This window comes from Salmo trutta, chromosome 14 (genome assembly GCF_901001165.1).
Source record: "Salmo trutta chromosome 14, fSalTru1.1, whole genome shotgun sequence".
Lineage (NCBI taxonomy): Eukaryota > Metazoa > Chordata > Actinopteri > Salmoniformes > Salmonidae > Salmo > Salmo trutta.
Window position 1 is genome coordinate 43542261 of NC_042970.1, and position 72089 is coordinate 43614349.

The window sequence follows — 72089 nt, forward strand, 5'->3', positions numbered from 1 at the left end:
CAACAAAAACGGCATACGCACAACACTGCTGTATATCATGCATAACACAAGAATAGTTTTGCAGTTAATATTAGTTTTATTTATCCGTGAGAGAAGTCATTACTTGGGGTTTTATTTATTGTTGGCGTTTAGAAATAACATTCCTAAATCAGTACCCCCATGCTGAATCTATTTCACCACCAAATGAGAAGTAATTATGATACCACGCTGTTCACTGTTTCTTCCATCATCCAGCCACAGCCACGGAGAATCACTCTTTACCAAGGTAGGCATTTGCTCATCAACTCATTTCACACCGATCACATGAATCGATTTCCTCATTGCCCTCCCTCAACTCTCTTTCTCTCCTCTCTCATTCCATCTCCCTCCATCCAAGGACAGCGCTCATCTGTCAGTTCCAAACAGCAGTCAACCTCTCTTCTAGCTGCAGCATCTAGATGGCTGCGATTCTTCACTGGTTTATTCAACAGTTCTATCCATTATGGCAGTTTCTTTTTAGTTGACGCTTTGAGGCTCGTACACAAATTGACCACCACGGTTTCTGTCTTCCTCTCTTTCGATATCTCGCTAGTTGTTTTTTCCTAGAAAGGCTGTTGCTCTGTCGGCGCGACCTGTGTGTTTGTCTCTGTGTGTCTTGGGGCCCCAGCTTTCCATGTTGATAGTCCTGCACCACCTGCCCAGACTCGCTTAGATTACCAGGGCTCAGACCTATGTGTGGTGGGTGTGCGTGCGTGCGTGCGGTCACCAACGGCTATGGGGCAGAGCAGAGATATTTCAGAGGCCATATGTCTCTTGTCTAGTTAAAAACACATGGCTAACTTGCTCTTGTACCAGAGAAGAATTCGATCTCAGTAGCAAATGAATGGTATTCTGCTAGTATCTACAGCAGCCTAGCTTGTCTCTTCTCTACTCTGTGGGTTGAGCTGCTGGTCCAGAAGAGTAAAACATAAGAGAGAGAAGGAGAGCTTCTCCTCTATTCTTCCTCTGAGTCGATGTCGTTTACATCCCCAGTTACTGTGACCATCACAGCTGTGCCTCGTCTTAAACACTGCTTTCAACTGGTGTCTCTCTTCATAGCTATGCTGTTGAAACCAGGCAGTTCCATAGACCGAGAGATATTCAGAATCTCTGTTCCCAAGGAGACCTGTCCCGAGAAGGCGGCTGATTGGTTGATCTGAGCATGTTGGAGTGACCGCATTCCATCACTCATTCTGGTTGGCTTGGCGTGAACATAATTGTACAACCATTTCAAAGAGCACTGTCTTGTTTTGTTATCTTGAACTGTGTTAACACTGACAGCTTTTGAAATGTGTTTTGCTAATTTCTCTCGCACTTTGGATGAGCCGTTGTTTCATCACCCTGTCCTGTGCTGACGTTAATGCAATCATGACTAATTCTGACAGGCACTCGGCATGGTTTGGTGTTAAAGTGAAATGCGTTTTGGCTTCGTGGTCATGTTCCCACAGCGCTGAGATACTGAAACAGTCAGGCCTGTTGTTTTAGAGAAACAACCGCAACATCAGAGATAAGGGAGGAATTAAATTGGCTGAAATTGTTCATTAAATACGTCGCTGTGGTTCCTTGAATTGTGTGTGCGCGCGCGCATAATAATGAATGTGCGAATATGTGTGTGAGGGTTTGTATTGAAAGCTCATTTTCTGTGGGCACAGTAACAGTCTGTAAAAGTTCTTGGAGGGCCTTTCGAGCAGCACTTTTCCTCAGTGTGTGTCTCACCTGACAAACATACAGACACAACACATACACATTCGCTGTCCTCTCCATATCCCCCCTTTGTAAATAAGATTCATTATCATTCTAAAATGTCACCCGTTTGCTTCAAACTATGCAACAGTATTCTACAATTATAATACTGTTGTTTTTAGTTATTTTCACAATTCTTCTCTTAAAGGCCCAGTGCAGTCAAACGTGATTTTTCTTGTGTTTTATATATATTTCCACACTATGAGGCTGAAATAATAGGGGAGAGTGGGTTAAGTTGAGCCTATGGGGTAAGTTGAGCAACCCTTGTGTTAAAGAAATCATAAACAAAATGTATAATTTGACTAAATATTTAAGAAGGTCATTTCGTGGAGTCTGTGAAGGAAGAAACCATATTGAAAAAGTGGTAAGCAAGTTAGATAAAAAAAAAAAAAAAGATTTTATCCAAATCAAATGAATTCATTGTGTCAGAGCAGCGTTTCCCAAACTAGGAGTCTTTTTGAAAATGGGGTCGCGAGAGAAACTCTGAAAATAACCAAAACATTAGGTCCGTAACCTTCGGTAGCCGCTAGAAGTGGTTGTAAAAAAACAGAGCCATTTCTGTTTTCTTCCTAGTGTGTGTCTCTTTCTAACGGTTTAAGTATTTTGTTTCCCTCTACAATACCCACAATGACTCGATAGAACAGAGTGGACAAGACCAGGCAATAAATCAGGCTGTTGGAAAAAAGAAAATCATCAACAATACATTCTTTTCTACACAGAAGATCATACAAAAGTATTGCCTGATGATCTTCTGAACTTCCCAATACCTTTCTGATGCATTTTAGTCACTTCAACCCATACTGCCATCAGAATTAAATACTTTCAAAAATACTTTCAGACTGATTTGTAACAGACTCTCATAGCCCAATTAGAAAGTTAACATTGTCAATTGATTACATTATTGTCTTTATATGGCAGGGTCGCGATTCATTTTAAATATTTAAAATGGGGTCGCGGGACAAAACAGTTTGGGAACCCCTGTGTTAGAGGTTTCATGATGCTTGCATCTAAACCAAAGTAGATCATTTTAAGATGTTTTATACATCAGTTGGAGTCTCTAAAAGCTTCAATATGAGGTCCTAAACCTAGCATGAAAGTGCATCCTTGTAGCTGTGTGGGCTAATATAGTCAAAATGTTTACCTTGGGGTAAGTTGAGCCAATAGTTGAGCAACTGGCAAGTTGAGCAAATTGAAGTGTTTTCTTCCAAGGCATAATGCAAGGCATTATCGCTGGGATATGAAATAACAACAGGGCCTTGCCTTTGTTAATAAGTGTTTAAAAAGGTACAACGTTTTTCTTAGGTATTAAGCCTTTGTTAAAAGATGCTTAAAATGATTAAAAGACAAAAATGCGATTTGTGATTGTGTTGAAATGTATTTGGGAAATAAAGATGGACATGGTTTTAGAAAGATAGTGATAATATTTAATTTAGTACAGATATTTGTAGGAGGCTTAACTTATCACATACCCGGGATAGATTGTGCCAAGAGACCACTTTTTTGGGACAAACTCTGTTTTCAAAACTGTAATGTTTACATTAATTCTGACTATTTCCAGGGATACACAACATCCTGAAATACATGTAGATATATTTGTTAGAAATAATACTATTTCCTTGACAGAGTGATGCTGAATATAAGAAATGGCTCAATTTACCCATCTCCCCTACTGTGAAATTGTGAAAATTATGATAATGACTGTTTAGTGTAAGAGCTGTTGAAAAGACCACCTGAAATCTTAGGATGTTTTGGTGGGATGGAGTTTAGGCCTGCCTGGTGATATCACCAGTAAATTAGTTAATAGACAAATGACAGCTAGTTTTCAGTTTTCCCCTCCTCACTCAAACCACTCTCAGACATTCCTAGCAAAATTGCTCTTTGCTAAGAAGCTATTTGTACTTATTTTTGACCATTTCAATTGAAAACAATCATCGTAAGGTACTTAACTGTTACCCTCAAATGATTTGATATTGAGATAAAAACAGCTGCATTGGACCTTTTTAACGCTCTCCTCCTCTCTCCCTCTCGCTCCTCTTTCTTTTTGTCTGTGTGCTTGTTTATGTCTCAGTGGATGCAGTTGTTTCCCATATTTCAATTCTTTATACTAAAAGAAAAGCAGGTGTATTATGTGTGTGCACGATGTGCACGCACCCTGAATTTTTCTTTACTCTTTTGTAATATATGATCATGTGGAATGCCTTGGTCTTTATGTCCTGTTGTTTTGAATTTAACAGAACAAAAAAATGATAATCAAGCAATTGAGGTGAAAGTTATTATAAATATATATATATATAAACAAATCTATATACATACAATAAAGCCATTGGAATTTGAAATACATTGGTTTCAGCGTGATTCTTTTTGTCATGGTTCATTGTCTTGTGATTCAAGTCAGCTAATCTTGTGTTCAATCACTATTTCACTGAAGGTTTTTTTTTTGTTATTCTATGATACAGTATCACATTTGATCCTTTCTCTCAAAACATTCAGGCCTTCTGGTTATGGAAAAAGTCCATGCAGCTGATTTTCCTAGAATAGAGATGTTGCTCGAAGAGTGTAAGAAAGAGTAATTTATTTATCCTCTTTGTCTATTCTATTCATGTTCATCAACTTCTTTTTATTCCGGATCCTTCTCATTTTCGCAAATATACAGTATTTGTTTCTCTTTCATGAAGTCAAGGTCAGAAAGGGTTTTAATGACATCAAATAATTGATCAAACAACACCACCGTGTGGGTACCATTGGTATTCCAACATTGGGATTCAATCAATCAATCAAATTCTCTGTACCATATTTTGTAGCTGAAAGAGGACTGTTCAGATTATAGCATTAAAACATTGAGGTTTTCCTAGGCTATGGCCTAAGAAATTATGTGCATAGCCAATTGAACTGATATTTGGGCAAGAGTTGTACAAATCTATCTTTACCTACCAAATGAGAACTACAGCACAAGGTCTTATTCTGTGCTCAAGCAGGCAGCTTGAGTGTGTTTACAGGGTCACCGGGGCCTAGTTCTTCAAAATGAAAATGAATCCACATCAAAATGATCCTGTGTTGGGTTCAATTCTGGTCCCCTTCAGATGTGGTCCATCCTTACTTTGGATGCAATTTTAAGGGAAAACTGAACAAAATCTCTGAACATATCACATCATATGATACAACAAAGAACATTTTCTATAATCCCATGACATGTCTATGTCTTTCTAAACTGAAGGAGGAACACAATATGAGATCTGGATTGAGGTAACACACAATCATTTGATCTGGATTAAATGTTTTGAAGAACTGGGCCCAGGTGGATAGTACTGATTAGTATGGTACCAGAATTGATTTGATGCAGAAGAGCATGGGTGTAGTAAGACCATCACACCACTAGAGGGACTATACATTCGGCAGTAGGTCAGGGCTGTGCAAGAATACTGCATACTCCCTTACCAATGGAGCAGCAGTAGGTCAGGTCATGGCTGAGCATGAATACTGCATACTTCCTTCCCTCCTAGAAGTAATCAATGTTCTGAAAAAATGAATTGGTTGAAGAAACGTTGTTGAGACCCAATATTGTTGTTCAGCTAAACTCAGTTGGACAATTAAAGGAAAGACAGAACATTGCTCATAGATGCACAAATAAGATATAATATTTAAAATGGGTGAATCTTTCATTTAAATCAATTAAAAGTAGCTTTGTTACCTCATCCTGGTTTGAAAACACAGGGTTGCCGTCTCACTACAATGGAATCGTGTTGGAACTGTTACTGCCAACATGGTGACCGTTGAAATGTAAAGCATTAACACAGCTGAATTCTGCCTGCACATTTTAGTGGCCTTTTATTGTCCCCAGCACAAGGTACACCTGTGTAATGATCATGCTGTTTAATCAGCTTCTTGATATGCCACACCTGTCAGGTGGATGGATTATCTTGGCAAGGGAGAAATGCTCACTAACAGGGATGTAAACAAATTTGTGCACGAACTTTGAGAGAAATAAGCTTTTTGTGCATATTGAACATTTCTAGGATCTTTTATTTCACCTCATGAAACACGAGACCAACACTTTATATGTTGCGTTTATATTAGTGTTCGGTTTAGTTGGTTGCTGGTCAGAGGTCTTCAACAGTGAGAGAATCCAGCATTATAATCGCATACCGTAACTGCCCAAGCTCTTCTTTTCTTTTCTCCTCTCTCCCTCTCTCTCGCCCACAGACTTTTAACAGCAGGCTGCATTTCTCACCTAGGGAAACCTGGCCCGGAAGGTGTCAAGACGACTGCATTTCCAACGGCAACTCTCTCAGTGCCGTGGTAACGGGAGACTCCACTGTGGCAGGTTCATTAGGGGGAGGGTTGTGTTATGTCAGAGACCTGAAGAACAGAACAGCTCTAAGGCCCAGGCATCTTAACTAGTGGTGAGAAGAGGTGGGTATGCTAACAGAGAAGTTCAACCTGCTGCCCACTCAAAGTCTCTTCTCTGTTTCTTCATGCTTGTGCTACAGTTTGTTGACTGACACTCAAATTGAATCCGAATGCTCCTCACAATACCCAAGGACCCAAAGCATCAAGATGTTGCTGAATAGCCTTTGTCTTGTACTTCACAAACACTGTAAATAAGATTGATTTTGGTATGCATTGGAATGACAAGCACCCCTATTCAAAGCGCTCTCTTTTCATTTAATGGTCTTTCAAAATTGTCTTTGAGAGAAATTGTTGGACAATGCTGATAAATCCTCTTCTCCTCCTACCTGTCATTAAACCAGACAATGTAGACAATACCTCAACTGATGAAAGCTATCCAAACCCCAAATCCTGAACATCAGAGGAATTCAATTATACTGATACAAATAATCTGATGAATTGCACGTTTTCCCCTCACATCCCTGCCTCTTCTGGGAAAAACACCAGTCGAAAGCGTATAGACACTAGACAAAAAGCTTTGAAAATCCATTTTGGGATTGGAGTTTATGCCTACATTGACTTGGCGATTTGAACATACTGCATATTAGCATATCAATGGCAGAGAATGATCTGTGTCTCTATTTGAGGAAGGGGAAAAAAACGGAGTGACATTTTATCTTTAGCAGTGTGACGTGTGTGTGTGTGTGTGTGCGTGACTGTGTAGCCTAATTAACGAGGGGTGTGAGTGTGGGTGTATGTGTGAGGTCAGCTATGGTGTGTGTGCAGGCGTGTGTCAGGGAGAGGTATAAAAGGTTAATGTCACCCTATCTGGGGGCTAATACAGTAAGAGTCTGAGGAATCAGGGAAGACTATAGCTGTATCAGGGACTATGTAAGTACACCTTAATACCTTCTAATTTCCCACAGGTAAACTGTCTGGAGATCGAATTAGAATTGACCATTACTGACTAGAGATTCTTGATTTCCGGGCGTTTGTAATAACTTTGTTTCAGGAATGTATCATACATTATGTCTTGAAGTGTGAATTGAGTAACTATGTAGTCATTACTTTGGTAACTCATTTTAAATGTGTCAAGTCTGTTATCATTACATTTCAACATTATTTCACAGTATCTGTTATTACCATGTATATCTGCATGACATCATTTTATTAAAAAAGGGGTTTCCCAAACTGTGGGTTCTCCAAGGGCTATGCAAGCAAACTCTGTATTACTCCAGTTGGTAATTACTAAAAGTCAACATGTATTTTTTGTGTGTGTTTTCTGAGAGTTTGATTGATGATGAACAGATGAACACCTAAACGATGGATTAACATTAGAACACCGAAAATGTTGCTCGCTTTCAAAGGAATATGCAGATGGAGGCAGAGATACAGTAGGATGCAGATAAAAAAAAATTAATTGGGCCACGCTTGCGAACATTAGAAAAAGTTTAAGTTTAAACTTTTTCTCCATCTCAAAATGTGCATCAGCTAATTACAATTGTTGACGTAGTGGCACGTGATCACATATATTCGTTAGCTGTTCCCAACAGAGCTCTGTGCTAACCTGCACAGCTGGCCATGATTATATCCGGTTCAAATTTCATATCAGCCAAATAAAATTGTTGGCATAGTTGGACCTGATCCAACATTCGTTCACGAAAGCACCCTTAACAGACGTCCAACGGCACGTTGTGATAATCAAAACAATGAGATTAGGCGTGCTTGACTGATTTCTCAAACAGCGCTCTGTACAGAGTGCCTTGCTCTTTGAAATTCTTGCAGATTGTGGCATGGGTTCAAAACTCACATATGTATTTAATTATTTCTTGTGTTAGTGTGTTGAGAAGAGAAGTGCCGCCAAAACCTTGTAAATGAAGATTACAAATACATTTAATGAGGACCTTCTTGCTGGAGTCCCTCTTGCAGACCAACACATAGGCTACTGGCAACGCTACATAAATGACCATCTCTACTATAGGCTATATTACGTAGATGTTTAGGCCTACAATTACATATACAACATGTTATATCCATTATTATAATCATCCACTTAGTCATATATATGTTATTTGAATTGAGCATCGAGGACCAGAAGTGGTGTTTTCCTTAAAAAAAAAATGCCTGATGTGAGCGGGGGCTCGAACCCACGGTTAATGATGTACGATAAACTTAAATGTTGTATAGACCTTTGTTTTTTTCCCATTAAAGCACATGGATGTGTGCGAAACAGTTTAGCAAAAACTTGTAATTTTGTCATATGTGAAAACATGCCTTTTAGAATTTTGTCTAATTTTAGTAGTAGCCTAGTGTAACGTGGGGGATTTACACCTAAATATCTATTCCTGTAGCCAATACTACACCGCCTTTGTTATACACGAGCAGGAAGTCATCAGGACTTAACTTCAACACAAGTTCTTCAAATCAGGAGTAGAGCATGGGAATAAACAGGCCAGGTATAATACACAAATATAGATTTGATTCACAATAGGACTAATAGAAAGCTTAGACTGGAACAATCATCTTCAGCGCATAGCACTCTGCACAGAATCTTCTGGCCAAGGAATCAGAGTTATACCATCATCAATATCATCATCATCATCATCATTCAATAATCAAGGTATCACGTTTAAGTTCTGTTGAACTGGCCAACATACAAAACATACATACCAACAATCCAGGAGGGCACGTCAAGGGAGATAGAGAGCGGCACCAATGGAGACGTGCACTCTTGCCATCGAACATTAAACTCCTCCATTTGAGCTACACCATGGTCACTGCTCCCATCCTCCCATGACATGCCAGTCTTTACAATGTTAGGGGAGCCCCTGAAACAAAAGGAAATCACAGCTTTTATACCAACAGCTCCTGTAGGTCTAAGCCTTTTATCAATGAAGCTAACATATGTAATTGTTGGAAGATGGTCATAAAATGGATCATTTTGCCATTTGATTTTAAGGACAAAAATTATGAAACATTGAATTTGGCCTTTACTGTTGTAGCCCATAGAAACACATTGAATATTACATTTGTACATGGAAAAACAGAAAATAAATCCTTAGGAATAAGATTTTAAAGTGTCTGTCCTATATCTGAGAGATATGAAAACTCAGGAAAAAAATTGTTTTAGACCCATGTTGGGTAACTTTATTTGTGGCACTTTTTACCCCCTATGCTCTTTGTGCCATTTAATGGGATACCTTCAGATGACTCCCCTGAATACCTTTCGATATTGGTGACTTATTAGTTTGTAGCTCAAACGGTTCAGATTTTATAGACGATTGTGACAATTTTCTTGTCCGGATCCTCTCATGTGTAGAAAAACACTACTTTCACAATCCCCATGTCATGCGCAATCTTTGCAATGGCAGAAAGGTGATTGAGCTGCAGCCACTCCAACAAACAGTAAGGCTCTAGCATAAACACATCGGGAGCTATTCAATATCCAAAATGATGTTACTGTTTGACTCACGGGCCACAGGCGCATCTATCGACTTACGTTTTTTTATTATTAGAATGAGGTGCACCTGTGACTGACAGACGCAGGAGGCTGTGTTCAAGAACCACAACAAACTTCAATCCCTTCCACCCTAATTTTGGAATGTGTCCTCATATTCGACACAAAGTGAAAAAAAAAGCACTCTACTCAAAATCTCTGCAAGAAATAAGGATAAAATAAGGGTAAAGGGTAATAATGCAAAAACACACTATAAATCAAGGTTTGGGCAACAAATAACATGCAAAAGGCACACTCAAGAGATACTTACGGGATAGTAAATATCAAAAAGACAGAGCGAAAAGGGATGTAATCTCGTCAACTTCTTGTTTCTTCATATTTTCTCCAGCTTCTCATCACCAGTCAGTTCACTTGGGGACCATAAACATATACAGTACCAGTCAAAAGTTTTGACACACCTACTCATTCAAGGGTTTTTATTTATTTTTACTATTTTCTACAGAATAATAGTAAAGACTTCAAAACTATGAAATAACACATGGAATCATGTAGTAACCAAAACAGTGTTAAACAAATCAAAATATATTTTATATTTGAGATTCTTCAAAGTAGCCACCCTTTGCCTTGATGACAACTTTGCACACTCTTGGCATTCTCTCAACTAGCTTCACCTGGAATGCTTTTCCAACAGTCTTGAAGGAGTTCCCACATACTGTATGCTGAGCACTTGTTGGCTGCTTTTCCTTCACTCTGCAGTCCAACTCATCCTCATCTCAATTGGGTTGAGGTCGGGTGATTGTGGAGGCCAGATCATCTGATGCAGCACTCCATCACTCTCCTTCTTGGTCATATAGCCCTTACACAGCCTGGAAGTGTGTTGGGTCATTGTCCTGCTGAAAATGATAAAATGATAGTCCCACTAAGCGCAAACCAGATGGGATGGCGCATCACTGCAAAATGCTGTGGTAGCCATGCTGGTTAAGTGTGCCTTGAATTCTAAATAAATCACAGACAGTGTCACCAGCAAAGCACCACCACACCTCCTCCATGCTTCACGGTGGGAACCACTCATGCAGAGATAATCCGTTAACCTACTCTGCATCTCACAAAGACACGGTGGTTGGAACCAAAGATCTAAAATTTGGGCTCATCAGACCAAAGGACAGATTTCCAGTGGTCTAATGTCCACTGCTCGTGTTTCTTGGCCCAAGCAAGCCTCTTCTTCTTACTGGTGTCCTTTAGTAATGGTTTCTTTGCATCAATTTGACCATGAAGGCCTGATTCACGCAGTCTCCTCTAAACAGTTGATGTTGAGATGTGTCTGTTACTTGAACTCTGTGAAGCATTTATTTTGGCTGCAATTTCTGAAGCTGGTAACTAATGAACCTATCCTTTGCAGCAGAGGTAACTCTGGGTCTCCTTTTCTGTGGCGGTCCTCATGAGAGCCAGTTTCATCATAGCACTTGATGATTTTTGTTACTGCACTTGAAGAAACTTTAAAAGTTCTTGAAATTTTCCGGATTGACTGAACTTCGTGGCTTAAAGTAATGATGGACTGTCATTTCTCTTTGCTTATTTGAGCTGTTCTTGCCATAATATGGACTTGGTCTTTTACCAAATAGGGCTATCTTCTGTATCCCAACCTTACCTGGTCACATAACTGATTGGCTCTAACGCATTAAGAAGGAAAGAAATTCCACAAATTAACTTTTAACAAGGCACATCTGTTAATTGAAATGCATTCCAGGTGACTACCTCATGGAGCTGGTTGAGAGAATGCCAAGAGTGTGCAAAGCTGTCATCAAGGCAAAGGGTGGCTACTTGAAGAATCTCAACTATAAAATCGATTTGTTTAACACTTTTTTGGTTACTACATGATTCCATATATGTTATTTCATAGCTTTGAAATCTTCACTAATTTTCTACAATGTAGAAAATTGTAAAAATAAAGAAAAACCTTTGAATGAGCAGGTGTGTCCAAACTTTTGACTGGTACTGTAGCTCGCCAGACTCTATAATACATCATATCCTACTCTCTCGTGCGCCCTGGCACAGTTCTTTTCATAGATAATTTGTTTCATCTTCATAATTAAACACTGCTCAAAAAAATAAAGGGAACACTTAAACAACACAATATAACTCCAAGTCAATCACACTTCTGTGAAATCAAACTGTCCACTTAGGAAGCAACACTGATTGACAATAAATGTCACATGCTGTTGTGCAAATGTAATAGACAACAGGTAGAAATTATAGGCAATTAGCAAGACACCCCCAATAAAGTAGTGGTTCTGCAGGTGGGGACCACAGACCACTTCTCAGTTCCTATGCTTCCTGGCTGATGTTTTGGTCACTTTGAATGCTGGCGGTGCTTTCACTCTAGTGGTAGCATGAGACGGAGTCTACAACCCACACAAGTGGCTCAGGTAGTGCAGCTCATCCAGGATGGCACATCAATGCGAGCTGTGGCAAGAAGATTTGCTGTGTCTGTCTGCATAGTGTCCAGAGCATGGAGGCGCTACCAGGAGACAGGCCAGTACATCAGGAGATGTGGAGGAGGCCGTAGGAGGGCAACAACCCAGCAGCAAGACCGCTACCTCCGCCTTTGTGCAAGGAGGAGCAGGAGGAGCACTGCCAGAGCTCTGCAAAATGACCTCCAGCAGGCCACAAATGTGCATGTGTCTGCTCAAACGGTCAGAAACAGACTCCATGAGGGTGGTATGAGGGCCCGACGTCCACAGGTGGGGGTTGTGCTTACAGCCCAACACCGTGCAGGACGTTTGGCATTTGCCAGAGAACACCAAGATTGGCAAATTTGCCACTGGCGCCCTGTGCTCTTCACAGATGAAAGCAGGTTCACACTGAGCATGTGACAGACGTGACAGAGTCTGGAGACGCCGTGGAGAACGTTCTGCTGCCTGCAACATCCTCCAGCATGACCGGTTTGGCGGTGGGTCAGTCATGGTGTGGGGTGGCATTTCTTTGGGGGGCCGCACAGCCCTCCATGTGCTCGCCAGAGGTAGCCTGACTGCCATTAGGTACCGAGATGAGATCCTCAGACCCCTTGTGAGACCATATGCTGGTGGGTTGGCCCTGGGTTCCTCCTAATGCAAGACAATGCTAGACCTCATGTGGCTGGAGTGTGTCAGCAGTTCCTGCAAGAGGAAGGCATTGATGCTATGGACTGGCCCGCCCGTTCCCCAGACCTGAATCCAATTGAGCACATCTGGGACATCATGTCTTGCTCCATCCACCAACGCCAAGTTGCACCACAGACTGTCCAGGAGTTGGCGGATGCTTTAGTCCAGGTCTGGGAGGAGATCCCTCAGGAGACCATCCGCCACCTCATCAGGAGCATGCCCAGGTGTTGTAGGGAGGTCATACAGGCATGTGGAGGCCACACACACTACTGAGCCTCATTTTGACTTGTTTTAAGGACATTACATCAAAGTTGGATCAGCCTGTAGTGGGGTTTTCCACTTTAATGTTGAGTGTGACTCCAAATCCAGACCTCCATGGGTTGATAAATTGGATTTCCATTGATTATTTTTGTATGATTTTGTTGTAGCACATTCAACTATGTAAAGAAAAAAGTATTTAATAAGATTATTTCATTCATTCAGATCTAGGATGTGTTATTTTTGTGTTCCCTTTATTTTTTTGAGCAGTATATTTAAAAAAATACTTGGTGCATAGGATCAGTTGCCAAATGTTAACAATAATAGGCCTACTTACTGGAGCTCCTCATCAGCAACTTGAAGCCAAGTTATGCTTGCTCTGGAAATGCGATCTGGAGGCTCTGTACTTAGGGTTCGTGCTTCGTACTGACTCTTGATGTGCCTCCCAAATTTTGTAACAGTGCGGAGCGGTCCGTATAGTTCATTATCGACATGATTGGTTGATGGTAGATGAGGGCGGTAGGTTCTGTAAAACACAAACTCACTTCCTTGACAACTCCCTTCACAACAGCTATGCGAAACACAAGAGGTAAGAATGCTCTGACTTCTGCGGAGACCGCATCTCATTAAATGCTACACGGCCACCACAGACGACGTCAGATTGACCAAAAAGCGGCTCTTACGCGCTCATTGGTTACACTGATGGCATGGGCCATTTCTCGGCCTGCACCCCACAGCCGAACCGAACGAAGAACCCAGTCCCTCTATGCTCAACCATGTACTGTCACTGAGGCAGCCATAAGCTCCGTAACAGAGAAGCACTCTTCTCAGCAACATCCCCCTCCAACTTCCCTTAAGGCAGTGACACCTCCAACCTGACACACATACTTATCCAGCTGCCAGGCTACACGCCACACACACTGTGATGGCAGCGGGCACCGCCATTATGGACACAACCGTGCCAAGTACCACTCCTTAGCGCATCTCAATCCCACTCACCCAAACACCACAGCGCACACCAGGCTTCAGAGGCTCCCTAAAACCAAGGCCAACCCAGGGCCGCACACAAAATCAAAATGCACCAATACCAGTAGCGACCCGTCATCAAGGGCAGGTGGGTCAGAGCACCTGTTTTGAGCCAAGCCTGTTTAGCTAAAATATAGATATCTATTTTTAGTGCCTGTTTTGCATGTTATTTTGGCATTAATCAGTTTGCAAATAATGTAAAAAAATAATATTAAATCATTGAGTTAATAAAGCTGCATACAAACATGGTCTCTTTTTTGCTTTCTTGAATAAGGAATCTCCAAAATGCAGGTGTTTCAGCCTAGCTTAGTGCTTTCTGTGGTGGTGGGGCAGCCAGCGGAAATTACAGAGCCTAGGGGTTGGTAATGTTCTATAGTTGCGCTGTGATTGGCTCAGTGTTATGTCACTAATGGGAACACTACGTCACCACAAAATCTACGGTTAGAGCTCAAAAATGCCCATCCAAGAAGGCTCAAAGTCATTGGCCACAGATAAAATAAGGTAAAATCACATATCCACAGTATCTTTGATTGGATATCATACTTTCAAAATCACATCTTAGCTAGCATTCATCATCATGAATTAAGGCAATCTACTGGCAAATCCTTTTCATTTCTTGTCTTATGAAGAGAAATAATAGATCAACTGTATCGGTGCTCATCGGCCATTGGACACAAACAATACACAACAAGTTGGAAATCGCAAATTCAACAATGAGTGGTTTGGAAGGAATCAGTGGCTAACTACAAGCATTGCAAAGCAATCACTAGCCTGCTATTCAGTGGAGTGAGTGTGTGGTCCAAGTCTGGGTTTAAGGGTCACTTCTCCAAGCTTAAAAGGATAAACATTCAATATTGGCCATACTGTCAGTCCAGCATGACTTCTGCCGTGCTCAAAACAACTGGAAATCTCAGACTTCAGTGAGTTCAAGATAACTGGGAACTCGAGAAAAAAAACGAGCTCCCACTGGGAAAATACTTCTTGAACAGTCATCCAACTCGGAATTGCAAGTCGGGAACTATGGGCCTCTTTCTCGAGCTCCGACCTGAAGATCACTGACGTCATCATGAGTCAACCCTTTTTTTTCCAGAGTTCCCAGTTGTCCTGAAAGCACCATAAATCCAGAGAATGCTAGACTTTGATGACAAAGTTTAATGACAAAATTTGCCCACGAAGGACCGCCAACACACCTTCCTGTTCAAGTGAGCACAGCAAAACAAGGTGAGTCCAAAAGTGTAGTGTATGCTGCTGCATAAATTATGTAATATGCCAGGAAGTAAATGAGGCTGAATTAACTGTTTCGCTGCCAGACAAGGCTCCGCTGAAAGCCAGGTGTAGCAGTGGTAAGGTGTTGGGACTGCTGTTAGGACAGTTTTATGTAGGCCCTAACAGTTTTTAGGCACGGTTTGTCACCATTATAGTGCAATTAATGTATTGTTTAGTGGTATGTTGTGTAGTGTAGTGGCTTTGCTGGTGTGCATCAAAAAATCTTTTAAAATCCCCACAAAGTTTTACATGCTAAAATCGCCACTGACCAATACAGTACTTTATATAGAGTTAACTAAAAGGCAACCCCAAAAAATATATTCAAATACAGGTCTCAGAAAATCAATGAATATTTGAAAATATTTTGAATATATTTGAGTTATTTGAATGAGAAAACGGTGTAATTGATGGCTACCAAAAACTACAACAGTTAGTTGAATTAGTCTAAATGTATGATCATAAGCACCTAACATGAGGAAAATGGAATCATCTCAACACTAGTACAGACCACTTTTACAGCTTCAAAATGACTAACAGATATATTTTCAGAATGAGTGAGACAAAGGTAATACACTAACACTTGACATAAAGTTCTTATACATGTGTAGTAACTTTGATTACAATCGAAACATTGTGACATAGGACTTTGGAAATTGCATAATAATGGAGTTATTACAGTCACTGTTCCTTTTGTACTCTCAGCTCATTGCTATGCAATTACCAAAGTATTATATAACAATGTAAAGTGTAAAGTGTTACTGAGAATGCTAACAGTAACAAAATATGGCTATTAAGTGTTGAAAGGGTGACTGCCTGCTTAAATCAATTACTGCCAGTGCCGGACTACAGCATTTGAGGCCCCGGGGCACAGACCTTTTTTTTAAGAAAAAGCTAATATCCTGCAATTCTACACTTTTTACCTTTGGGCAGAAAAAATGGCGTTGTTTCATAGCTCACCTCATGCTTTTGTTCACATTATGACAGGAGGCTGAGAGAGAATTTTGCCATTTTAAAGCAAATTTTTGGTTCTTCTACACATTTTTCCATGCAGTTGAGAAAGTTGTAATCCTGTAATTCCATACATTTTACTAGCATATGCCATCTGGGGCCCCCCCTGACACATTTTTTGGGGGGCGGGGGGTTGTGGGCCCCCTTGAGGTGGGCCCCCGTTTGGTAATCCGGCCCTGACTACAGCTAAGGTAGGTTGAAAATCATGTTACTTTGTATTCTGAGTAACCTATCTCTTTAAAGATGGCATAGTGTGTTTGAAACAAGAACACTTGCCCTCAGATGAACAAAGAGGTTCAAAGTTGTTTTTGGTAAGCATCCAACTTACTGTTTGCAAATTTTGCAAATGGCTTTCAATTATTCTGCAGTATGTTCAGGTATCATAAAATGAATTGCAGCTTTCCAGATCCGTTTTAAAATGTCACTTTCACAAGTACAGTGAAATGCCTTAATTGCAAGCTCCAAACCCAACAATGCAGTAATCAATATCCATTTAGCACTAAAATTAACATGAGGTCAATTAAAAAATATATATATAGATATGTATATCTATATATAAATATTAACAATACAGTGCATTCAAAAAGTATTCAGACCCCTTGACTTTTTCCACATTTTGTTACGTTACAGCCTATTTAAAAAAATGGATTACATTGTTTTTCACAATCAATCTACACACAATACCCCATAATGACAAAGTCAAAACGGAAATATTACATTTACATAAGTATCTGACCCTTTACTCAATACTTTGTTGAAGCACCTTTGGCAATGATTACAGCCTTGAGTCTTATTGGGTATGAAGCTACAAGCTTGGCACACCTGTATTTGGGGAGTTTCTCCCATTATTTTCTGCAGATCCTCTCAAGCTCTGTCAGGTTGGATGGGGAACATTGCTGCACAGCTATTTTCAGGTCTCCCCAGAGATGTTAGATCAGGTTCAAGTCCGGGCTTTGGCTGGGCCACTCAAAGACATTCAGGGACTTGTCCCGAAGCCACTCCTCAAATCAAATCAAATCAAATCAAATTTGTTTATATAGCCCTTCGTATATCAGCTGAAATCTCAAAGTGCTGTACAGAAACCCAGCCTAAAACCCCAAACAGCAAGCAATGCATGTGAAAGAAGCACGGTGGCTAGGAAAAACTCCCTAGGAAAAACTCCCTAGAAAGGCCAAAAACCTAGGAAGAAGCCTAGAGAGGAACCAGGCTATGAGGGGTGGCCAGTCCTCTTCTGGCTGTGCCGGGTGGATATTATAACAGAACATGGTCAAGATGTTAAAATGTTCATAAATGACCAGCATGGTCAAATAATAATAATCATTGTAGTTGTCGAGGGTGCAACAAGCACGTCCGGTGAACAGGTCAGGGTTCCGTAGCCGCAGGCAGAACAGTTGAAACTGGAGCAGCAGCATGGCCAGGTGGACTGGAGACAGCAAGGAGTCATCATGCCAGGTAGTCCCGAGGCATGGTCCTAGGGCTCAGGTCCTCCGAGAGAAAGAAAGAAAGAGAGAAAGAGAGAATTAGAGAGAGCATATTTAAATTCACACAGGACACCGGATAAGACAAGAGGATACTCCAGATGTAACAGACTGACCCTAGCCCCCCGGCACATAAACTACTGCAGCATAAATACTGGAGGCTGAGACAGGAGGGATCAGAAGACACTGTGGCCCCATCCGATGATACCCCCGGACAGGGCTAAACAGGCAGGATATAACCCCACCCACTTTGCCAAAGCACAGCCCCCACACCACTAGAGGGATGTCTACAACCACCAACTTACCGTCCGAAGACAAGGCCGAGTATAACCCACAAAAATCTCCGCCATGGCACAACCCAAGGGGGGGGCGCCAACCCAGACAGGAAGACCACGTCAGTGACTCAACCCACTAAAGTGACGCACCACTCCTATGGACAGCATGGAAGAACACCAGTAAGTCAGTGACTCAGCCCCTGTAATAGGGTTAGAGGCAGAGAATCCCAGTGGAAAGAGGGGAACCGGCAAGGCAGAGACAGCAAGGGCGGTTCGTTGCCTTTCCGTTCACCTTCACACTCCTGGGCCAGACTATACTTAATCATAGGACCTACTGAAGAGATGAGTCTTCAGTAAAGACTTAAAGGTTGAGACTGAGTCTGCGTCTCTCACATGGGTAGGCAGACCATTCCATAAAAATTGAGCTCTATAGGAGAAAGCCCTACCTCCAGCCGTTTGCTTAGAAATTCTAGGGACAATTAGGAGGCCTGCGTCTTGTGACCGTAGCGTACGTGTAGGTATGTACGGCAGGACCAAATCGGAAAGATAGGTAGGAGCAAGCCCATGTAATGCTTTGTAGGTTAGCAGTAAAACCTTGAAATCAGCCCTTGCCTTAACAGGAAGCCAGTGTAGGGAGGCTAGCACTGGAGTAATATGATCACATTTTTTGGTTCTAGTCAGGATTCTAGCAGCCGTATTTAGCACTAACTGAAGTTTGTTTAGTGCTTTATCCGGGTAGCCGGAAAGTAGAGCATTGCAGTAGTCCAGCCTAGAAGTAACAAAAGCATGGATACATTTGTCTGCGTCATTTTTGGACAGAAAGTTTCTGATTTTTGCAATGTTACGTAGATGGAAAAAAGCTGTCCTTGAAACAGTCTTGATATGTTCTTCAAAAGAGAGATCAGGGTCCAGAGTAACACCGAGGTCCTTCACAGTTTTATTTGAGACGACTGTACAACCATCCAGATTAATTGTCAGATTGAACAGAAGATCTCTGTTACTTGGGACCTAGAACAAGCATCTCTGTTTTGTCCGAGTTTAAAAGTAGAAAGTTTGCAGCCATCCACTTCCTTATGTCTGAAACACAGGCTTCTAGCGAGGGCAATTTTGGGGCTTCACCATGTTTCATTGAAATGTACAGCTGTGTGTCGTCCGCATAGCAGTGAAATTTAACATTATGTTTTCGAATGACATCCCCAAGAGGTAAAATATATAGTGAAAACAATAGTGGTCCTAAAACGGAACCTTGAGGAACACCGAAATTTACAATTGATTTGTCAGAGGACAAACCATTCACAGAGACAAACTGATATCTTTCTGACAGATAAGATCTAAACCAGGCCAGAACTTGTCCATGTAGACCAATTTGGCTTTCCAATCTCTCCAGAAGAATGTGGTGATCGATGGTATCAAAAGCGGCACTAAGATCTAGGAGCACGAGGACAGATGCAGAGCCTCGATCTGACGTCATTAAAAGGTCATTTACCACCTTCACAAGTGCAGTCTCAGTGCTATGATGGGGTCTAAAACCAGACTGAAGCGTTTCGTATACATTGTTTGTCTTCAGGAAGGCAGTGAGTTGCTGTGCAACAGCTTTTTCTAAAATTTTTGAGAGGAATGGAAGATTCGATATAGGCCGATAGTTTTTTATAATTTCTGGTTCAAGATTCGGCTTTTTCAAGAGAGGCTTTATTACTGCCACTTTTAGTGAGCTTGGTACACATCCGGTGGATAGAGAGCCGTTTATTATGTTCAACATAGGAGGGTCAAGCACAGGAAGCAGCTCTTTCAGTAGTTTAGTTGGAATAGGGTCCAGTATGCAGCTTGAGGGTTTGGAGGCCATGATTATTTTCATCATTGTGTCAAGAGATATAGTACTAAAACACTTTAGTATCTCCCTTGATCCAAGGTCCTGGCAGAGTTGTGCAGACTCAGGACAATGGAGCTTTGGAGGAATACCCAGATTTAAAGAGGAGTCCGTAATTTGCTTTCTAATGATCATGATCTTTTCCTCAAAGAAGTTCATAAATGTATTACTGCTGAAGTGTCTTGGCTGTGCGCTTAGGGTTGTTGTCCTGTTGGAAGGTAAACCTTTGCCCCAGTCTGAGGTCCTGAGCACTCTGGAGCTGGTTTTCATCAAGGATCTCTCTGTACTTTGCTCCGTTCATCTTTCCCTTGATCGTGACTAGTCTCCCAGTCCATGCCACTGAAAAACATCCCGACTGCATGATGCTGTCACCACCATGCTTCACCTTAGGGATGGTACCACGTTTCCTCCAAACGTGACACTTGGCATTCAGGCCAAAGAGTTCTATCTTGGTTTCATCAGACCAGAGGTGGCTTTTGGCAAACTTCAAGCTGGCTGTCATATGCCTTTTACTGAGGACTGGCTTCCATCTGGCCACTTTACCGTAAAGACCCGATTGTTCAGTTTGGCTGGGCGGCCAGCTCTAGGAAGAGACTTGGTGGTTCCAAACGTCTTCCATTTAAGAATGATGGCCACTGTGTTCTTGTAGACCTTCAATGCTGCAGAAATGTTTTGGTACCCTTCCCCAGATCTGTGCCTTGACACAATCCTGTCTCGGGGGCTCTACAGACAATGCCTTTGACCTCATGTCTTGGTTTTTGCTCTGACACGCACTGTCAACTGTGGGACCTTATATAGACAGCCTAGGTGTGTGCCTTTCCAGATCATGCCCAATCAATTGAATTGACCACAGGTGGACTCCAATCAAGTTGTAGAAACATCTCAAGGATGATCAATGGAAAATGGATGCACCTGAGCTCAATTTCGAGTCTCATAACAAAGGGCCTGAATACATATGTAAAGAAGGTATTTCTGTTTTTGTTGTATACATTTGCAAACATTTCTAAAAACCTGTTTTCGCTTTGTCATTATGGGGTATTGTGTGTAGATTGATGAGGGGAAAAAAGCAAGTTAATCAATTTTAGAATAAGGCTGTAACGTAACAAAATTTGGAAAAAGTCAAGGGGTCTGAATACTTTCCAAATGCACTGTATATGCACAAAAGTATGTGAACACCAATTCAAATTAGTGGATTCGGCTATTTCAGTCACACCCGTTGCTGACAAGTGTATAAAATCGAGCACACAGCCATGCAATCTCCATAGACAAACATTGGCAGTAGAATGGCCTCACTGAACACATTTTTGTATCATATAACAAACGTGCCCACTGCTATTGGCAGGTGCGCTCTAGCCAACAGCTTGCGGATACAGAGCGGGTATAACAGGGACGGGCAACTGGCCCCCCTTTTGAAGGCCCTCGGTATCACATTTAAGTTGTTTAACTCCGGCCAACATACAAAACATACCAACAACCCAGGAGGGCACGCCAGGGGAGAAGGAGAGCGGCACCAACAGAGATGGGCACTCTTGCCATTGAACATCACTAACGATTTCAATCAATTTTCGCTACACCGTGGGCGCCTCTCCCGTCCTCCTATGACATGCCAACCTTTACCATTGTTAGGGTATACTCTGAAACAAAAGTTAAGCACAGATTTTAGAATCACGCCCTTAAATAGAGTGAGGTACACCTGTGACTGACAGAGGCAGAAGGCTGTATTCAAGAACAACAAACTTCAACCCATTACACTAGTCAAGGATGCAGAATTTGTTACAGGAAATAATCACTGACACTGCTCAGGTTAGCATGGGGATACATGTGCCAGGTTATGTAATGGGAACAGCTAACATGTAGCGTTTGATCACGTGCAACTACATCAACGATTTTAATTGGCTGACGCGCATTTTGACAGGCAGAGAACGTTTCAAATGAAACTTTTTCTAATGTTCGCAAGAATGGCCCCAGTGAGTTTTGAGGAATTACATGAAGTTGTTGTGAACGTTTGATCTCTGCAGACGATGCTGGTATCCCAAAAGCATGTGCAGTCGGTTGCTGTCATGGTTCTTGTCGTCTTCACAGTCGGTCACTGTCAGGAGAATGAAAGGTAAGTCTCTGGTTCCTCTTAAGGTTTATTCCTTTATTGTTTTTTTATACTTTTGAACATGCTGAATGTTCCTGAAGTCTATTTTTCACACCTTGTATTTGTTGCGAGCAAACTACACACTGCAGCTCTCTCCTCCTTGTCTCTCCTGCTTTATCATCTTTCTATCACATTATTTTCAGAAGACATTACTGTACTCCTCTCCCTCCCTGCTTAATAATACATATATTCTCTGCCCCTCACCCCTCCTCTTCTCTCCTTTCCTCTACTCCTCTCCACTCCTCCCCTCCTCTCCACTCCAGCAGGCGAGCGGTAACGGAGCACCAGCTGATGCATGACCGTGGCAGGACCATCCAGAGCCTGAAGAGACTCATCTGGTTGTCCAGTGCCATGGAGGGGCTCCACACCGCCCAGACCCGCTCCTCCTCCCTGCTGCCCCGCACCGTACTGAACCCCATCCCAGGCTACACCCCGGGCCTCTCCCCTGCCCTCAAACCACACTCTGCTGGCTCACAATCTGGGGAGGCCAGCAACAACCACAAGGGGTCACTGGAGAGACTTATGAAAAACTTCTTCAGCCCCAACCTCATGGACCTCTCTGAGGGGGAACCATAGACCCCGCAACTCCTCAACTCCCAGAACCATCTCTATTTCGCATTCTGTGTCGCTGCTTTGATTGTCAATGAGTATGTTAGCCTACTGAAAGTCTGCACATGAAAGTAAAACAGACCATGACTTTTATTCATGGCTATCTGCTTTGAGCCTGCTATTTTTGACATGTTTTTCACCCATTAGATCTCTCAGCCTGGTCTCATAGACTAGATGTAACATAGTAAATGCAAATCCGGGACACTCAAATGAACTAAAGTAGGGTGGGTGGGCGTATAATGCGAATGTCTAGCAACCTTAAGGTTGCGTGTTTGAATGTCATCAAGGACAACTTGAGCATTTTTGCTAATTAGCAACTTTTCAACTACTTACTACTTTTTAGCTACTTTGCAACTACTTAGCATGTTAGCTAACCCTTCCCCTAACCCTTTTAGCTGATCGTTCCCCTAACCTTAACCCTTTTAGCTAAACTTAACCCTAACTATAACCTTAACCCTTTGACCTAAGTCCTAAACGTAACCCTAAGCCCTAACCTCAACCCCTATTCTAGCTAACTTTAGCCAGCTACCTAACGTTAGATACCTAGTTAGAATTCGTAACTTATCATACATTTTGAAAATGATAAACATATTGTATGTTTTTCAAATTCATAACATATTGTAGGTTCTGTAAATTCGTAACACATAATATGAATTTTAATTTGTAACAAATCATGTGAAATGGGTGATGGACATCCACAAATTAATACATACAATATGAAAGGTAGCATATCATACTAAATGGAGTGACTCGGATTTACATGCAGAATAATACTAAATGCTCTGAGACCAGGTTGGATCTCTGTGAAGATGTACTGTAAATGTCAACTAGTGCTGTATGCAACAATGCATGGTCGTCTCATTAAAATACTTTTTCTTTATCCGCTTGACGATGATCGCAATCATTTTTAATTGATTCTTAATTTACTCTAATGTTCTGTTAAATGTCTTTATTAACCAAGACCCAGAAATATCTGCAGATTGCTTTGACTCCCCTGTCTCTGATGGTCGTTCACATGTTCCCAGTGTATCAGTGCTGTAAATAATGTGTGATGAACATTCCACAGTCTTTTAATAGAACCACTCTATTATAGAACCACTCTAATCTGTAACCCCTCTAATCTGTGAATAGTGGCTGATTGGCGCTCGTTTGTCCCATCGGGAGACTAGAGGCAGTCCTCTTAAAAGTCGGCTGGAGCTAGGCTTTTGTCTAGATAACTCAACAGCCAAGGATTTCTGCTCTCAGAGTTCCATGGATTCTAACTGGGTTTTCAACCTATTAGTGGAGATGATTATGTGGAAACTTGTAGACCAGGGGATGTATCATTTAAAGGAAAGTAGATGGCTTTAGTTGTCACAACAAGAAAAAGGGGTCAACCACATTTATTTCAAATCCAAATTGTCCGTTTTTTTTGTGCTAACAATGATTTAGAAATGAGAAAAAGATAACACTTTTAAAACGCCACACTTCTTTATTTTCACTGTGTATAAATAATGTACTTTGCTTCAATTTCTACAGACAGATCTATATAATCTTGAAGTTGAAATCGTGTGCTCATGCGACGCTACAATCTCTACTCATTCTTTCTGTAAGAAATGTTGGATCGTTCAATCACTATTGAAAACGAACACCATCAAGTAACATTCATGTTTTTTTTTGCTACAATAAAACGTGTAAAACAAAGATATTGAACGTATCTCATCATAACTCACAAATGTTGAATTACTCCTAATAACAATAACAAACATATCTGTTAATTCTCTAGAGCTTAACAGTTTGGGGTATTGTCATTAACAATATCTATATGAATATCCATACATAGAATATCATTCTAGTCCTCTGAATGACAGGCTCAACATTAGTGCAGTTATGAAACGTCCTTTCAGGACAGAAGGAGAAGGATGAATTATTATAACTTCAATTGTAATAAAATAATCATTTATACTTTTATTATAACCAATAGTCATTGCAAAGCTCTTATCTTGATGTTGAGGATTGATCCACAGATCCATGTGTCCTGTGAGGACAACCCCAGAATAGAGAGTGGAAGCTGGGACAGAGAGTTCCATGTGGAGGAGGTGGTCTGGAACTGGCTTCATAAAGGCATACACAGCAGGATGGCTTGACGCACATGCGCAAGCACACAAACTGCTCTCTGATTGGTTGAGTCCTGTACACATCACTGAGGATCTGAGATGGTGGAGGTGGCAAGTGATGGAAGAATTCTGGGCCAACAGTATTCCTGACAGAGACAGAGAGAAAAAAAGAGAGAGAGAGGAGGGAATGAGAGAGCATTGAAATCCACGGCAACTCAAAAGTTATTGATATCGCTTCATCGGAAGGCAAGAATACTACACATCACACTGTGTTGACTTATCAGAACTCTAACTAACCTTTAGGCATCCTCTGAGGATCAGAACCTCAGGTTGGAGCTAAACTTCAAGTCTTCAGGCCCTAATCCCACACTGACTGGTTATGAGGCTGATTGATGACTCTTCTATCCCTTCTCATGGCCCTAACATTCAATGCTCATCGACACCCTGCCTCCATGTATACCCCTGCCTTCCCCTGTATCCCCAGCCTCCCTCCCAAGGCACCTCTCTGCTTCCCCCCTGCCTTCCCCTGTATCCCCAGCCTCCCTCCCAAGGCACCTCTCTGCTTCCCCCCTGCCTTCCCCTGTATCCCCAGTCTCCCTCCCAAGGCACCTCTCTGCTTCCCCCCTGCCTCCCTCTGCCTCTCCCTGCCCCTACCTGATCTGTCTTTTCCTGCCTTTCCTTACCTTCCTGCTTTCCCTACTTTTCCCCACCTCCCCTGTCTCTCCATACCTCCCCACCTCCCCTGTCTCTTCCTTTCTCCTCTGCCTCTTCCAATCTCCCCATAAATGTTAGCAGCTGCCCCCATTAGGCAGCAGTGGATCAGCCAGGGGAAAACAGTAACTGTATCTGTTTGTCTTTCTCTCTGGCGTCATCCTCGTTGGCTTCATTGGTCTGGCCCCTCACTGGTTTTGCATGAGAAAAATACACATTTCTGAGATCAATGACTGCATGCAACTATGTGCATCCCTGCATACCGGCATGTGTATTTGTGCCTGCATAAGTGTGCATATGTTGGCCTATGGCCTATATGTGTGTCCCTCTCCCCTCCACCTAATATGATCACTACATGATGTCAGCCAGTTTCTCTTTAGTTATACTACAGTAATATTACAGTAACTCACTGTGATCACTGCATGATGTCAGTCAGTTTCTCTTTAGTTATACTACAGTAATATTACAGTAACTCACTGTGATCACAGCATGATGTCAGTCAGTTTCTCTAGAGTCAGTTTCTCTAGAGTGAGTCAGTTTCTCTAGTCAGTTTCTCTAGAGTCAAGATCACTTTCGCAGTCAAAAAGCAAGGTGAACTCTACCACTCAGATAAAAAAAACTAACTTAAAAACCTAAACCTAAACATTAACAATAAAAACAGTTCTGTAGGAATGAGGTTTGTGCGGTAGGCCTAATACATTATCACAGCATATTGGCTATATGCCTGGCCTGCCAATATTGTTATTCTCAGACCATATTAAATTTGATAACAAAATAGATCAGTTGGAATAGAAGCTGCAAGGCACAGTTGAGCATAAATATAAATAATTTGCAGATAATTAGCTTTTTTATTTTACTGGTCTGATGGTACCTGGTCTGATGGTCATGGTGCTTTCAAGACAGCTGGGGGAAAACGAAGTCAAATCATGACAACAGTCAACTTCAGGTCGGTCTGAATTCCCAGATGTCTTGAATGCACTGAAGTCGGAAGTCTGAGATTTCCGAGTTGCCAACTGGGCTCCCGAGTGGCGCAGCAATCTAAGGCACTGCGTCTCAGTGCAAAAGGTGTCACTACAGTCCCTGGTTCGAATCCAGGCTGCATCACATCTGGCTGTGATTGGGAGTCCCATAGGGCGGCGCAAATTGGCCCAGCGTTGTCTGGGTTTGGCCGGGGTAGGCCGTCATTGTGAATAGGAATTTGTTCACTGACTTGCCTAGTTAAATAAAAAATATATATATAATAATTTGAACATGGCATTAGTCTCAGTGGTGGGAGAGAGCAGCAGAGGGTCTGCCTCTCACGGTCCCTGCTCTTTCCTCCGGTGAGACTGGCTAGAGAGAGGACACAGTCTTCCACCTGAAGGCGAACCTCGAGTTGCATCTGCCTCAGGCACAAATTCATGTTGTTCCTATGACCAGAGAAAGTGAAATACTCCTCGATATTAAAATAGACAGGACGAGCTGCTAATAATAATAGAAACGCAGGGCTATCTATACACTTGGCTACGCATACATTGCAGCGGGAGTGGAAGTAGAGAGAAGCGTCTTTTATGTTTTGTAATAGTGTCGAATAAAAGCAGTGTTGACAGTATTGAATAAAACTTAGACATGAACTCACTCATAAAAACTGCAGCTCTTTGCTATATTTGACAGGCTCTCTTTGCTGTGTTCTTTGACAGTTATGAAATCTCACGTAGGCTAGCATCACACTTTGCTGTGGATGGGGTCGTGGAAGCTGTAGGTATGCACAGTAATTTGAGCTATCCGATTGGCCAGTAAAGTAGGTGCACTGGAGTTAGCCACAGATCTCCCGGTCTGCCGTGTAGGCAGAGTTTTTCTTTTCAGACAAATGAAATTGTTCAAAATGGGAACACTTTACCTACCCGGTGTGCAGGGCTTCTGAATCAAGTGCATCTACCGCCAACAGTGCAACACGAAGGACAAAAGGAGAGCAAGCCTTTAATCGTTGGCTTTTCTACAGAAATGTTTGGTGATCTACTAGGAATGCCTTGAAGGTCGACCAGTTGATCGTGTTCGACCAGTTGGTGACCACTGTACTACAGTAATACCACAGTAACTCACAGCGATAACTGCATGATATCACCCAGATTCTCTAGTCATACTACAGTAACACTACATTAACTCACTGTAGTCACTGCATGATGTCTGCCAGTTTCTCGTGGTAGTACTCGTAGTTGTCCTGGCAGTCCTCCCAGGGGGTGAACGTTAGGTCGTCATTCGCCACAAAAGTGTCCCAGACATAGGTGAAGTCCATGGGTTTCATCATCCTCAGCTTGCACCCTGCTTGAGACAGAGCATTCAGCCCCGCCTGGATGTCTTGATCCTCCCACTCAAACAGCCGGGCTGAGAAGAGAGTCATCTTGATGCTCTTCCTGGCCTGAAGGGCCTCTGCGATCTTAGCTGCACAGACCGCACAGGGACTGGATGACATGTACCTGGGACAGGGGAGGAGGTAAAGTTGAATTAGGCACAGATGATGAGGTCATAGTTAGGGTTCTAATTGTTGCATTAAGTGCTGCTAAATTTCTGTGAAACGAGCCACAGCTATCTGCGTAGATACTGTACGGACGTGACAGTGCATTTGAGAGAGATTTCACAGGTCACGGTATATTTGATAGATATGGAACAGGTGACTGTGTGTTTGGCCGATAGTTACCAGACACAGATATGTGTCTGAGAGATATGTACCAGGAGACCATGTATTTGAGCAATATGTCCCAGGTTACAGTGCATTTGAGAGATATGTCCCAGATTACAGTGTATTTGACCGGCTAATACTGTAGATATATCCCAAGTTACAGTGTATTTAAGAAATATGTCCCAGGTTACAGAGTATTTGAGCAATATTTCACAGGTTACAGCGTATTTGAGAGATATGCCCCAGGTTACAGTGTATTTGAGAGATACATATCAGGTGACAGCGTATTCGAGAGATACTGTAAGCTAATGGTCAAACGTTTTAGAACATCTACTCATTCAAGGGTTTTTCATAAAACTTCTTAGGGCTAGGCCCCTTTTTTCTCAATTTCCACCTGAATGACGTGCCCAAAGTAAACTGCCTGTTGCTCAGGCCGTGAAGCCAGGATATGCATATAATTGGTACCATTGGTAAGAAAACAATTTGAAGTTTGTAGAAATGTTAAAATAATGTAGGAGAATATAACACAATAGATATGGTAGGAGAAAATCCAAAGAATAAACAACCAGAATTTTGTTGAGAGAGACCATGCTCTTACAATGGCATAGTGAAAATGAGCTCCCAGGATGCAATTCTTATGGCTTCCACGGGGTGTCAGCAGTCTATGTTCAAGGTTTCAGGCTTGTAACTTCCAAAACGAATAAGAAATATCAGTTTTAGTACAGGGACACAGTCTTGGAAATGCGTGTTTGCGTGCACCTGCTAAAATCGGTTTCCTATTGAACATACTTCTTTCTGTAAGAAATATTATAGTTTGATTAGATTTTAGGGTATCTGAGGAGTAAATAGAAACATATTTTGACTTGTTGAAACAAAGTTTAATGGTACATTTTCAAATTCCTTTCTCTACATGTTGAACAAGTGGATTACTCAAATCGATGGCGACAACTAAACTGACTTTTTGGGATATAAAAGAAGGATTTTATCTAACAAAACAACACTACATATAACATGTTATGACCATCATGTTATAGCTCTGACAAATCAGAGGAAGATTTTCAAAAAGTAAGTGAATATTTAATCGCTATTGGTGAATTTATGAAACCTGTGCCAGTGGAAAAATATTTTGATGTGGGGTGCCATCCTCAAATAATCGCATGGCATGTTTTCACTGTAATAGCAACTGTCAATCGGACAGTGCAGTTAGATTAACAAGAATTTAAGCTTTCAACGGATAAAAGACACATATGTATCTAAATGTTTAATATCCATAATTTGTATGATTATTTAGCAGGCTTCAGAAGTTTTCTTAACACTTTTTTGGTTACTACATGATTCCATATGTTATTTCATAGTTTTGACTATTATTCTACATTGTAGAAAATAGTAAAAATAAAGAAAAACCCTTGCATGAGTAGGTGTTCTAAAACTTTTGACCGGTAGTGTACGTACCAGGTAATAGTGTATTTGACAGCAGGGTCGTAGTCTGGGAGAGTCTGGAGGAAGAAGGCCTGCTCAGCGTGGGCTCCTGAGTGTTCATCCTCCAGGTAACCTCTCATCAGGCTTTCATCAGCCTTCCCCTTGTCCACCAGGTAACACAGGAACGTCTTGTTACGACCTGACGAGTACTCCACGTTCTTGAACTGGAACTTGAATTGGAACGGGTCGATGCGGTCCCTGGATGGAGAGGGAATATGGGGATGGGGTTCATTTAACAAATGGGAGAAGGGTTCTCTACCTTCAGTTCTCCATTCAAGGTTATTTAACTTTGGAACATTTTGTCAACCCAAACTTAATTGTGTTATAGTATATTATATCGAAGTGTTTCTCCTAAGAGTACAAATGTTATACAGTTATCATTACAGAATCACTCCTATAAGGGCCTCCCGAGTGGCGCAGTGGTCTAAGGCACTGCATCACAGTGCTAGCTGTGCCACTAGAGATTCTGGGTTTGAGTCCAGGCTCTATCGCAGCCAGCTGTGACCGGGAGACCCATGGGGCGGTGCAGAATTGGCCCAGCGTCATCCGGGTTAGGAGAGCGTTTGGCTGGCAGGGATGTTATTGTCCCATCGCGCACCAGTGACTCCCGTGGCGGGCTGGTGGCAGTGCACACTGACATGGTCGCCAGGTGTACAGTGTTTCCTCCAACAGGTTGGCTTCATGGTTAAGTGGGCATTGTGTCTAGAAGCACTGCAGCTTTGTTGGGTTGTGTTTCAGAGGACGCGCGGCTCTCGACCTTCGCCTCTCCTGAGTCTGTGTGGGAGTTGCAGTGATAAGACAAGACTTTAACTACCAATTGGGGAGAAAAAGTGGTAAAAAGCTATATATAATAAAATATTATCTCCTATATCAGACAGACCGGGGTTCACAGGACTAATTTTAGGGCATTGGCGTGGCTTAGCGTGGAATGCCAGCTCTGTATTTTTAGCCCTCTGACTCAATGAGCCACTTCAACATTAACCATGGCGGTCCAGGGCTTTGTGTGGCCCCGAGGTGCTCAAGATCATCCCACTGGTACAGTATGTGGTCGGTACTAACTGGACAGGACAGAGGTACAGCACTACACTATCTAGCTATGGACACAACTCTATTCACAAACCCTGTTCTTAACATTTATCATAGCCCTAACTCAAAATCAAGAGCAAAAAGCTCATATTTGTGCTCATCAATTTCAAAATTTGTTCCACTTTAACCCTGTCTAGTAATAATCTACGCTATTGTATATTGTGATGTAGTCAGATGGTGAAGAGGAACAGTTTCTTGTTGAATACAATAGTTTTAATGCCTCACCATAAACTAGAAGAAGTGCATACAACTTTTACGATAATTTATTTCCCAAGATGTCACAGCTCTTCAGGAGTCCTCCCTGGAAGGCAGGTCCATATCATGACAGGCATTCAGGAAACCTGACCCAGTCCAAATGTTTTGATTATGAGTCAGCTATTTTGTGTGTCTAACGGAGGCTTTTAATGGATGTCTTGAGTCAATTGCGAAGTGAATACACCGGTAATCACTAAGTAATGCGTAGACTCTGTCCACAGAAATGGCTGAGGGTTGTTGTTTGGGCCTGTCCTGTTTTAAGAGGGTCATGTGTTTCAATCTCATAACGGAGTCTTAATCCCCTTTGACTAGCAGATCTCCTATTAGTCAGGCTGGGCTCTACCAGACGTGACAGTCACAGACACAGAGGCCCTGTCCCAAAAATATGGAGAATGACTCTTATCTTATCACTTGTTCCTTCCTTACATGTTGTCGTGCTGGTTTTGATTGCGTTCCTTTTATGTTGTCATGCTGGTTTGAACCAGTTCAGGACACTTTCAAGAAGACAACACATCTGAAGTAAAAAAACAAACAAATAAAAACATAGCTGAAACCCATACAAAGGTGGTGACTGGAAAGTATTACACTTTATCCCTTTGGTTTCGCAACATATGCGCCGTATATATTTCATTTGTTGCAGTGTTAACAAATGTAACCCCCAACACAGTCACAACCAAAGGATGACAACAGATCCACCAGATGGAGGGGTGATAAAAACAAAATCAGAGGGTATTTCCGTGCCCTGGGCCCCTCCGAAACCAAGACCCTTAAATCCCACGCTAAACAGGAACCCAAACACAGATCAACTCAGAATGGAAAAATCCCCCAGAGCTATATCTGAACCAAGCCCCTCACTGCTGCAACATGACCCACCACGCTAACACACCAAGTCACAGGTGATCAACCAATGACTGTGCAACTTTACAATCCAGGCCTCTGGTGGTTAACCAATGACTGGGCCAGATGGAATCTGTGGAGGCATATTTAAGCCCTCAGACATCACTGTGAAGGTATTGATAAGAGAACTTCCCTACATTTTCTGTCTGGCCTTATCAATAGGTTGGAAACGATCCAAAACAGTACGCCTTCATTTTGGATTTCATTTGACTTTATGGTTAAACTCAGTGGCTATGTTCCTACCTAACATTTGACCACTTAGTTAACATTGTGACAGCAGTGCCACTCTTGAGTCGTATAGACAGTCACAACAAAACCACTGTGAACGTTCCAGTGTTCAACAGAGTTGAACATTCCACAATGTTCTACAATGTCTTTCAGTGTTTCACAATGCTCTAAAGCCATTTCCCCCTGTCATGTTGGAATGACAGTGGATATTTCTCTCCATAGTAGGAAAGGTAACCCTCGCCATCCCTCTAAAGGTCATTTGGCAACACTTTACATTCAGTTCTTTATGCCTACTTTGGTAACAACTATATTATTACTCAGGTGAACATAGTAACTGCTATGTAGTAAGTTACTCTGTACTTAATTACTATGTAATTACTCAGCTATATTGTAGGAAACAAGACTTGAATAGTAATGACATGAAAGGCAAGTCCATGGCACTTTATGTATAATGAAATGAGAATGACAGCCAACCAGCTGCCAACAACAGACATACAGTACACACACACATGGTATCTGTTGTCACCCACCCTTCGATGATCTCCCAAGGGGGCAGCTCAATGGGTTCGTACTCCCCATTTTCTCCGTTAGCTTTAGCCGCCGCCGCTTCCCCGTTAGCCACGTCTTCATTAGCTGTTGCTCCCTCTTCCATTGGGACTTCTCCGTTCCCCTCCACTTTCTCCCCCACTGCCAGGACCTTCCCCTCCTTCTTCACTACACTCGACTTCACCTCCCTCTTCACCTCCCTCTTCATCTCCGTCTTCATCTCCGTCTTCATCTCCGTCTTCATCTCCGTCTTGACCTCTTTCTTGACCTCTTTCTTGACCTCCAGAGTCACCGCTGTCTTTGTCGTCCTCTCTTTCTTCCTCGCCACCAGTTTGCTGCTGGCAGCAGCGCCCTTCTTGTCGGCCATGGTGACTGGTCCGGGAATGGTAGTCCTGTGTATGAGGTGTGTGTGATTGTGAAGTGTGCAGTTGAGTGTGTGTGAGAAGGGGAGGTGGCAAGGGTCTGGGGTTTGAAGCAGAGATAGGGGAAAGAGGACAGGAGAGTTACAGAGAGATAGAGGAAGGGGGATAGCAGAGAGAAAGAGAGAGAGATGAGGAGTGGGGGTGAGAGAAAGACAGAAGAGGGGTACTAGAGAGAGAGAAGGAATGAGAGGAAATGAGAGAGAGATAGGGAGGGAGAGGAGATGAGAGAGAGAGAGAGAAAGCAAGATAAGGGGACAGACAGGGACAGGGGAGAGGTGGTGCAGACACACTCCGGCAGCTGCTGCCCTAAGTCCAGCCAGGTCTATTAAAAGACCCAGGGGGAGGGGATCGGCCCTGACTCCCCCCTGATGCCCCCCTCCCCCCGATTCCCCTCTGTTGTGGTAGGAGAAAAGGGAGGGAGGGACCCCAAGGGGGGGCAAAGGCTTGATAGGTATTTATTGTGTACGATGTAACATGAGAGCCTTGATTAATGTGTTTGTTATTGCAGGGGGATGGTTAAAAAGATGGAAGTGGGGAGCCGGGTTTGTACACCGAGTGTACAACAAATTAGGAACAAATCAAATCAAAATGTATTTGTCACAAGGGTAGACCTTACCATGAAATGCTTACTTACAAGCCCTTAACCAACAGTGCAGTTGAAGAAGAGATAAGAAAATATTTACCAAATAAACTAAAGTAAAAAATAATAAAAAGTAACACAATAACATAACAACAGGCCCTATACAGGGGGAACCGGTACCAAATCAGTGTGCGGGGGTACAGGTTAGTTAAGGTAATTTGTACATGTAGTATGACTTGGGTGACTGGAGTCTGACAATTTTATGGGCTTTCCTCTGACACCACCTATTATATAGGTCCTGGATGGCAGGAAGCTTGACCCCAGTGATGTACTGGACCATACGCACTACCCTCTGTCGCGCCTTACGGTCAGATGCCGAGCAGTTGCCATACTAGGCAGTGACCCATGCCAAATCTTTTCAATCTCCTAAGGGGGAAAAGGTGTTATCGTGCCCTCTTCACGACTGTCTTGGTGTGTTTGGACCATGATAGTTCGTTGTTGATGTGGACACCAAGGAACATGAAACTCTCGACCTGCTCCAATACAGCCCCATTGATGTTAATGGGGGCCTGTTCGGCCCGCCTTTTCCTGTAGTCCATGATCAGCTCCTTTGTCTTGCTCACATTGAGGGAGAGGTTGTTGTCCTGCACCACACTGCCAGTTCTCTGACCTCCTCCCTATAGGCTGTCTCATCGTTGTCAGTGATCAGGTTGTGTCGTCAGTAAACTTAATGATGGTGTTGGAGTGCTTGGCCACGCAGCCGTGGGTGAACAGGCAGTACAGGAGGGGACTAAGTAAACACCATTGAGGAGCCCCAGTGTTGAGGACCAGCATGGCAGACATGTTGTTGCCTACCCTTACCACCTAGGGGAGGCCCGTCAGGAAGTCCAGGATCCAGTTGCAGAGGGAGGTGTTTAGTCCCAGGGTCTATAGCTTAGTAATGAGCTTAGTGGGCGCTATGGTGTTGAATGCTGAGCTGTAGTCAATGAACAGCATTCTCATAAAGGTGTTCCTTTTGTCCAGGTGGGAAAAGGCAGTGTGGAGTGAGATTGAGATTGCGTCATCTGTGGATCTGTTGGGGCAGTTTGCAAATTGGAGTGGGTCTTGGGAGGATGCTGTTGATGTGAGCCATGAGCAGCTTTTCAAAGCATTTCATGGATACCGACGTGAGTGCTACGGGGCGGTAGTCATTTAGGCAGGTTACCTTCACTTCCTTGGGCACAGGGACCATGGTGGACTGCTTGAAACATGTTGGTTTTACTGCTAACCTACAAAGCATTACATGGGCTTGCTCCTACCTATCTTTCCGATTTGTTCCTGCCGTACATACCTACACGTACGCTACGGTCATAAGACGCAGGCCTCCTAATTGTCCCTAGAATTTCTAAGCAAACAGCTGGAGGCAGGGCTTTCTCCTATAGAGTTCCATTTTTATGGAATAGTCTGCCTACCCATGTGAGAGATGCAGACTCAGTCTCAACCTTTAAGTCTTTACTGAAGACTCATGTCAATGTTTGTACATTTTCAGGCAAAACATGAAACCCACCCGTATTCAAAAGCTGGTTGAGCATGGCGGACACAACACAAAAACCTCAGATGATGTAAAAAAGGGTCTAAGCTCCGTGTTTTTAGATAATTGACGTTTAAGGTTTTAAATAAATAATTAATTAAACAGTTTGACAACCCTGTTTGTAAGCTTTTAAATGATATCAATCTCAAACATGTCTCTTTTCCTTTGATGATGTCACGCCCTGACCATAGAGAGCCTTTTTATTCTCTATTTTGGTTAGGTCGGGGTGTGACTGGGGGGGTGTTCTAGTCTAGGTTATTTATTTCTATGTTGGCCTGGTATGGTTCCCAATCAGAGGCAGCTGTTTATCATTGTCTCTGATTGGGGATCATATTGAGGCAGCCATTTCCCCACTGTGTTTTGTGGGATCTTGTTTCTGTGTAGTTGCCTGTGAGCACTCCATGACTTCACGTTTCGTTTGCTGTTTATCGTTTTGTGTGTTTCACTAATAAAGATGTGGAATCCAGATCACGCTGCACGTTGGTCCGAGTATGCTTTCAGTTCCTACGACGAGCGTGACAGATGAAGACATCGTGTCTCATGGTATGATGGTGTATGCAAAATAGATACTTTGAGCAGCTTTATCTCGAATGTTTTGGCATTCTGGTCCAAAAAAGTCACTTTCTGAGTAATTCTACAATGGGCAAATATGTATGGAAGGTTTTGTTCAAATCAAAAGGGCTGCTGTCAAAAAGTGATTGAATTCAAATGGATTTAGCCTACAGTAAATCTGTCTCCGTGTAACTTAATGCTGAAGGGGTTTTTCCCATCTCCAACACCACCTGCCCTGCTCCCAGCTCCCTAAACGGTGCTCTCGGGGTTATATGTGGCGCTGCAAAATGCCAAATGGCGAACAGAATTAGCCAGTCAGTCACCATTGAAACATATAGTCAACCACTGAATATAGTCCTGATATCCTCTCTGGGGTATGTGGGACGCTCGCCAACAGCCAGTGAAATAGCAGAGCGCAAAATTCAAAACAACAAATCTCATAATTCAAACTTCTCACACATACAAGTATTATACACCATTTTAAAGAAACTTCTCGTTAATCCAACCACAGTGTCTGATTTCAAAAAGGCTTTATGACAAAAGCATCCCATTAGATTGTTAGGACAGCATCTAGACAAGAATAACCACACAGCCATTTTCCAAGCAAGGAGAGGCGTCACAAAAACCAGAAATACAGCTAAAATTAATCAAGATCTTTGATGATCTTCATCAGATGGCACTCATAGGACTTCATGTTACACAATACATGTATGTTTTGCTCGATAAAGTTCATATTTATATCCAAAAACCCATTTTACATTGGCATGTAATGTTCAGAAATGTTTTGCCTCAAACCTCCGGTGAATGAGCACATCAATTTACAGAAATACTCATCATAAACGTTGATAAAATATACAACTGTTATGCATAGAATTAAAGATACACTTCTCCTTAATGCAACCGCTGTGTCAGATTTCAAAAAAGCTTTACGGCGAAAGCACACTGCAATAATCTGAGTACAGCGCTCAGTCACCAAAACAAGCCATACAGATACCCGCCATGTTGTGGAGTCAACAAAAGTCAGAAATAGCATTATTTAATATTCACTTACCTTTGATGATCTTCATCGGAAAGCACTCCCAGGATTCCCAGTTCCACAATAAATGTTTGTTTTGTTTCAATAAAATCCATATTTATGTCCAAATACCTCCTTTTTGTTCACATGTTCAGTTCACTATTCCAAATGCAGAAGGCGCATGCACAAAGTCCAGATGAAAAGTAAAAAATGTTGCATTACAGTTTGTAGAAACATGTCAAACGATGTATAGAATCAATCTTTAGGATGTTTTTATCATAAATCTTCAATAATATTCCAACCGGACAATTCCTTTGTCTTTAGAAATGAAAAGGAACTCAGCTTGCTCTCACGGCTGAGCGCGTGACTGAGATCATGCCGTTTTTCCAGACACCTGGTTCAAATAGCTCTTATTCTCTCTCCATTCACAGTAGGAGCCTGAAACAATGTTCTAAAGACTGTTGACATCTAGTGGAAGCCTTAGGAAGTGCAATATGACCCCACAGACACTGTATATTGGATAGGCAATCACTTGAAAAACTACAAACCTCAGATTTCCCGCTTCCTGGTTGGATTTTTCTCAGGTTTTTGCCTGCCATATGAGTTCTGTTATACTCACAGACATCATTCAAACAGTTTTAGAAACGTCAGAGTGTTTTCTATCCACATCTGCTAATAATATGCATATCCTAGCTTCTGGGCCTGAGTAGCAGGCAGTTTACTCTGGGCACGCTTTTCATCCGGACGTGAAAATACTGCCCCCTACCCCAAAGAAGATATCAGCTCTATTTTACACCAATGATGCTATGATGATTAAACTATCCTCATATTAAATTCTGCTTTGATGGGATTTGAAGTTTGGAGTTTGAAGCCATTACAGTATTACCGGGTAGTTTAAAACTGTCATGCACTTTCACTCTTTTTCCACTAGGGGGGAGTATGAATGTGTCTGTGTACAGTAGTAACAAGAAGAGGACAGTTCATTGCCTATGATTGAAGGAGCCATTTCTCTCTCTCTCTCACTGACCCCAGGCTACAACAGGGAACCAAATAAAGTGTTTCTCATGATTTATAAGTTTTATGATTTTTACTCAGATCCCTATTAACTGTTGAAGGAGCAGCAGCTATTCTTCCTGGGTTTCAAACAAAACATAGAACATGACAAAATACAGAACACTAATGGGCAGGAAGAGCAACACAAATGTAGTCATATCCATAACTCACCAACACAAATGTAGTCATATCCATAACTCACCAATCTTGCTTGTTCATACCTGATAGGTGTGTGTTGTTAGCCTCGTAGGAACCACCCTGGTCTCGCGAGCTTTCACTCTGTTTCGCTACACGGTAGCACAATGTAAGTTGGCGAGATTTGGATGGTTCTTACGAGGCTAATAACCCACACCTCTCAGGAATGAACAAACAAGATTGCAAATGGATAGCAGTCTAGGTCAGGGTTTCCCAAACTCGGTACTTGCCCCCTTTGTGCAAGTTTAGTTTTTTACCCTAGCACTACACAGCTGATTAAAATAATCAACGCTTGATGATGAGTTTGTTACTTGAATCAGCTGTGTAGTGCTAGAGCAAGATGTGCACCCGGGGGGGAAGGGGGGGCAGAGTTTGGGAAACCCTGGTCTAGACCATGGTGAGATAAGAGCTCACTAGAAGATGAGGAGGAACGCACATATAAATATAAATCTCAATTTGATAGAGAAGTACAAAGGAAAGAGAAAGGGAAATAGGTCACACACACACACCCACAGACAAACACACACAAACCAGATGAGGTCATTTCAGATATTTGTGGTTGTGTTGACCATGCTAATCTGTACCCAGATTCTCAGGCATTACACCACATCACTGTGTGAACATTAACCAGGTAGGCATGGGCAGAGATCTGTAGCCCCCCTCTCTCCTCTCAGGCTAGGTTCTGTTTTCACTGCCCTTTGTTTCTCTCCTTTTCCTTCTTTCACTCTTACTCTCTTTCTCACTCTCGTTTGCTAACTCTCTCTCTCTCAATGAAATTCAATTCAAAGGGCTTTATTGGAATGGGAAAATAAACAAGCAACACATTAGTAAACATTACACTCACAAAAAGTTTTAAAAGAATATAGACATTTCAAATGTTATATTATTGGCTATGTACAGTATCGTAACAATGTGCAAGTAGTTGAAGTATGAAAGCGAAAAAGCTTTTATGAAATCAACAAAGCATGAGAAGACTGCTTTTGTTTTGTTTGTCAATAAGGGTGTGCAGGGTGTATACGTGGTCTGTCCATTGGTATTTTGGTTAGAAGCCAATTTGACATTTGTTCAGGACATTGTTTTCACTGAGGAAATGTTGGAGTCTGCTGTTGATGATACTGCAGAGAATCTTTCAGAGATTGCTGCTGATGCATTTTCCACAGTAATTATTAGCCTATAAAGAGGAGGTCAGAGACCTCTTGTGGTGTCAGGACAACAACCTCTCCCTCAACGTGATCAAGACAAAGGAGATGATTGTGGACTATTTGACAGGGCTGTAGTGGAGCAGGTTGAGAGCTTCAAGTTCCTTGGTGTCCACATCACCAACAAACTATCATGTTCCAAACACACTAAGACAGTTGTGAAGAGGGCACGACAACTTCTATCCCCCCTCAGGAGACTGAAAAGATTTGGCATGGGTCCTCTGATCCTCAAAAAGTTCTACAGCTGCACCATTGAGAGCATCCTGACTGGTTGCATCACCACCTAGTATGGCAACTGCTCAGCCTCCGACCGCAAAGCACTACAGAGGGTAGTACGTACGGCCCAGTACATCACTGGGGCCAAGCTTCCTGCCATCCAGGACCTCTTTATTTTTTCTTTGGATGCCCCAAACAATCGGAAAGGGGATTCATCAGAGAAAATGACTTTACCCCAGTCCTCAGCAGTCCAATCCCTGTACCTTTTGCAGAATATCAGTCTGCCCTTGATGTTTTTCCTGGAGAGAAGTGGCTTCTTTGCTGCCCTTCTTGACACCAGGCCATCCTCCAAAAGTCTTCACCTCACTGTGCATGCAGATACACTCACACCTGCCTCCTGCCATTCCTGAGCAAGCTCTGTACTGGTGGTGCCCCAATCCCGCAGCTGAATCAACTTTAGGGGATGGTCCTGGCACTTGCTGGACTTTCTTGGGCGCCCTGAAGCCTTCTTCACAACAATTGAACCGCTCTCCTCGTAGTTCTTGATGATCCGATAAATGGTTGATTTAGGTGCAATCTTACTGGCAGCAATATCTTTGCCTGTGAAGCCCTTTTTGTGAAAAAAATGATGACGGCACGTGTTTCCTTGCAGGTAACCATGGTTGACAGAGGAAGAACAATGATTCCAAGCACCACCCTCCTTTTGAAGCTTCCAGTCTGTTATTTGAACTCAATCAGCATGACAGAGGGATCTCCAGCCTTGTCCTCGTCAACACTCACACCTGTGTTAACGAGAGAATCACTGACATGATGTCAGCTGGTCCTTTTGTGGCAGGGCTGAAATGCAGTGGAAATGTTTTTTGGGATTCAGTTCATTTGCATGGCAAAGAGGGACTTTGCAATTAATTGCAATTCATCTGATCACTCTTCATAACATTCTGGAGTATATGAAAATGTCCATCATACAAACTGAGGCAGCAGGCTTTGTGAAAATTAATATTTTTGTCATTCTCAAAACTTTTGGCCACGACTGTACATGTTACCTCAATTACCTTGACTAACCGGTACCCCTGCACATTGATTCTGTAGCAGATTCCCCTGTATATAGCCTCGCTACTGTTATTTTATTGTTGCTCCTTAATTATTTGTTATATTTCTATTTTTTTTCTTCTTAAAACTGCATTTTTGGTTAAGGGCTTGTAAGTAAGCATTTCACTCTAAGGTCTACAACTGTTGTATATGGTGCATGTGACAAATAACATTTGATTTGATTTGATAAAGTAGTCTGCAGTACTACTGCCAAGATATGAGCTAAAGGTGTACCTAATGTAGGAGTCCCCACGAAGCCTACTATTGACTATGTAGATACCCACGACACGCAAGAGCTGTAAGAGTTGTGACCTGTTTTTGTTGGTTATGTTGTCGTAGTTGTGTCTGGGGGGGAATATGGGGGAGGGAATGCTGTCACCTCCAGGTAGGTGCTTGTCCCCATGTGTGCTGAGGGTGTCAGGTTCTTGTCCCGTGTGGCTCAGTTGGTAGAGCATGGTGTTTGCAACACCATGCTCTAATTCCCACAGGGGACCAGTATGGGAAAAAAAAAGAAATGTATGAAATGTATTCACTACTGTAAGTTGCTCTGGATAAGAGCGTCTGCTAAATGAGTTAAATGTAAAATGTTGTCCATTTCTGGCATTTAGGTCACCACAGACTAGTACATGTCCATGGTCCTGGAAATGATTGATCTCCCCCTCTAGGATGGAGAAGCTGTCTTCATTAAAGTATGGGGATTCTAGTGGGGGGATATATGTAGCACACAGGAGGACATTTTTCTCTGTTGAGATCATTTCCTTTTGAAGTTCTAGCCAAATGTAAAATGTTCCTGTTTTGATCAATTTAAACAGAGTGAGTTAGGTCTGCTCTATACCAAACTAGCATTCCCCTTGAGTCCATTCCCTGTTTCACACCTGGTAGTTTAGTGGATGGGACTACCAGCTCTCTGTAACCTAGAGGGCAACCAGTGGGTGCATATCCTTTATACCGTACCATGTTTTTTGTAGGATGACAATGTCTGCATTTTTTTTTTATTTGGTGAAGTCCACGTTCCTGCTTGTTAGGTCAATGGCAGATGACCTCCGGCCTTGGATATTCCAGGATGAGATAGAGAAAGCTTTGTGTTCCATAAAGTGTCCAATGTTGTTAGTTGTGTGGTTTGGCCTCAGAACAGCAAGTGTGTGCAGAGTCTGCTGAGCATCTGATACATGTCATTGGCTTGGGCTAGTGTAAAAGTGGGGGTTGGGCCTGTTTGCCTGCGTGTATGTGTGACTTTCATGTGGAGGCCCTTTTTGCGGGAGTTGGGGGGCTGCCATGTATAGGTGGACCTGCTCGTAAAGGCTGTTCAAGTCAAGGGTGTAGTGGTGGGCCAGGTAAACATTTGGTTTTGAGGCACAGTCACGGGAGATACTTGCATTTACCCACTGTATTGTAGCAGGATGGAAGTATTTTTGTGTTAGCAGGGAGGAGATAACCACTTGTACGTTGGGGAATGTAGAAGAATCTCTCTCTCTCTCTCTCTCTCTCTCTCTCTCAGCCCTCTAGACCCCCTCAATGCTGAGATTCCTCAGTGACTCATTGGCCTGTTTTCCAGGGTTAGTGAATGTGTAACTGGGGTTTTCTAACGGCCGTTGGCAAACCACCAACAAACCAAAGCTCCCTAAAACAGATCTCACAATCGTTGTTTAACCTGAATTGTAGTTACATCTTGAAAGGAAATGCTGTTTCAGTAATTATAAGGGGGAAATTATGGTTTCTCTTCATTGGTCTACTACTACTACTTCTACTACTGCTGCTACTACTGCTACTGCTACTACAACTACTACAAACACACACACACACTCAAAGATATGACACACACAGGATGTGTCTAAAGCAGCAGTGCACCCCTACACGCATGCGTAGGCCTGTCTATATGCACACTCTTACTTAATTATCTTCCTTTCCAATTATCTTCCTTTCCTTTCTCACTCTTCATCCCTCTTCTAAAGGAAAGCATGGCAACCCAATCTTTCTAGCAATGACAGTAGGTTTGAGTAATGTCAAAGGCAAGAAAGAAGGAGAGACTGACAAACAAGTAATGGAATTGTTTCTGTTGACGCCATGCCAGTGTGTCCAAAGGTAAAAAAAGCCAGTGTCTCAACACCAACCAGTCCAACAGCATTCCTGCCTATGTAGAAAAAGGAGGAAGGGAAGCGCTGCTAAGGTACACAATAGTAGATTGTGGTAGACAGAAGGGGCTCTTTGGTAAAAGTGGTAAATTGGTCATCAAAAAGAAAGGAGGACAAAGGCACTCTTCATATAATCAATTTTTATGGCAAGTTCAATGGAAATAAAGTTTAAAAACTCTGACGTGTTTCGGCTGCATGGCCTTTGTCAGGCAGCATTCCTGCCTAACCTCTGTTTTCTCTTTTAATATGGAAAGGAAGGGGACAATTGGCGTTGTGAAATTTGGGGGAAATGATTACCTTCTTTACAGGTAGAGGTAATCAGCAGAGATCACTCAGGAGGTCACAACTTCAAAGCTGTTATGACATAACTCCTCACCTGCATAACTGTTTACGCACATCAGGCAATAACCATATAGAGCGGCCCATTCAATTCCTGCCCGGGGGGGGGGGGGGCATTACTATTTCAGGTTACAAAAAAACACCAGGTCATTCGTGAACGTTTAAAACTAGATATAAAGTATGTAGCAATTATAATGGACCTATACGTTTTCAAATATCTGCTCTTTTTCTGGACCGCAAATTGGTTTTGACAAACAAATCGGTCCCCAAAAAAATCTGTGCGGCCCTCTGCTGAATTTTGAAATCTTGATGTGGCCCAGCGAGCCAAAATTATTGCCCACCCCTGCTATACACCGACACTATAACCTCTGATAAAACTCCTCTATTAAAGCCACTGTATACTGACAACATGCCAATACTGTGACGGGAAATGCTATTTATAATGCTACTTATCTGTTTTCTCAGTAAGGCAAGGATAACCTTTGACCTCTACAGTCAACGCCTTACCTCACTCAAATACAAACTTGAGTACTTTAAGAACCCTCTCCCTTTTCCCATGCAAACGAAACTACGCACAAGGGATTTCATGCATTAACCTGTTACACTGTAAGATAGAAGTAGAACTAAAACCATTATCACCCTTTGAATGACATGAGCTAAGATACTCAGGCCTCCGTCTTTGCACCAAAGAATCCTACAGTATACGTGTATTGACCTTTATCAGTCACTAAGAGGTGACAGTGAGCCACAACAACCCACTGTCCCCCATCAACTTGACACTAAAAACCACACACCAAAGCCAAACGGCTCCAGGCTCTGCAGCACACAATAGAAGGATTAGGTATATTTGAGGGGTGGTTTATTGTCTAATTGCCCATTCAGTCTACAATCAAACGACTGCCTCTGCTCTGCATCCAAGTTTCGGTGCAGCTCTCTTTGAGCCAGACGCAGTTTCATCTAATGACACATTGACTAGATGCCAGCTGGTGCCTCTCACCCTTAGTTCCATGTCTCAGTAGATTCCAGTTAGACTGTTATCAATATGCTGCACCCCGACATGGGTATAACCAGAAAAGCGTATAGGATTATAAATGAAATAAAAGCAATATATATTTTTTTTTATAAACAATACACATAATCTAGAAAAATAAATAAATTAAGAAATATCAGATAGAGCAATGTCAGAGAGTGGAATATAAATATATACTGAACAAAAATATAAATGCAACATGTAAAGTGTTGGTCCAATGTTTCATGAGCTGAAATAAAGGATCCCAGAAATGTTCCATATGCACAAAAAGCTTAATTCTCTCAAATTTTGTGCACAGATTTGTTTACATCCCTGTTTGTGAGCATTTCTCCTTTGCCAAGATAATCCATCCACCTGACAAGTTTGGCATATCAAGATGCTGATTAAACAGCATGATCATTACACAGGTGCACCTTGTGCACCACAATAAAAAGCTACTCTAATATGTGCAGTTTTGTCACAATAGAATGCAACAGATGTCTCAAGTTTTAAGGGAGTGTGCAATTGGCATGCTGACTGCAGGAATGTGTAAGGATCGATGCTGGTAGAGATGAGAAGCAGGTACAGGAAGTGAACATTTAATTATCAACGGACATGGAACGGAACAGGACAAGACAGCACCTGGACAAGAACACATAACGATATTAATGCAGACACAAGGAAAACACGGGGAAGCAGACAGTTATAGACAGGAAAATCAACAAAGGGAAGGAGTCCAGGTGAGTCCAATGAGCGTTGCTGCACGTAATGATGGTGACAGGTGTGCGTAATGAAGGGCAGCCTAGCACCCTCATGCACCAGAGAGGGAGAGTGACAGTACCCCGGGTGCCACCCGGCATCCCACCTGGGCGAGCCTGATGGGCCGGCCGAGGCATGGGCGCTGGACAAGCCGGCTGGGGCATAGAAGCCCAACAAACCGGCAGAGACGTGGGAGCCTGGCGAGCCGGCTCAGGCATGGGAGCCTTAAGATCCGCCTGGGGCTTGAAAGCCCAACAATCCCGCTGAGGCGTGGGAGCCCGACGAACTGGCTGAGGCGTGGGAGTCTGGCAAGCCGGCTGAGGCGTGGGAGCCCTTTGGGCCGGTTGAAGCATGACGTGGGGTAGGCACCTGCCGAGCCCACTGAGGCAAGACGATCTCTCAAGCCAGCTAAGGCGTAGAAGCCCGACAAGCTAGCTGAGGCACCTCGGTTCCCTCGGCAATAGCACCCGGAACCGACGTCACCAACCAAAACTCCCTAATGCTTATTTTAGTGGTGTCTGCATTCTGTAAGGATCGACACTGGTAGAGACGAGAAGAAGGTACAGAGAGTGAACATTTAATTATCAACGGACATGGAACGGAACAGGACATGACAGCGTCTGTACAAGAACACATAACATCAATGCAGACACAGGGAAAACACGGGGAAGCAGACAGTTATAGACAGAGCAATCAACAAAGGAAAGGAGTCCAGGTGAGTCCAATGAGTGTTGCTGCGCGTAATTATGGTGACAGGAGTGCGTAATGAAGGGCAGCCTGGTGCCCTCGAGCGCCAGAGAGGGAGAGCGGGAGCAGGCGTGACAGATTGTCCACCAGAGCTGTTGCCAGAAAATGTTATGTTAATTTCTCTATCATAAGCCACCTCCAAAATAATTTTAGAGAATTTGGCAGTACGTCCAACTGGTCTCACAACCGCAGACCATCTGTATGGCGTCATGTAGGCAAGCGGTTTGCTGATGTCAACGTTGTAAACAGAGTGCCCCATGGTGGTGATGGGGTTATGGTATGAGCAGGCATAAGCTACGGACAATGAACATAATTGCATTTTATTGCTGGCAATTTGAATGCACAGAGATACCATGACAACATCCTGAATCCCATTGTTGTGCCATTCATCCGCCACCATCACTTCATGTTTCAGCATGATAATGCATGGCCCCTGTCGCAAGGATCTGTACACAATTCCAAGGAGCTGAAAATGTCCCAGTTCTTCTATTGCCTGCATACTCACCAGACATGTCACTCACTGAGCATGTTTGGGATGCTCTGGATTGACGTGTATGACAGCATGTTCCAGTCCCGCCAATATCCAAAAACTTTGCACAGCCATTGAAGAGGAGTGGGACAACATTCCACAGGCCACAATCAACACCTTGATCAACTCTATGTGAAGGAGATGTATCGCACTGCATGGTCTGGTCACACCAGATACTGATTGATTTTATGACCCACGCCCCTATCTTATTTCTTAAGGTATCTGTGACCAAAAGATGCATATCTGTATTCCCAGTCATGTGAAACCCATAGATGAAGGCCTAATTCATTTATTTCAATTGACTGATTTCCTTATATGAACTGTGACTCCGTAAAAACTTTGAAATTGTTGCATGTTGAGTTTATATTTTTGTTCGGTATATATGCATACAGTATATATTAGAGGTCGACCGATTAATCGGAATGGCCGATTAATTAGGGCCGATTTCAAGTTTTCATAACAATCGGAAATCGTTATTTTTGGACGCCGATTTGGCAGATTTTTTTTTTCTTCTTCTTTTTCTTTTTTAAGACCTTTATTTAACTAGGCAAGTCAGTTAAGAACACATTCTTATTTTCAATGACGGCCTAGGAACGGTGGGTTAACTGCCTTGATCAGGGGCAGAACGACAGATTTTTACCTTGTCAGCTCAGGGATTCAATCTTGCAACCTTATGGTTAACTAGTCCAACGCTCTAACCACCTGCTTTACATTGCACGCCACGAGGTTACGCGAATGCAGTAAGAAGCTAAGGTAAGTTGCTAGCTAGCATTAAACTTATCTTATAAAAAACAATCAATCAATCATAATCACTAGTTGATGGTTGATGATATTACTAGTTTATCTAGCCTGTCCTGCGTTGCATATAATCGCTTAGGTACACGTTGCTCCAACCATAAACATCAATGCCTTTCCTAAAATCAATACACAAGTATATATTTTTAAACCTGCATATTTAGCTAAAAGAAATCCAGGTTAGCAGGCAATATTAACTAGGTGAAATTGTGTCATTTTGCGTTCATTGCACGCAGAGTCAGTGTATATGCAACAGTTTGGGTCGCCTGGCTCGTTGCGAACTAATTTGCCAGAATTTTACGTAATTATGACATAACATTGAAGATTGTGCAATGTAACAGGAATAACGTTTTGTTTGAGATGATAGTTTCCGGATTCGACCATATTAATGACCTAAGGCTCGTATTCCTGTGTGTTATTATGTTATAATTAAGTCTATGATTTGATAGAGCAGTCTGACTGAGCGATGGTAGGCAGCAGCAGGCTCGTAAGCATTCATTCAAAATAGCACTTTCGTGCGTTTTGCCAGCAGCTCTTCGCAATGCTTCAAGCATTGCGCTGTTTATGACTTCAAGCCTGTCAACTCCCGAGATTAGGCTGGTGTAACCGATGTGAAATGGCTCCTCCTTTCTCATGTGTTACCCTTCCTGCAGGCTCATCTGACATGACCCTCCAGCATGACAATGCCACCAGCCATACTGCTCGTTCTGTGCGTGATTTCCTGCAAGACAGGAATGTCAGTTTTCTGCCATGGCCAGCGAAGAGCCTGGATCGCAATCCCATTGAGCACGTCTGGGACCTGTTGAATCGGAGGGTGAGGGCTAGGGCCATTCCCCCCAGAAATGTCCGGGAACTTGCAGGTGCCTTGGTGGAAGAATGGGGTAACATCTTACAGCAAGAACTGACAAATCTGGTGCAGTCCATGAGGAGGAGATGCACTGCAGTACTTAATGCAGCTGGTGGCCACACCAGATACTGACTGTTACTTTTGATTTTGACCCCCCCCTTTGACCCCCCCCCCCCTCCTCACATTATTCAATTTCTTTTAGTCACATGTCTGTGGAACTTGTTCAGTTTATGTCTCAGTTGTTGAATCTTGTTGTGTTCACACAAATACTTACACGTGTTAAGTTTGCTGAAAATAAACGCAGTTGACAGTGAGAGGACGTCATGAGTTTATGTATATATACACAGAACAGGTGTGTACAGCAGTAGTTATATAGGATGAGCCATGACTAGAATACAGTATAAGCTGTACATAAAGTGTGTAAAACAGTATGTAAACATCATTAAAGTGACCAGTGCTCTAAGAGCAGGGCTCTATGTACATAGGGAAGCAGTCTCTAAGGTGCAGGGTAGAGTACCGGGTGGTTGCCAGCTAGAACAGGGACTAAGGCTTATGGTGACTGTTTAATAGTCTGATGGCCTGGATATAGAAGCTGTTTCTCAGTCTACCGGTTCCAGCTTTGATGCACTTGTACTTCCTCCACCTTTTAGATGGTAGAGGGGAGAACAGGCCGTCGCTTGGGTGGATGAGGTCCTTGATGAACTTCTTGGCCTTCCTGTGACATCGGGTGATATAAATGTCCTGGAGGGCATGCAGTGTGCCCACGGGTGATGCGTTAGGCTGACCGCACCATGCTCTCAATATGTGGATGTGGATGGGGGCATGCTCTCTCTGCTGTCTCCTGTAGTCCATGATCAGCTCCTTTGTTTTGTTGAGGGAGAGGGTATTTTCCTGGCACCATTCCACCATGGCTCTCACCTTCTCCCTATAGGCTGTCTCATAATTGTTGGTAATCAGGCCTAGTACTGTTGTGTCATCAGCAAACTCGATGATTGAGTTTGAAAAGTGTGTGGTCACGAAGTCATGGGTGAAGAATACAGGAGGGGGCTGAGCAAGCACCCCTGTGGGGCCCCCATGTTGAGGATCAGCGTGGCAGAGGTGTTGTTGCCTACCTTCACCACTTGGGGTCAGCCAATCAGGAAGTCCAGGACCCAATTGCACAGGGAGGGGTTCAGACCCAGGGCTCTGAGCTTGGAGGGCACTATGGTGTACAAGACTGATGAACAGCAGACTTACATTGGTATTTATCTTGTCCAGGTGGGATAGGGCAGAGTGCAGTGCAATGGCGATTGCATCGTCCTTGGATCTGTTGGGGCGATATGTGAATCGAAGTGGGTCAAGGGTGTTGGTCAAGGTGGAGGTGATATGGTCCTTGACACACTTAAATTACTTACATCTGCCACGGAGAACGAGAGCACACAGTCCTTGTAAGCGATGGGGGCCCACATCGGCGGGCCCCTCGAAGCAGGCGAAGGTGTTTAGCTCTTTATAATCTGTCAGAGTCCCTGCTACATTCGTCTTGTGTCTGTGCCATTGAATTGAGACTCCACTTTCTCCTTATACTGTCATTTTGCCTCTTTCATTGCTTACAGAGGTCATAGCAGGTCTGTTTGTACACATCCATGTTCCCAGTCACCTTGCCATGGGGTAAATGCGGTGGTTTGTGCCTTCAGTTTTGCGCGGATGCTGCCATCTATGAACAGTTTTTGGTTTGGAAAAGTTCTAATCGTCACAGTGGGAACAACATCCTCTATGCACTTCCTGATGAACCCAGTCACCGAGTCAATGTATACATCGATACTATTCTCAGAGGCGACCTGGAACATTTCCTAGTCCTAGTGATCAAAACAATCTTGAAGCACAGATTCCGATTGGTCATACCAACGTTGAACAGTCCTTACCACTGGAGTTTCCTGATTAAGTTTCTGCCTATAGGTGGGGGGGGAGTGGGATCTGATTTGCTGAAGGGAGGGTTGGGGAGAGCCTTGTAGCCATCCCGGAAGGGAGAGTAGCAATGATGTTGCATGTGCAGTACAGGAGATGTGTTGATAGAATTTCAGTAACATTTTCCTCAGATTTCCTTTAATAAAGTCCCCAGTTACAATAAATGAGGCCTCCAGATATGCAGTTTCCAGGTTGCACATAGTCCAAGGAAGTTCCTTGAGGGCCGTTGTGGTGTCGGAATGGGGGGGAATATACGGTCAAAAATGTGGACACACCTACTCATTCAACGATTTTTCTTTATTTGTAAAACATGTTTTTAAATAATGATCCACTGTAGTTTATCTTTGCTTCTCTTTGAGCTGTTCTTATCATAATATGGATTTGGTCTATTACCAAATAGGTCTATCTATTGTATACAACCCATACCTTGTCACAATCCAAATGATTGGCTCAAACGCATTAAGAAGGAAAGAAATTCCATCAATTTACTTTTAACAAGGTACACCTGTTAATTGAAATGCATTGCAGTTGACTATATCATAAAGCTGGTTGAGAGAATACCAAGTGTAAGAATCGACGCTGGAGTAGAGAAGCAGGTACGGAGAGTGAACATTTAATTATGAACGGACATGGAACAGGACAGGGACAGCGTCAGAACAAGGGGAACAAAAATGACATGACGACAATAATGCTGAAGCGGGGAACAGAGCTCGTGAACAGACAGATATAGGGGAGGTAATGAGAGCAGGTGATTGAGTCCAGGTGAGTTCAATGAATCGCTGATGTGCATGACGAGGGAAACAGGTGTGCGTAATGATGGTGGTAGGAGTGCATAGTGGTTGGCAGCCTGGCACCCTCGAAAGCGGGAACAGGCATGACAGCCAAGAGTGTGCAAAGCTGAAAATAGTAGAAAATAGCAAAAATAAAGAAAAACCTCTTGAATGAGTAGGTGTTTCCAAACTTTTGACTGGTACTGTACATGGCAGTGACGATGAATAAAGACAATTATCTTTGGAGGTAATGCGATCAGCATTTGATGGTGAGGTTTTCCAGATCGGGAGAACAAAAGGACTTGATTTCCTGTACATTACCACAATCACACCATGAGTTATTAATCATGAAACAAACCCATCCTCCTTTCTTTTTACCAGACAGTTCTTTCTTCCTGTCTACGAGATGGATGGAGAACCCCAATGGCTGAATGGATGGGGACAATATGTCCGGAGAGAGCCATGATTCTGTAAAACAGAGTATGTTACAGTCCCTGATGTCTCTCTTGAAGGAGATCCTCGACCTGAACTTGTCTACTTTATTGTCCAGGGACTGAACATTAGCGAGTAATATACTCGGAATAGATGGATGGTATGCAAGCCACCTGAGTCTGACTAGGGCCCCGCTCCTTCTACCTCTTCTCTGGCATCAGTGTTTTGTTGCAGCTGACTAGGGAAGTTCAAACAAAGGATCCAGGATGAATTTCTTAAGGCAACATCTCTGCCACCACCTAACAAGTCCCACTATGACTCTGCAAACAAAGCCAATCAGAAAACTTCATGTTGTGTTTGTTTTGGCAAGCCAGACAATGTCTCTGGAAAATCTTATTTAAAATGGCCACTGAACCTGCGTCATGGTAACCATATCAAGTGAATGACTTGCAGTGTCAGGTCCTCGCGTTGGGTAAACATGTGTGGAGCTGTGGCTGAACCAGTCCACTGAGCTAAGGTCAACAGCAAATGTTGGAACAAATTACTTAATTCCTCAGAAATAAACCTCAGAGGTGGTGATGTGTGTGCGTGTGCGTGTGTGCGTGCGAGTGTGCACTCATGTGTAAGTGAGTGCGTGTGTGGCAGGTATCAATGTCGGGAAAGTAGCTAAATCTGGTGCGACGCGTCATTTCTCAGTACTCTTGAGACTTTGGTGTTTGTTGTGCATTGTCACTGCCAAATAAAGTGACGGAAAACATGATATGAACGAAACATGTGGTTTCGATATGTTTCATGTGTTTGACACCGTCCCATTAATTCCAAACCAGCCTCACTCTCTCCACCCATCAACTCCCCCTCCCTTCCACCCCTTCCTTCTGTCTTTGTCTTCCCATTCTACACACCCGCCAATGCTCTTGAGCTTCATCATGGAGAGAAGGAGTGAGGGAGACGGGAGGCACTACGTGGAGTGTGTGAGTGTGTCGGGGGGTGGCATAGCGGGAGGGCAGGTTTGTTTGGTTTTTCACTGTTCTCTGGAAGAGAGGGAGAGGGAGGGGGAGAGAAGAGAGAGGGGGGTGTGACCCATGCCATGGCTTAATGGTACCATGGAATTCCCCCCCAGTTTACCCTGACCTGGCCCCTCCCACCTATCTTACTTGGCTATAAAGCCTTACACAGGTAAATCTAGCAACAGGTACATCTTTTACTCTATAGAGAGAGAGCTAAAGGGAGAGATAGAGAAGAAATAGAGTTAAGATTAACCGTGTACTGACAAGCTCTCGGAGTGAATCACAAACACCGGACTCTAAATCAAACTGTGGAGTATTATCATCGCTACCTGTTCATCGTTACCTGTTCATTGCTACCTGTTCATCGCTACCTGTCGGTCGCCTCAGAATCAGGTACGTGTGGAGATGGAGGTGCTCTTTGGGGAGTAATGGGGTGGGTGTTTTGGTCAGGGGTCACAAGCACCTTGACAGCATATGTTTTTGCGTATATTCACGCACAGCAGAGGAAAGTAAACAAAAACTGGTGTGTATTCATACACAGACAAATATTTTGCATAGATGCAAAGTACAACCACAGTGACCCACTTCAAATCAATGAATATAATGCATGTTTCACTAACACAACAATATCCAAATGTTGATCATCCTTGTGTGCGCACTGAATGGCTCACTCAATTGTCACCAATGGCTCACTCAATTGGTGAATGCACCAATTTGTAAGTCGCTCTGGATAAGAGCGTCTGCTAAATGACGTAAATGTAAATGTCTCCTAGTTAGAGAAAACATGTATATATGTGTTAATGAATCTATGTCCATAAACAGCATTCTAATGTCTTACTAACTGGACTGTCTCCTGGTTGTAGATCGCCCATGTCGTCTGCCAGTGAGCTGTGTAGGATCCTGACCAACGCTAACATGACCATGTACCAGACTGGGAGCTCAGAGCCGCTGCAGCCCAGCCTCACCACGGTGTCTCTGCCTGCCGTAGGAGACCTGCTGCACCTCTCAGACCTTTCCTCATGCAGTGCCAATATACTGGGTGAGAACAGTTATTAATACTTTTTTAGGATTTTTTTGTTGTTGACAGGGACAGTGTACAAAAAAAAAGAAGAATTCCCAATATACTGAGAAATTCTGCATTTCACCAGATTTAGCTAACAACTCATTTCCATCTGCGGTCACCTGGACCCTATAGGCGTCTTACAAAAATGCCTCTTCATAATAACTGAGAGCACCCAGAAGATGATACAAATATGATGTCTATTGAAGGAAGAAACGATAGACACAAACTGAAAAATGACAGAAGAGGATGTGTAACTTTCTCTGCTTTGTTATCAGCATGTGGGATACTTTAGTCCCTGATATGTCATTTTGTGTTGATCACCTGGGAAACCACAGTGTGGATGTGTGTAATTTTTTCTTAGAGGATCTTTATTCAGTCATGAGTTTTGGCGGTTGTTTGGTTTTAGTCGTTGTGTCGGCTGGTGAAGTCCGTGGATATTTCCCATTGTCTCACCCTGGATAGACCTATTGGCTGAGCTTGTTGGCAGACACTCAGTCGACGCGCACATTAAACATACTGCGTATCCTTAAGCGAAACTGTCAGACAGACAGGGGACTGGCTGAACTTTGCAATGACCTCATTTAGAAGGCTGTTTAATCATTAACCGGGACAATGTTTAACTTGTATTTAATAGAGGAATGCGGCCTTTTCATCTTTCAGACGTCTCAAGCTTTATTTTGTTTGCCGTAGCCTATAGCTAGTGATAAGTGGTGACTAGACAGAGCGACAGCAGAGCAGAGATAAACTAGGCAGCAGAGATAAACCTGGCAGCAGAGATAAACTAGGCAGCAGAGATAAACTAGAGCCAGACATCCTGACTTGGCCAGACCACAAAATCAGATTTTCACAGGTCCAGATCAGGATCTGGGTTCTTGGTGGGTTGTCATTTATTTGGAAAACGTGAGTTATTGTGGGTGGTTAGATTGACAAAGGTTTTCTATTTTAAATGTTCTATAATAGTTATGACTGAAAACATAATGTGTAATTTCTATCTATCCAGATTGAATCTATATCAAATTACTTTATTCTTGTTATGTAACTATAGTTAAAAAAAATAAAAGTGCTATGTATGTAAAATGTACATGTAACAACAAAAGAAAAAGCTGTAAAAAAAAAAAGATTGTTTAATCTCAAAAGAGGGATAGTGATTTTACAATGACAGCATGTCTCACACACATGAACACACACAAACATACACAGACACACACAGTGCACAAATCTAACTCCCCCCTCCACCTCTGTGTCCTCTAGCTCAATGGTATGACCTGAACCCTCAGTACTGGAGCAAGCAGAACGTTTTGGAGTGGATCAGTTTTCACGTGGAGCGCACTAAGTTTGATGCCAGCACACTGAGCATGTCCTACTGCTCCACGGATGGACCTACACTTTGCCAACTGACCAGAGATCAGCTGTTAAACATGTTTGGAATGTCCCTCGGGACTCAGCTCTACCAGAGCCTGGTGGAACTCAAGGCCAAATACGGTAAGGATCTGATGGAAGTGAAATTAATAAACTTTATTGATGATCATAAAAGGGGGAATCTTAGATTTGGCTCCGGGAACAAACACAGACATTTTAGTAATTTAATTTAGACAATTTATTTGTCAATATAGTAATGATTCAGTCATTAAATATATTTTGGTGTCTGTCATTTCGGTTCCAGATCTGAATGAGACCTGCAAGCTTCTGGACAACTTCCTGGAGGAGTTCCCAGACTTCCCTCTGCTCAGCACAGTAGAAGTGAACGAAGGTAAACACCTCCTCTCGTCTTTTCTTCCCACTTCCTACTACCACGCCAAAGCCTCAAGTGTTAAAAGGACACATTTGCTGACATTGTGATGTTACTGTTACAGTTGTGAGAGACACCAGCTACACTGACTTCTCACACATCTTCAAGAACTTCGAAAACATGAAGCCGCTCAGCGATAACGGATACGAGTCCGACAGCATGCACAGCTCCTCATCAGGTGAGTGGTGTCCCTCTTTCCTCTTCTTCTCCTTTATCGTCACTCCTCTCATCTCCCTTCCCCCAAATCTTCTCACATCACTCGATCAGTGTGTGATTGGTTTGGCCTGTATCACTGAGCCCATGGCCTTATTAATCGATCAAGGCAGGACGAAGGAGCGGCCGTATTGAAAGTGTTTTCCTTCCTCTCTCCCTGTCCCCAGGTGGAATGCTGAGCTTCCAGAACCCCAGCTCTCCAGAATCCAGGAGCAGTGAGTCCGACCCAGAGTTCTCCTACCCTCAGTTCACAAGTGAGTACAACTTTTCATAAGTGGACGTCACATTCTTGAACTTCAGACGGGTGAGCCTTGAAAGTGCATGTCTCTTTGAAAGCCGGTCTGGTGTTCTAAACTCCGGAACTGTTGTGTTTGACAGAAGTGCACATAAAGACAGAGAGGGGAGAGATGAAGAAGAGAGGCAGAGGAAGACCTCCCAAACTCAGCCGAGACCCCAAACACTTCTACCAGACCTCCACAAAGAGCAAACATGGTGAGTGGCTCTTCTCATTCTAACACACACACACACACACACATACACACACACACACACACACCAATGTCAACAACTGTTTTCAATGGTGCTCTGTAGAAGCACAGTTTTATCAGTCATGTGATTTGCATACATTTTTGCATCTGGTACTGAAAACAGCCACAGTCAAAACATCACAGGTGCTTTTAGGTCATAGACCAATAACCACACATGCACACTCGCACGGACACACACACAAACACACACACGCATGCGCACACACACACACACACAAACACAAGCACACCTGCTCTACCTCATCCTTGCTGGCTTAAGCACACACACACACACCTGCGCTGTCTTACACACACCTAACGCTAGCTCTCCCTTGTCCCCCTATAGCGCCTCGTGGGACACACCTGTGGGAGTTCATTAGGGACATCCTGATCCACCCAGAGCAGAACCAGAACCAGGCTCTGATGAAGTGGGAGGACCGCCGTGAGGGTGTCTTCAAGTTCCTCAAGTCTGAGGCTGTGGCCCAGCTGTGGGGGCAGAAGAAGAAGAACAGCAGCATGACCTATGAAAAACTCAGCCGCGCCATGAGGTAGGAAACCATGGTGATATAGTAGCACCATCATGGCAACTAGCCATGGAAACTCTAATCCTAGCAACCAAGCTAAACAGAGCTAACCAGTTGAGGATGAAGTTAGATTTGTTTTTGTGTCGACAATGATAAACCATTGCCTGGTCATAAGACTAACCTGTGGCTCTCCTTCCTCCCTCCCTCCTATAGATACTACTACAAGAGAGAGATCCTGGATAGAGTGGACGGTAGACGGCTGGTCTATAAGTTTGGGAAGAATTCCACCGGCTGGAAGGTGGAAGAGATCGAGCTGCATGGCATGTGAGATACAAGGCAGGAGACAGGACAGGTAGAGACCAATGGCCAAGACTGGCGAGGGTATAAACTGGTCAGACCAGTTCCCCTGGGTCCTATTGTAGATAGGATGGCCCAGTCTCTGGATGATAGCTCTACTCTACCTGAAAGAATATAAAGACACTTACTTCTCTTCTTCCAGGGGAGGTGTTGCAGAAAATTTAAGCCAGTGTTTTTGGCTCCAGTAGGTTTTATGAACCGATATAGTTATTGTACAGTAATTATGTGTATTTCGATTTTGAATCAGGCATTGTTGTGGACATTGCTCTGGGCCTACCAGAGGTAGGTAGGATGATGTGTCTGTATATTTGTTTTCAGTTACATTCTCTCTGGGATAGATAATAGTGGTCCTATATGACTGTATGGTCCTGGATATCTCAGTTGGTAGAGCATAGTGCTTGCAATGCCAGGAACGTGGGTTCAATTCCTGGGATCACCCCTATGTGAAATGTATGCACGCATGACTGTAAGTCCCTTTGGATAAAAGTGTCCGCTAAATATAACAATAAAGGCATTTAGGTAAGCACCTTACATTGTGCGGGAGTAACTCACCTTGTGTGTCACTATGACAACCACCCTGGGCATTATGATTTTTACTCTGGCAATGTAAGCACTGGGTATTATACGAATCTGTTTGTATTGTTTTTTGTTTCTATTAATATTTAACAAGTGACAGTCTATCCCTGTGCCGCCTATCATTTTTATATGTCTATTTGCAAGACGGCTAGTTGCCAAACTTTTGACTTCTAAATTGAGCCAATGGTTAGAAGAGCCTCATGTTGTGTTTTACTCTTCTGGGAGTTATGGGTATATAACGTCTTGTGTTAAATTGTAAACCTGATATGAAGGAGGGAGGAGACAAAATGGAGGAAAAACAAAAGATAGAGAAGAGGGAGAGGGAAACAAAATGAAGGAATACTCATTCTAAACTATTGGTGAGACGACGTTGTGCACGTCACTGTTTCAGCGTAAATGTTGTCTATGAAGTATGTGTCCTTTATAGCCATATTAATAATAATAATAAATATCTCACCAGACGAGACCTACGTCAGATTAAAACAATTCAGCGACTCAACTCCTGTTCTTTATGATTATTAGTTCTGTTATTCAGCTGGTCTGTTCCCTTCTAGATCGCTCAATAACATGAGTATGAGAATTCAGTCTCAGATTGTATCGTTTGTGATATTTTCACACGCATGTATGTACAGCACATTGTCTTATTTTGTACAGTTAAGAGCCTTTTTACGGAAATAAACTGTTTTAAGTAATGTAAGTGTCCTTGTGTATTTGGTACAAAATGGACTATTATGTTTGAAAGAAAATCACATAGTACCCCAACTGAACATAAACTTGTATTGAAAGCACTCCTAATTCAATAATAGCATCAGGTATATTAAAATATATTAAAGTAATATTCTCTCCCTTGACATGTCTTTTTCACATCTCAACCACCTGTTCAACCTCAGTATAACATCTCATCTGGAGGACGAGTCGGTTGGCAGTCTGACTCCTGCCATCCATTGTCAGACAAGACAATAAACACAGAAGTTGGGCCGTTCTGGCTCGGTCAAGGCCTATTTACTTACAGAACAAGACGTTTAGCACAGAGGTCATCCTAGGTGTGTAATCACAATTTAATCGACTGCCATTTTCAGATCCATGTCAAGTTTCTCCTTAACACGAAGCAGCGCTTTGCACCTGTCTCTCAGTTGCAATTGTCTCTGGTTGGCGCAGGAGTAAGCTTATACTCCTCCTAGAGCTACCATCACCCTGGCGACGGTAATGACTGATTGTCTGTGTTTGCTTTTTAACATCAACTACCCTTCGGGTTTGCTACAACACAACAGTAAGCTTGCTGTTCAAACATGATCCATCAGTGCATGTACAGGCTCAATTGAAATGTATTTAGTGTGGCAGATGGGCCAATTCCCAGCCTACGGACCATAACTGATGGCTGCTGCTTACAAACACATACAGCGTACAGTATGCATGTATGTATATATACACACACACACACACATACAATATCTCTCTCTCATTACACACACAAACACACAGCATTCTGGATTGATTGGAGATGGCTCGACTGGGGTGTGCTGGTTTAAGGGCTCTATTCAGTCCGTATCGTGGAGATTCAGCGTTACAGCGTGATTGAAATTTAAAGGCAATGTTCCTGTGTTAGCGAAGACTACTTTCACGGTAAACGCTGCAGATGTCGGCTCAATAGGAAATGACCTTTACATTTCTACCGCGCTATAAGTAACGCTTCAGCAATACAAATTGAATAGAGCCCTAACTCTCTCTTGTGTTAAATGGAACTAAATGGAGCTGAATGAAACTTCCAGCTCTTGTTGTCATGTTGTAAAAACGCCATGCAACCGTGACAGACTGTCTGTCTATAGCAGGGCCGTTCCACCAATTCGGCGCCTTTGAGAAGTATAACTTGGTCAAAAAAAAAATAGATTTCACCTCATTTTCACATTCTGTCATCAAGAGCACATGTTCAACTTCATAAAAACATGTTCTCCCATCTCAAGAGGTTAAATAGAAAAGTGCCAAATAAAGTAACAGGGTTGACGGTAACAGGGTTGACGGTAACAGGTTTGATGACGTCATCACAAATCAGCCATGAATCCCCTTGTGACAGGGGAAATGGAAGCTTGTTGTGTGCAACAGGGAGTGGCAATCAGATGCAAGCTTCACAACAACATTCAGTAGTGAAACATTTTTAGCCTGACGTGATATCCTCGACCCACTCAGTTTTCCATCACAAAACACCAGAAAATGGCAAAAAGAGTAGAACCAGCTCGTCTGTTTTACGCTATGATTTGACTATTTGATGTTCAATGTTCCTTTTGAAAAAAAATAAAAAGGACGTAAAAAGGAATAGTTTCACCACATTAAAATGAGAGTTCAGGTTGACCTTAAATGAGGGACTGACGTAAATGAATCACTGATCACAGTAAATAAATAATGAATGACTTGGTCAAAGCAACAAAATAACTAAGGCTTTACGTTGATGTGGGGTGGCAGGTAGCCTAGTGGTTAGAGCATTGGGCTATTAACCGAAAGGTTGCTAGATCGAATCCCCAAGGTAAAATAAATCTGTTGTTCTGCCCCTGAACAAGGCAGTTAACCTACTGTACCTAGGCTGTCATTGTAAATAAGATTTTGTTCTTAACTGACTTGCCTAGTTAAATAAATAAAAAATGTTGGGGTTAAGTGGGTTAAAATCTTCCAGAAGTCATACAGGGTGCACGGAGGGACATGTCAAAATACATACTTTTGCCACTTTTTCATATAAAAAAAAATCAGATTTATTGAAGTATCCATCAGAGATTGGAACCGGTTCACAGAACAGAACCGGAAAATAACATTTTTCAAGGAACAGAATCAGAACCGGGAACGAAAGTGATGTATTCTGTTCTGGAACATAATCGTTATTTTAAATGCATGGGAACTGGTTAATAACGTTCTTTTACGTTCCTGGATTTTTTTTCTTCAAATTCCACAAAAAACGCAACAAAAAAAGCTCTATTCAAAGCCCTCACTCTGTCACACAGAAACGTATTCCAGTGTCTGCCTGCCAGCTGAAAATATGTAGGCTACCTGCGTGTGCAAGCTACCTGCCCCTGTGAAACATAGGCTACCATAGCCTACTGACATTACAAGTTTGATTCAGAAACAAGGGAGAGTTTTTAAATTAGAGAAGAATGAATTAACTTTTTTAATGCTAGTTAAGGATACTATAGTTATCACTTTTCACATTGGATTTATTAACTACAAAAAGGTAAGACATGTTTTTAATTCCGGTGCCGGCTTTTAAAATGCAACATTGGTGCACAATTTCTACTTAAAATATCAAAGTTCAAAGTATCAAAGTTCAAAGGCACACTTTTCATTGAACGACGCATGTTTAAGGACACGTGATGCATGTGGATGAGAGTGTGTTAGGGCCCATTTGAGTCCATCTATGCGTGTATGTGTTGTGTGACGTTTCAGAGACCAGACTATAGATGTGTTACTTTTTACAAGGGTTCCACTGTTGCCAGGAGAGAGTTGAGGTTGAGTTGGGGTTCACTGCTGCGACATGGTTTCCACCTCAGTCTGATGCTCACTCCCACACACACACACAAACACACGCATGCATGTACGTGCACATACACACACACGCACTCACACTTAAGGAAGACACACCACAATCTGGCAGGGAATTTCTGGGCATTCCATTCCATGCCAGACTCTTCATTGGGTGAGCTGGGTCATAGGTTCCTGTACAAATCAAGATAGTGCCTTCTTTAGGCCTGGAAGAATTCGCATCCATTACCAAAACAATAAAACACTGAAACATCCAGGATTAATGAGAGCAACAAAATCATCTTGTGATTGACCACTGGGCACACACTGGTTGAATCAATGTTGTTTCCACATCATTTCAATGAAATGACGTTGAACCAGAGTGGAATAGACGTTGAATTGTAATGTGACGTGTTGAAAGCATCGTTGAAAACATGCATAAATCAAAGCCCTGTTGTTTTCCAAGTGCAGAACACAAGACTAAAAGGCCTTTCACCTTTAACAAACACTATAGGGATTTCAAAGCTCTCACTCATTCCCTCCTCACACTCTCTCTCACACATACACACACACACACACACACACACACACACACACACCTTAGTGAGGTGACAAAGGGTATCTGCACCTCCCCGCTAGATCAACATACCTGTCTAACAGGTGTATTTGGCAGGCTGCCAGAATGTGACTCGAGCACGTAACTTACTGGAAGCCTTCTGTCTGCTGCCAGGAAAAATATAGCGAGGGCGGGGATGTAGCTTTTATTGCCTCTCTCTCTCTCTCTCTCTCTCTCTCTCTCTCTCTCTCTCTCTCTCTCTCTCTCTCTCTCTCTCTCTCTCTCTCTCTCTCTCTCTCTCTCTCTCTCTCTCTCTCTCTCTCTCCTCTCTCTCTCTCTCTCTCTCTCTCTCTCTCTCTCTCTCTCTCTCTCTCTCTCTCTCTCTCTCTCTCTCTCTCTCTCTCTCTCTCTCTATGTGTGTACAGAGAGACAGTGACCATGGCCTTTCAATAGTCACTCATTAAACCCCTAGAGACTAAAAGAAACATCAGGAAATTATTGACATATTTTTTTGGACACCAAACTACTTCCATATATACTTCCATAAAATGTTTTAACTGGTACCGGGCTACCTTTAGAAAATGTATATGGAGAGAATATTTCTACGTTTTAGAGTGAATTTTGCTTCAATCCTACACATTTTGGGGCGGAGAGGAAAGTTAGCAATTTTACAGCTAATTTCCTGCAATTCTACAAATTCTGCCATAGGGTGGAGAGAAATATTTGAAGTTTTTAATATATGATATCTGAGTGAGACTGACAAACAAAATCAATGGGGGCCCCTCGGGCTCTAATTGAACCTTGATTACTACAAATATAGATAGCTGGCCACTAGACTGTCTTCCCAATCTAAAACATGTTAGCTGACATGGGCTAATTGAGTGACTATCAGAGATTGACATAAGAGAAAAATTGTTGATGCAGAACCAAATTTCAAAATTGCACCTTGCGTATTCTACTACTCTACCTCGCAACAGTAAGTTGAGACCACGACTGATTATTATTATTTTTTATTGATCAGATCTGACTAGACTGCAAACTCTCCTTCCGGACTCACATTAAGCATCTCCAATCCAAAGTTAAATCTAGAATCGGCTTCCTATTTTGCGACAAAGCCTCCTTCACTCATGCTGCCGAACATACCCTCATAAAACTGACTGTCCTTCCGATCCTTGACTTTGGCGATGTCATTTACAAAATAGCCTCCAACACTCTACTCAGCAAATTGGATGCAGTCTATCACAGTGCCACCCGTTTTGTCACCAAAGCGCCATATACTACCCACCACTGCGACCTGTATGCTCTCGTTGGCTGGTCCTCGCTACATATTCGTCGCCAAACCCACTTGCTCCAGGTCATCTATAAGTCTTTGCTAGGTAAAGTTCCGCCTTATGTCAGCTCACTGGTCACCATAGCAACACCCACCCGTAGCACACGCTCCAGCAGGTATATTTCACTGGTCATCCCCAAAGTCAACACCCCCTTTGGCCGCCTTTCCTTCCAGTTCTCTGCTGCCAATGACTGGAACGAATTGCAAAAATCACTGAAGTTGGAGACTTATATCTCCCTCACTAACTTTACGCATCAGCTGTCAGAGCAGCTTACCAATCGCTGCATCTATACACAGCTCATCTGTAAATAGCCCATCCAACAAACTACCTACCTCATCCCCATATTTGTTTTAGTTTTTCTGATCTTTTGCACACCAGTATTTCTACTTGCACATCCTCATCTACACATATATCACTCCAGTGTAAAATGCTAAATTGTAATTAGTTCGACACTGTTGGCCTATTTATTGCCTTACCTCCTTACTTCATTTGTACACACTGTATACAGATTTTTCTATTGTGTTATTGACTGTACGTTTGTTCATCCCATGTGTAACTCTGTGTTGTTGTTTTTTGTCGCACTGCTTTGCTTTATCTTGGCCAGGTCGCAGTTGTAAATAAGAACGTGTTCTCAACTGGCCTACCTGGTTAAATAAAAGGTGAAATAAAAAAATAAAAAAAATAAAAAAAGGGGGACCGTGAGCCCGCGGGACTTTAGTTGCCCATCCCTGCTTTAGCTTAAACAGACAGGCACGGACATAGACTAATTCATTTTTGGGGAAATCAATAAATTTTTTCCATAGGATACACCGACACACACAGTACACACATGCTAGTGATGCACGGCTTGACTCATAACCAGGACAGCCGGGTCTAAGGTCAGGAAAAATTGTATGGATGAAGGGCGGGTGGCGGTCGGGTCGAATAAACAATACATACAAAACTTAATAAATGTATCATTCTTCTGCAATTAATTTCCATAGGCTACATTGAGGTTTTTCTTTCATTATTTTTAGGCTATCTGGCATTAGCGCATAAACTTAAGCTTTAGGGCATTTCTAGGGCAACATATAGGCTAACGACAGAAGAGAAGCTGCATGTATCTAATTATAGACAAGTTGACTAACAAATAGCTTACCAAAACGTTGGAAATCCTGCACCCCCTGTCAAGAAATCATTCCACCGTCTCTGACTGTAGCCTACAGTGCATTTTCTATATTTGCGGGTTAGGTTCAGGTGCAGGCCTCAAAATGTTCACATTATCACATATAGTCGGGCGGTTGCAGATGGGTTAATAGCAATTGCAGGCGGGTGCAGGTCAACAAACAGCTGTCCCCAGTTGTGTACCGCAGTTTCGCGGGGCCCGTAAGGTCTGAGCAAGGGCCACAAACACTGCATACAATTGAATGTCAATGGCTTTTGATAAGTATATCTGCTAAATGGCCTTTTTCATTATCACATCTTATTGCTCCACAATCACTATACCTCTGGTAAACGTGTCAAAGGTTTATTACACCATCAGCAAACTTTACCGTAAACCTACAGGATCTTGACATAACCCTTACCTCCCTTAAAGATAATGGTTTCTGCTAGGACAAGCCCCCTTGTTTGGAAGGCCACACCTCTCCATGATGGAGTTGTTGAGAAGGTATAAGATGCTCCTTACAACTGTTGCAGGGTCAGACAGATTTATTTTACAATTTAAAACACAATACAATGATCGGGGTCCTCTTAAATAAAAGGTTTAAAAAATGAGCAAACATAAACATAGTAGTCCTAAACTACGCAGTAGAGCTAGCCTACTAGGCATACTTGGGTTACACATATAACACACAACAAAACAAAGGGCATGACGACATTGTCATAGCCTAGAGCATTCCATACAGACATTAACCATTTTTTTCTCTCTATCTTGCTCGATCATTAGCCAGCTTTTGGCATCCTTTTTAAATTAAGTTATGGTCGGCATGGCTTTGAGTTGCTGTGGTAGTTTGTTCCACTCGACAGCACCAGTGTATAAAAAGGTCACATTCTGTCCCGCCTTTCATCTTTTATTATGTCCACTGTGTATTTACCTGATGTCTGTTTGTTCTCCTCCGGTCATACTGAATGAGCTGCAGGAACACCCGGACTGTACTCCCTCACTGAACTCCCTCTTCTCCCCCCAGCGGTGCAACACACTCAGGGCCTTATGCTCATCCAGCTCATATAGATTTCCATGCATCGGCAGGACAGAACAGCTACATCTGGTAAGACAAGGGGTGGTGGTGTGTGTCTATTTGTCACTAACAGCTGGTGCGCAATGTCTAATATTCAGGAGGTCTCGAGGTATTGCTCGCCTGAGGTAGAGTACCTCATGATAAGCTGTAGACCACACTATCTACCAAGAGCATTTTCATCTATATTTTTCGTTGCTGTCTATTTACCACCACAAACCGATGCTGGCACTAAGACCGCACTCAACGACCTATATAAGGCCATAAGCAAACAAGAAAATGCTCATCCAGAAGCGGCGCTCCTAGTGGCCGGGGACATTAATGCAGGCAAACTTAAATCCGTTTTACCTCATTTCTACCAGCATGTCACATTTATTTTATTATTATTTTACCAGGTAATTTGACTGAAACACATTCGCATTTACAGCATCGACGTTACAGGGGTGAGGAGGGGGGATGAATGAGTCAATTGTAAGCTGGGTATGATTAGGTGACCGTGATGATATGAGGGCCAGATTGGGAATTTAGCCAGGACACCAGGGTTAACACCCCTACTCTTACAATAACTTCCATCTTTAGTGACCACAGAGAGTCAGAACACCCATTTAACGTCCATTCCAAAAGACGGCACGCAACTAGTAGATTACCTTTACTCCACACATAGAGACGCATACGAAGCTCTCCCTCTCCCCCCATTTGGCAAATCTGACCATAATTATATCCTCCTGATTCATGCTTACAAGCAAAAACTAAACCATGTAGGACCAGTGACTCACTCAATATGGAGGTGGTCAGATGATGCAGATGCTACGCTACAGGACTGTTTTGGTAGCACAGACTGGAAAATGTTCCGGGATTTATCCAATGGCACTGAGGATTATAAACTGGATGGTTCGAGCCCTGAATGCTGATTGGCTGACAGCCGTGGTATATCAGATAGTATACCATGGGCATGACAAAACATTTATTTTTACTGCTCTAATTACATTGGTAACCAGTTTATAATAGCAATAAGGCACCTCGAGGGTTTGTAGTATATTGCCAATATACCACAGCTAAGAGCTGTATCCAGGCACTCCGCGTTACGTTGTGCCTAAGAACAGCCCTTAGCAGTGGTATATTGGCCATATACCACACCCCCTCGTGCCTTATTGCTTAAGTATACCACCTCAGTCACCGGCTTCATCAATAAGTGCATCAACGACGTCGTCCCCACAGTGACCGTACGTACATATCCCAACCAGAACCCATGGATTACAGGCAACATCCGCACCGATGTAGTGTTGCCTACCCTTACCACCTAAGGCGGCCTGTCAGGAAGTCCAAGATCCAGTTGCAGAGGGAGGTGTTTAGTCCCAGGGTACTTTAGCTTAGTGATGAGCTTTGTCGGCACTATGGTGTTGAAAGCTGAGCTGTAATCAATGAACAGCATTCTTGTCACAGGGGTCGTTGAATGGAGACCAAGACACAGCGTGTATTGTGCTCATTGTGTTTGTTTAATGAATACAGTTAAACAACAAAATAACAAAACAACCAACAGTCCCGTCAGGTACTCTAGACTAAACGGAAACAACCACCCACAAAACCCCATGAAAAACAGGCTGCCTAAGTATGGCTTCCAATCAGAGACAAAGATAGACAGCTACCTCTGATTGGAAACCATACCTGGCCACAACATAGAAAATGACAACATAGAATGAAACTCTAGACAACCCACATAGAAAACAGAAAACCCAAAACACATAGATGAAACATCCCCCTGTCACGCCCTGACCAATCTACTAGGGAAAAATGACCTCATACCAGGGTCAGGACGTGACAATTCTCCCGTAGGTGTTCCTTTTGTCCAGGTGGGAACACAACATGGCAGCGACACAACATGGTAGCAGCACAAAACATGGTACAAACATTATTTGGCACAGACAGCAGCGCAAAGGCAAGAAGGTACAGACAACAATAAATCACATGAAGCAGACACAACTGTCAGTAAGAGTGTCCATGATTGAGTCTTTCAATGAAGAGATGGAGATAAAACTGTATAGTTTGACAGTTTTTTATGCAGCTCATCTATGAGCACATGATTGTTATCTGTTTAAATCACTTATGGGTTGTTCCACGTGAAAGTGGAATAAAAAAGATTGACCGTGTTCGAATACCTGTCCTTGCATTCTAAAGAGTACGTTTCAAGTTTCAAATTTTATTTGTCACACAAGTACAGTGAAATGTTTTACTTGCAAGCCCTACCAAACAATGCAGTATTCAATATAGAAATAATAAAGGAAAAACAAAACAGGAGAGTAAGCTATATACAGGGTCAGTGCCAGTACCAAATTTACAGTGTGCAGGGATACTGGAGTATTTGATGGAGAGATGTAGATGTAGGCAGGGATTAGGAGAAAGTGACTGGTAGCAAGAGAAATAAATAATAGTAATAATAATAGTAAAAAAGCCGTGTAAACTGGGCTGAAAAGTGACTGGTAGCAGTAATATATAAATAATATGATGATATACTATAGGTAATAATGTAAACAGGAGTAATAGCGACCAGTAGCAGGATAAATAGATAAATACTAATGGCAATAATCAATGTATAGTAGCGTAATGGTAGTAATACATTGAATCATAATCATTTTAGCAGCAGCATAGGTGTAAGGGGGTGTGTGGGTGTAAGGGGGGGGTGTGGGTATAAGTGTCTGGCGTCATTAATAGGTATGTTAGTGAGGGTGTGTGTGTCTGAGTGGGTAGAGACCTGTGGATGGGCATAGAGTGGGAAAGAGTGGGAAAGGGCAGTGTGGAGTGGTAGGTAGGGAGGTATGTGGGATGGTAGGTAGGGAGGTATGTGGGAGGTACGTATGTTTAGTAGACAATTTGGGGTATGCGAAAATTTTACTTTTTATATTAAGTTTAAGTTTGCTTTAAATGCCAGGATGTCATACTAATTTTGGATTTTCATCTAATAGAATTCGTTGCACACTATTGAGGAAGACAATCTTTCGAGACCCACAGGTTTGACAACAGCTGATAATCAGCAGAGGGCATGCGCTGTTGGATGGTTGTCAGGAGTAACATGGCTACTCAAATATACCATGGTTTCTCCTAAAGCTTCATTGAACCCTGACCCCTAACCCTAAATCCAACCCATATGGCACTTAGCTAGAGTTAATTTCCCAACCTCTAATTTATTTGTTGTAAAATTGGCATTCAGATAATAACATCAGGACCAATACATTAACTAGGTCACGGCTCAATGCCACCCAACAGTCATGAAGTCTGGAATATAATCCAGTTACTGGCAGAAGCCATAAACTCATGTCAATAAATGCTGTTAGAGAGGGAGCAGTCCCCTTTGATATTACACCTGATCCACCGTTATCAGGATCTATTAGATGTAACGGCTGTCTGTGGAAAGAGTAGACCAAGGTGCAGCAGAGTTAGTGTTCATCTTGAATTTTAATAACCGTAAGAACACTATACAACAAAAACAAGAAAACCAACAGCCAAACAGTACTGTCAGGTGCAAGACACTAAACAGAAACAATCCCCCACAAAACCCAAAGGGAAAACAGGCTCCTTATGTGTGACTCCCAATCAGCAACAACGAACTACAGCTGTGCCTGATTGGGAGCCACACCCATGGCCCAAAACAAAGAAATACAAAAACATAGAAAAATGAACATAGAACGCCCACCCAATGTAACACCCTAGCCTAACCAAAATAAAGAACAAAAACCCCTCTCTATGGCCAGGGCGTTACATTAGAGGGTGAGGGGCGGAGGGGGAGGACGAGTTAGGGAGGTCCAGACACTCTTGCAGAGAAGTTAAGTAGTTAAAACACGACGATATTTCTCCTCTGTATCTCTGCTGCCTTGTAAAATAGTTCTGTGAAAAAGCTCAATCAGTTTGTCATCCTGTCACTGCTTTGGGGGCGTGGATGTGTATGAATATAAACGGTTCAGTTAAATAAACCACAAACAGAGCTAACGAATAAGAATATGACAATGGAGTCATGATCATCCAATGATTGACACTTTTCACCATTTTGTGACAATGCTACACTTAATTCTGCAGAAGAAGGGTGATTTCTTTGAATAGCCATTTGAGCAGTTGGAGCTATGGTGTTTGCAACCCCAGGAATGTGGATGCGCCCCATATCAATTAAAGTCAAGTCAAGTTTATTTCACACATTTACAGTAGGATATTTACACATGCGCCGGGGAGGGGAGATATGGACAGAAAAGTGTTGAATTGTGCGATAACTTTGTGCAATAATAACAGTATAAATATAAATCATGGTGTGTGTTTGTGTGTGCGTTCGAGCGTGCGTGAGTGTGTGAATGTGGGAGAGTGAATGTGTGAGAGTGAATGTGTGAGAGTGAATGTGTGAGCGTGAGTGACTGAATGTGTGAGAGCGTGTGACTGAATGTGTGAGAGCGTGTGACTGAATGTGTGACTGAATGTGTGACAATGTGTGACTGAATGTGTGAGAGTGTGTGAGTGAATGTGTGAGCGAGTGTGTTGTGCTAAGGTGAGAAGAGTCAGTGCAAAGAGACTGTTGGTGTGGTACTAAATATACTAATACTAATATACTACATATACTAAATGCAGGTGCTAACTGAAACTCGTTTTGGATAAAAGTTGGTTCAATGTAATTTCATTGCAATTGCGTGGAAACAATGTTGATTCAGCCAGTCTGTCCCCAGTAGGTTGCCATTGACACACAAACTATATGGGCACAAGGAACAGCACGGCCTCACCTAGTGGAGTTGCTCAATTCTGGAAAAGATAGAAAAGAGTTACCAGAAAGGCCTGCTACACTTAAAGTGACATAGACAAAGACAAACGAGTTAGTTACCATGAGGCAATCCAAGACATAATAGAAAATAGACAACAAAAGGCTAACATGTTTCCACCATGAGGCAACATTGAGGATAATAGATGTTTTTAAAAGGTTCTGTGAGTGACATGCTAACAAACGGCCGCTTTTAACAGCCAATGACAGGATGATTAACAGCTGGTGCCTACTGTGTAGGACGGAAGGAGCATGACATGATACAGCGTTTCTGCTTTGTTTTGTGTTTTAGGACAATTGTGAGTGGCGGAAAAGGAAGCGAGACACCCAACGCGCTCTTTTTTTCTTGTTCAATGAAAGTCAATTAACTAAGTAGACCAGACCCAGTGACCAAACCCGCCAGAACTGACATATCCCCCCAAAAATGTTTTGCCCTTTTTCTCCCCAGTTGGTAGTTACAGTCTTGTGCCATCGCTGCAACTCCCATACGGACAGGGGAGAGGCAAAGGTCGAGAGCCATGCATCCACCGAAACACGACCCTGCCAAGCCACACTGCTTCTTGACACACTGCTCGCTTAACCCGGAAGCCAGCCGCGCCAATGTGTCGGAGTAAACACTGTACAACTGGCGACCGCAGTCTGCGTGCATGCGCCCGGCCCGCCACAAGGAATTGATAGAGCGCGATGGGACAAGGACATCCCGGCCAGCCAGACCATCCCCTAACCGGACGATGCTGGGCCAATTGTGCACCGCCTCATTGGTCTCCCTGTAGCGGCCAGCTGCGACACAGCCTAGGATCAAACCCAGGTCTGTAGTGACGCCTCTAGCACTGCGATGCAGTGCCTTAGACCACCATGCCACTCGGTAGGCCAACAATTATTTTTCAATGGTAAATGGCCTGAGTGAAATATGTTCCTTTTTCCTCCATCTTAACTTGCACATAGACACACTGATTTGGGTGGAATTATGAGTTGCGTTTAGATTAACAATCCCAGTAAGCATAATGACGTTGAAAATATGTATTTTAGACGTCCATTCCAGACGTTGACATCAGGTGCATTTTAGGTGCTGAATGAAAGGTGAATATACGTTGAATAGATGCATTTTTTGGTCATTGATTCTATATCCATCCTTAGTATAGTAAAGAGGAACTAAGATTGCAAGAGAATATTTATTATTGCACCCATCAAGCTTTCAAAAGCCTTAAAACTGGCAGCAATGATGTTCAAAGTTGTTCATTATACACTGATGAAGCCAGCATGGCTGTCAAAACTTTGGTATTTGATTATTGCATCTGAGCTCCTAGAGTGTGCGGATTTCCTTTTCTTCTTAAAGTGTTCTACTCCACTAGCCAGCAGCTCACCTTACCTTCTTTGACTTCCAGATTTTGAACTACTTATTACTTTTTAGCTACTTGCAGCTACTTAGCATGTTAGCTAAACCATCCACTAACCATAACCGTAACCATTTTAGCTAACCTTTCACCTAGCCCTAACCTTAACCCTTTTAACTAACCCTTCCCTTAACCCTTTACTGGCTCACCTTTTAGCTAACCCTTCCCTTAACCCTAACCCTAACCTTAACCCTTTACACTAACTCCTAAACCCTAGCCTGGATAACGTTAGCGAGCTAGGCTACAAATTCATAACATATTGTACGTTTTGCAAATTGTAATATATAATACGAATTGTAATGAATTCATACCATACAAAACGTAACGTCATAGAAATGTAGCATCTCAGAATTACATGCTTGGGCCAAATCAAGGCCAGTCTGGACTGGACCAAATCTGAATCCATTATAGATGTCTATGTTTGGGCCAAATATAGGCTAATCCGGACTGGACCAAATCTGAACAAAACATAGACGTCTATGATTGGTTCAGATTTTTTTAAAAGACATCCTTGGATGGTGAAATCAAGGCCGGTCCGGACTGCACCAAAAAATACTAAAAAAAGATTTCAGGTCAGGACAGGGCCAAAAGAAGACGTCCAAAAGACGTCACTGTCGGTAAATGCTTAGTGGAATGTTACGCACACTGATGATATGGTACACTGGATTTCCATCCAGCTCTGCTCTTTGTGTTGATAATTGTTGTAATGCACAGATAGCTATTCATGACTAATGTAGCATTAAGAGGAAGTCAGATAGAGATATGATGCATGGAATAGATATGTTTCTCTGCTTTTCATTCAGCATGCCAAATGAACTTTAGCCGACTGAGCGTATCAACCATTCCCCATTGTTTTCCATCTATCACATTTCTACATTTAACTCTCTGAGAGTTTGTCTTTAACACATTGTTCCTCAGTACTGGTGCTGGGAACTCAAACGGTTAGCAGGATTTTGTTCCAGCCCAGTACTAACTCACCTGATTCAACTAATCAACTATTGATCAAGCCCTTCATTAGTTGAATCAGGTTTGTTAGTATTGGGTATAAGGTGTCCAGAACCAACACTGCTCTTATGAATATACCCTTGGTCTCTAACGAAAGAAACAGACTCTTATCTCTACACAGTGAATGTGGGATAATGTTTGACTGTGTAATTTAATCTTTATACTGCCCTGCTTGGCATGCAGTTAATGCACCGTGCGACCGGTGAGCCCAAAGGCTAAAAAGTTGCCAGGAGACAATCAATGGCATAATAGATAGACTACAAAGGCAAACAAGATACCACCATGAGGCAACATAGTGCATAATAGATGTTTTAAAAAGGTTCTGTGAGTGACATGCTAACAGTCGCTGGAGCTTTAAGACAATGAGTGGATGAGACAGCATGACATGACACTGCGTTTCTGTTTTGTTGTTGTCA

The 72089-nt window shown here is 42.7% G+C and overlaps 3 protein-coding genes across 3 annotated transcripts; 2 read left to right on the plus strand and 1 right to left on the minus strand.

The window, feature by feature from the left end:
* The first annotated feature begins 6864 nt into the window (after positions 1-6864).
* LOC115208134 (parathyroid hormone 4-like) lies at positions 6865-24026 on the plus strand. Its single transcript, XM_029775970.1, has 3 exons — positions 6865-7038; positions 21941-22029; positions 22329-24026. Exons 2-3 carry the CDS (start codon positions 21944-21946, stop codon positions 22639-22641), a joined length of 399 nt encoding a protein of 132 aa, XP_029631830.1. The 5' UTR covers positions 6865-7038; positions 21941-21943; the 3' UTR covers positions 22642-24026.
* A 99-nt stretch (positions 24027-24125) lies between these two features.
* On the minus strand, positions 24126-33208 carry LOC115208133 (C->U-editing enzyme APOBEC-2). The gene is made up of 4 exons (XM_029775968.1): positions 32616-33208; positions 29593-29817; positions 27629-27937; positions 24126-24916 (listed from the first exon to the last, which is right to left on the minus strand). The coding sequence occupies exons 1-3, from the start codon at positions 32996-32998 to the stop codon at positions 27634-27636; spliced, it is 912 nt and encodes a 303-aa protein (XP_029631828.1). The 5' UTR covers positions 32999-33208; the 3' UTR covers positions 24126-24916; positions 27629-27633.
* Positions 33209-52005: 18797 nt separating this feature from the next.
* Positions 52006-57573, plus strand: LOC115208135 (ETS-related transcription factor Elf-3). The gene is made up of 9 exons (XM_029775971.1): positions 52006-52225; positions 52696-52871; positions 54147-54377; positions 54559-54645; positions 54749-54862; positions 55065-55151; positions 55276-55389; positions 55771-55972; positions 56162-57573. Exons 2-9 carry the CDS (start codon positions 52703-52705, stop codon positions 56274-56276), a joined length of 1119 nt encoding a protein of 372 aa, XP_029631831.1. The 5' UTR covers positions 52006-52225; positions 52696-52702; the 3' UTR covers positions 56277-57573.
* Positions 57574-72089: the final 14516 nt, after the last annotated feature.

What these genes read in the sequence shown, in the direction of transcription:
- LOC115208134 (XM_029775970.1), top strand. Translation starts at nt 21,944, where the DNA reads ATGCTGGTATCCCAAAAGCATGTGCAGTCGGTTGCTGTCATGGTTCTT. An exon ending in CACTGTCAGGAGAATGAAAG is followed by an intron (nt 22,030 to 22,328) that starts GTAAGTCTCTGG and finishes TCTCCACTCCAG; the next exon opens with CAGGCGAGCGGTAACGGAGC.
- LOC115208133 (XM_029775968.1), bottom strand. Translation starts at nt 32,998, where the DNA reads ATGGCCGACAAGAAGGGCGCTGCTGCCAGCAGCAAACTGGTGGCGAGG. An exon ending in CCTTGGGAGATCATCGAAGG is followed by an intron (nt 29,818 to 32,615) that starts GTGGGTGACAAC and finishes CTCTCCATCCAG; the next exon opens with GGACCGCATCGACCCGTTCC. An exon ending in GTCAAATACACTATTACCTG is followed by an intron (nt 27,938 to 29,592) that starts GTACGTACACTA and finishes CCCCTGTCCCAG; the next exon opens with GTACATGTCATCCAGTCCCT.
- LOC115208135 (XM_029775971.1), top strand. Translation starts at nt 52,703, where the DNA reads ATGTCGTCTGCCAGTGAGCTGTGTAGGATCCTGACCAACGCTAACATG. An exon ending in ATGCAGTGCCAATATACTGG is followed by an intron (nt 52,872 to 54,146) that starts GTGAGAACAGTT and finishes TGTGTCCTCTAG; the next exon opens with CTCAATGGTATGACCTGAAC. An exon ending in CACAGTAGAAGTGAACGAAG is followed by an intron (nt 54,646 to 54,748) that starts GTAAACACCTCC and finishes TTACTGTTACAG; the next exon opens with TTGTGAGAGACACCAGCTAC.